Source organism: Brassica napus, chromosome C2, assembly GCF_020379485.1.
Source record: "Brassica napus cultivar Da-Ae chromosome C2, Da-Ae, whole genome shotgun sequence".
NCBI lineage: Eukaryota > Viridiplantae > Streptophyta > Magnoliopsida > Brassicales > Brassicaceae > Brassica > Brassica napus.
Window position 1 is genome coordinate 50,339,829 of NC_063445.1, and position 69,704 is coordinate 50,409,532.

Below are 69,704 nucleotides of genomic sequence, written 5' to 3' on the forward strand. Positions count from 1 at the left end.
GGAATCTGAGAGGCGTGACGGAACAGATGCGGGTCAGTATTGTTGGTGGCGTTTCTCTCGATCTGGGTATCTCGGTGGGGATTCTGGTGCGGCGGTTCCATATGAGAGCTCCGGTGCCCTGGTGGCTTGTCGGTTACGGCAGTGGTTGTCACTGTTAGAGGGTGACGGTGACGCCGTCGGAGACTCCGCTAGTTAGCGATCGGAGTGTTAGGGTTTTTCCCGATTGATGTGAGATCTTAGTTTGTCGATGGCGGTTCTCCGGGACCTGCATCCTCCAGTGCGACCTACGCTCATGACGGGTGGATTGATGAGAGGCGCATAGATCCTCGGTGCAAGAATACGAGCTCCAATCACAACTGCGGCGGCTAGGTGGGGTCGGTTATCAATCAGTTATCAATGAATTTGGTAATTTTGTTGAAGGTTCACAAGGATTTTGGTTGATTTGGGTGCTTGGTATCTCTGTATCTGTTGGTTTTAATTTTGTGTTCTATATTTTATTCTGGATTTATCTTGTTGCTCTTCTTGTTCTTTGTTAGTTTGATTCCTTGTGGTAGGGCTGTAGTTTCTAGGAAACTTTTATTTCGCCGGTTTTCTTTCCGGTGACGTTAATATATGGTCAGCCGGCTTAATGTTTCGATTCATGTATCCATCTACCTTTGTATCTTTCTTTGGTTAGAAAGACAATGTTTAAAAAAAAATATTTATCTTTTCTCCAAATGCCATAATAGTAAGTTAAAAGATTTCATCTTTCTAACCACAAGTGAAGTTCCCCGGTTAGGTGAAAGTTCACTTGTGCTGCAGGCTATATACAGCACAAGTGAAGTTCCCCGGGTTAGGTGAGTCTTTTCGCCTCTGTTTCTCTCTCCAACTATCTAAATATATTTTCCCTTTCATGATCTTCTAATTAACTTATGTTTTGTGTATTTCTAGCCAATTTGGCCTATAATTTATTCACATGAAAAAGGAAATATGTTATTTGATGTGACTATAAATCTAATTGTACTACAATAGAGGGGAGAAATGCTACAATATCTTTCTGTTCATCAAATAATAAGGAAACAATATGTTAAGAACTATAATCATCATTTGTTTGTCTCTTGTTTTTTTCCAATTGTGGTTCTTCCTGTTTATTAATTTGAACTCACAACAATATTATCAAATGATAAAGAAGTAAATTAACTATATATGTTCTGGCACACAAAAAAACACAAATCACATTTTCAACATATTTGAGCCGGAATTCTAAATCCGTGAAAAATATTTTGATTTCGGTTTTGACATAATGTCTGGACCATTTAGTAGATAGATTATATATATATATATTAAATGTACGGATTAGAAATTAAAAATCCATTAAAATAATCAGTATAAACATGTAATTATCATAAACCAAGTAAAAATCTTATATACCTAAGAATGAAAACCCTCATGCCTGAAGTATTATCAATTATATGTGTTGGAATACTATGAATTTTCTCGCATAGTTCCTCAAGGAGGACTATCCAAAGAAAAGATGCAACGAGTATGCAACCGATACGAGTACCTAAGCAACGCCCCTAAGTTCCAACGTGCATGAAACATTCCTCTCAGGTTCAACAAAACCGGACCGGTTTCAATCTGACGCTGCAGCTCCTGGCTCTGCTTTCGCTAGAGCCTCACTTGACTGCTCACGAGATGAACATTCGCAAACATTGACATCTTGTTAGGAATCTTGAAAGGCTCAACGTATTGAGTCGCTGAACTCAACACTGCTTTTTGATGAGTCTCGTTAATCGGTTTTTAGGCTTTCGTTTGAGTCATTTTAGTGTCTAAATACTGCATTTGCATCTGTGCATATTGCATATACAGGGGCTGGAGTGAGAAACAAGAGTTTTGGGGTGAATATGAGGAGCAATCACCATAGAATGGAAATTTTGGGGCCAAAGTCAAATACTCTCGAATGATCAGAGACCAACTGTGAAAATATCACAAAAATGAGAAACAATGGCTCTGTCGATGGGTTGATGAACACCGGATCTCTCGATTCATCATGCTCCAACCGTGGCACTCGACCAAGCCTTCAGCCTTTCGATCCGTGAGTTCTCAGTCGAACGAAGGCGAAGACATGGAGTGCTCGACTTGCGACCCTCGACCCCAGCCTTGCAAGTTCCCGATGTTGGCGACCTGAGACGGAAGAACAGACGACGAGATTTGGACGAGAGCGGTGGTCACGGCGCGGCGGCGGAGGACAGAGCTCGAGCTCGGAGGCAAAGTTCAACAATGGAGGTCGGACCTCGAGACTCAGATATGGAGAAGAAACGCAAACGCGATTCTGGTGCAAAGCGCGCGTTTCAAAACGCAGTCGCAGGACGTTCCGCATTTACCTTATGGAATTTGACCTAGAATTTATAAGCCGATATATGTGTTTTTAAGGGCAAAAACCTTGTGTTCAAAAAAAAAAAAGGGGCAAAAACCTTATCTTGTCTATGCTTTATTTTTTCTTAATTTGTAGCACACTTTATAGCTAGAAAAATCTCTTGAACTCTCTTGTTGTTTTGTATATAATCATGTCTTGTTGTCTTTTTTTTTATCATTGTCCGAGTAGCTCTGCAATTGAACTTTAGGATTTCAAATGAGTCTCGTGGCTTGTTGACATAGGATTGTTAGATTTAGGAATTTATCTTTTTTTTTGTCAGCATTTAGGAATTTATCTTATGGTCCTTCATCTATTGGTATTTTTTTAATTCTGAAATTGGAGTCATGAACTAGTTTCTGAATTTAGATTGTTTAATGCATCGAAAGGATTTGTTTAAATGTCTGAAAGAACATTAGATAAGCAAAGTGTCCTTAGCGAATATAAGTTAATGTTATTGCGCTTTGTGAACATATCAAAACCGGAACTTATTGCATATTTGGAATCTGAAACTCAACAGAAATTAGTATTGAAGATTCTATAACATAAAGTGGAAATTAGTATTGAAGATTCTATAACATAAAATGTTAGCGCCACGGAAGTAGGTTGACTCTATTGTCGTGTTTGAGTTCAAGACGTTTCTTAATACTTTCTTTTACTAGCATAGAGAATTAGCTCTATAGAAATAAGTTGATTCCATGTTTGCTTGCTTGATTCTATGTGATTTCCCTTTCCCCTCAGCTCATCTTAGCCCCAGACTTTTTGCCCAATGTTTTTCTTACCTTGTATTTAATTTATGTATATTTACATTTCTGCTTAACTTTAGGAAACCAAAGTCATTCTTCCTTTTTAGTCTTAGCCATATTCTTGTCTTGTATATTCGTCGTGTAATCACTGGTTTCGATTTTGAAGTGTTATATCGACACACCATTCGATTGTGATAGTGTGAACATCAGATTATTAATTGGTGTGCGTTAAAACACAGAATATCACTTTTCATGTTTGGGTTTGTAAAGTTTGCTAGAATGGTTACAAAAGATTCTTTATTAACGAATAATTTTACTGAACTACAAAAGGAAGAGAGAAACAGAGGCTGAAGCCGAAATCTTTTAAGCATTAGCCCAGAAGTTTAAGACTAAAAACCTATACATGCATTATGGGCCAATTTGTCTGTATCAATCGGTTTAACTCGAGACCAAATTGGACTTTTTGTAGTTTCTTTGATAATATTTTTTTATTGCGGTGGAACAAGTACTTAAATGATTATTTTGGGAAAAATTTACACTTAGACATACTTTATCTCTACTTCATATCACTCTAGCATATTTTCTCCATGTCAAGTACTTTCTTATGTGCTATTGTCTAAATTACGCCTGAAACTATAATTAAGTATTCACTTTTTTCTTTACCTTTATCGTGACCCAATCCTCAAGTAGTTCCCTTTCTCTTTACTTCCTTTTATTCTTCAATACCAATTTTTATTTCTTGAGGAAATAATCCAAACCCCAAAGAAATATTAAAAGAGGTGATTCAGTCGGAAGTGATGATGACAATGTTTTCTTCGACGGTGGAAACGTTAGATGTTGGGATATGTTGGGATAATTATGTATTTAAGTTATGATAAACATGTAATATATAGAGATAAGTACTCTAATATAAGTCGGTAGATAGATAAACATGTAGAGTTGTATATATTGAGCTTGAGACTCACGATAGAAATACACAGAAATATTCAGTACTTGCTTAAGTTTAACATGGTATCAGAGCAATAGATCCAGTCCAAACAATCTCTGCTTATCGTGATATTTACGACTCTTGTTCTTCATTCTCAAAGAAGACATGGGATATGATAAATTGCTTACTACTGGCGTGTCCGGAGAGAAGGGTGAAAGCTCGCCCTATTCGATATTCTCGTCGGACAATCGTGGAGCTTCTATCCCTTCCATTCAGTTAAAAGGCAAAAATTACAACGAGTGGGCAACAAAGATGATGAATGCTCTACAAGCCAAAAGAAAGACTGGTTTCATTGATGGAACACTGAAGAAGCCACCGGAGGGACATGTTGACCTAGAGACGTGGCTCAGCATGAATTCAATGATTGTGGGGTGGTTACGAACGTCTATTGAGCCGCGAGTCAGATCAACTGTGACATTCATAACGGATGCTTACAAGCTTTGGGAAAATCTCAAAGAAATATTTTCCGTGGGAAACAAGGTACGGGTACATCAGGCGATGTCCAAACTGGCTTCATGCAGGCATGATGGGCAGGCTGTGATTTATTATTATGGATAACTAGAAAAAATGTGGGAAGAATTACAAACGTACAGACCTCTGCCAGCTTGTACGTGTGAGGCAGCTCCCTTGTATGAGAAGGAAAGAGAAGATGAGAGAGTTCATCAATTTGTTATGGGCTTAGATGAGTTCAGGTTTAGACATGTTGTTACAGCAATCATAGAAGCAGATGTATTACCAGATCTTGGAAATGTCTACAATAAGGTGGTTTGAATTCTGCAAAGATTCGTGAACAACAGCAGAAGGCTGTAGGCTTTGCTACCAGACGCGAAGGAAACAACACTGATTCAAGTGTGGGGCGTGGAGGTTCACATGATGAATTTACCTCACAAACGGTGCAGAGCAGAGGAAGAGATCGAACTTGTTTGAACTGTGGCAGGACGGGTCACGAGAAGTCTGCATGTTGGCAGCTAATTGGTTTCTCGGAGTTGTTTACATAGAGAGGAGGAAGAGGAACTCGTGGAGCATCAAGAGGAGGTGGTCGTGGTAATGGTACATCTCGGGGGAGAGGTCAAATTAATACGGCATATGCTACTACAGAAAATCCAGCAGGCTCTACCGCCGAGCTCACTCCAGAATAATGGAGAGCGATCACTCAGATTATCAACAACAAATCAACCTCTTCTGATAAGCTGTCTGGTAAGAACATGGGCGATGTGATCATTGATACTGGCGCTTCACATCACATGACAGGAGATATTAATCTTCTTGTCGATCTCAAAGACATATCACCGTATAAAGTGGGTTTCGCAGATGGTAGTACAACGGTTGCGATGAAAGTGGGCGTGTTTTGCCCTTGTCTGATCATATCTCGTTATACAATTTGTTATATGTTCCAGACCTTAATTGTTCTTTGATCTCAGTATCTAAGCTTCTCAAGCACTCAAAATGTTTCGCGTTTTTCACCGATGCTATATGTGTTTTGCAGGACCGGTGTTCGAGGACGCTGATTGGAGCAGGTGAGGAATGTGATGGGGTGTATTATTTTAAGGATATCAGAGCTGTATGGGTCAAAAGACTGTGAAGATCGAAGATTCAGTTTTGTGGCATCGTCGGTTGGGGCATCTAGCGTTTTCAGTTTTATCTTCATTACCATTGTTTTTCTGGTGTTAGTGTTTCTGAAAATTTACATTCATGTGAAGTCTGCTTTCAGGCTAAGCAAACTAGAGATCAGTTTTCTGAAAGTTCTAATAAAACTATTGAGTGTTTTGAGTTGATTCACATTTATGTTTGGGGACCTTACCGATTGCAAGCTTCGAATGGAGCATCCTATTTCTTAATGATAGTAAACGACTTCTCACGAACTGTATGGACGTTTTTATTGCTCGAGAAGTCGGAAGTAAAAAAAGTGGATGAGAATTTGTGTGCTTATGCTGACACACAGTTTGGAAAAACAATAAAGAAAGTGTGTAGTGATAATGGCACCGAGTTCATGTGTTTGTCATCGTTTTTCAGAAACAAAGGAATAATTCATCAAACATCTTGTGTGGGAACTCCACAACAGAACGGGAGGGTCGAGAGAAAACATCGTCACTTACTGAATGTTCCACGGTCCTTACTCTTTCAGGCAAGTATGGCGATCAAGTTTTGGGGCGAGGCTGTTCTAGCCGCAGCTCACGTTATAAACCTTACTCCAACCAAAGTTCTCAACGGTAAGTGTCCTCATGAGCCCTTGTTTGGATCGGTCCCTTCTTATGGTGATTTACGAGTGTTTGGATCATTGTATTTTGCTCATAAGCAGTTGCAAGACAAGAACAAGTTTGTCTCGAGGAGCAGGAAATGTATTTTCGTTGGATACCCTTTTGGGAAAAAAGGGATGACAGTTATATGACTTGGAGCAGAATGAGTTCTTTGTGTCGCAAGACGTGGTCTTCAAGGAAAACGAGTTTCCGTTTGCAAAGGAGTTGTCTAAGATGCCTTCTTCTCATGTTGTCTTTGAGAATTTCGATAATGCCTTTCAAATAAATGAAGCATAGGTGCTTGGAGACAGGGGGAGTAGTGGTGATGAGAACCAGCCGACATCACAGGTTCCGAGTACGGTAACAGTCTCACAAGACCATGCGATCATAGAGATTGGACCTGAAGTGTCCAATGAAAGGACTGAGACACCAGAAGTGATAGTAACATATGTTGTAGCTGAGACAGAGGTATCTTTGGGTAGAGGACAGCGAGTAAAGACACCATCTGTTCGTCTGAATGATTTCATAATCTACAATGCGATTTGTGGAAATAGTACCCCTCGCATTCCCACCTCTGATCACTCCTACAACGTCTATTTCGACCCAGTCACAGGTAACACACTATGCCCAGTCACTGAACTTATATCTGACGACACATTCTCTGTTGGCCACAAAGCTTTTGTTCCAGCTGTATGTGCCGAATGTGAGTCTAAGAGTTTTTCAGAAGCGATGAGGGACAAGAGATGGACAAAAGCAGTCTACAAAGAGGTAGATGTGCTTGAAGTTTCTACAACTTGGAGTGTCGTGGATTTACCACTTGGTCGTGTGGCTTTGGGCACAATGTGGGTGTTCAAAATAAAATACAATGCAGATGGGACTGTGGAACGATTTAAAGCAAGACTGCTTGTGCTTGGTAACCGACATAAAGCAGGGTCATATTATGATGAGACTTTCGCTCCTATTGCGAAAATGACAACTGTTCGGAGTCTTTTAAAAATAGTTGCTGCCAATAACTGGGAAGTTCACCAGATGGATGTGCACAACGCTTTTCTTCATGGTGATTTGGATGAAGAGGTTTACATTAAGCTTCCGCAAGGTTTTACACATTATGAGCCTAATAAAGTGCTAAGATTGCATAAGTCTCTTTATGATTTGAAGCATGCTTCTCGGTGTTGGTTTGAGAAGCTCACCAAAGCACTTATTCATGCAGATTTCTATTAGTCATACTCTGACTACTATATGTTTGTATATTCTCTTGGGAATGTTGAGATACGAGTTTTGATCTATGTTGATGATTTGATCATATGTGAGAATGATGGGGAAGCAATTCAGAAGTTTAAGAAGTATCTTGGTGAATGTTTTCATATGAAGGATCTAGGAAAGTTAAAATATTTCCTTGGATTAGAGATTGCTCGAAGCAATGAAGGGTTTGTTTTAAGTCAGAAAAAGTAAGCAATGGATATAGTAACGTAGACTGGTCTTCGTGGCTCAGCCCCAGCTGCAACACCTATGGAACAAAACCATCGTTTGGCAATGAATGATAGTGCATTTGTTACTAAACATGCACGGTATAGGAGACTCGAAGGTCGACTTATTTATCTCGCTAATACAAGACCTGATATTTCCTACTCCATTCACATTCTTTCCCAGTTCATGCAGAAGCCACGAGAGAGAAGCATATGGAGGCGGCTCTGCGAGTGGTTCGCTTCGTCAAGGGCACCGCTGGACAGGGAATTTTGCTCAAGTCAGACAATGACTTACAGTTGTCTATATATTATGATGCTGATTAGGCGGCGTGTCCGTTGACAAGAAGATCTTTGACTGCGTATGTAGCTATGATAGGAGGCACTCATGTGTCATGGAAGACTAAGAAACAAAATGTAGTGTCTCATTCTTCGGCTTGCAGAGTATCGAGCGATGTCGATCGCTACGCGTGAAGTTAAATGGTTGCGACAACTTCTGCGATAGCAAGGCCGCACTGTACATCGCGTCTAATCCAGTTTTCCATGAGAGAACTAAACATGTTGAGATAGATTGTCACCGAGTTCGTGATGCTTTGAAGTTGAGGATGATTACTTGTTCATACATCGATACAAAGGAGCAATTGGCAGATTTTCTGACAAAGGCGTTGGGGAAGTTTCAGCTCAATCATCTTATGTCCACGTTGGGCATTTGCAATGCTCCCACTTGAGAGGGAGTGTTGGGATATGTTGGAATAATTATGTATTTAAGCTATGATAAACCTGTAATATATTAGAGATAAGTACTCTAATATAAGTCGGTAGATAGATAAACATGTAGAGTTGTATATATTGAGCTTGAGGCTCACCATGGAAATACACAGAATTATTCAGTACTTGCTTAAGTTTAACATTAGATCTCAAAGAAGCTTAACGTTCACAGTTCACAGGTGAAGCTCGCTCGCTCTCACCGTGTCGTCTGAGTCAAGTTTGAGTCACCTTCGGTTCTTCACTCTTTTTTTGTTTGCAGGTCTCGAGATGAAAGATAGTGAAATCAAAGCTTAAGCAAAAAAATACTAATATCATATATCTTTTAATCATAAATATGGTGAATCTATGATTCTCTTCCTCTATATTTTGATTTTCTTAATGGACAGTCAGATTCAAAATGAGAGGTGAGAACGCTGAAAAAAAAAGGCAAAAGATCCAAAATTTCTAACCATGCTTGCCTGACCACATCAATAAGCTAAGGAACCAAATTTTATAACCAAGCTTGCCTATAAAATAATTTCCCCATAACCACAATTGTTGAATTGTAATGGTCAGCAAAAAGTTATTACAAAACAAATTATGCTTTTCGAGAAAATAACCATACTTTTGTAATAACCACACATACACTCAGGGCCGTGCCTGACTTTTTTGGGCCCCCAAGCACAAAATATATTTTTGTCCCTTTAATTACTTATCATGAAAAAGCATTAAAATTTATGGGGCAAAAAATTGAACCCCCAACCTTTTGTAGGAAAGAATTGGACAAAGACCAGTAGAACTAACCACACTTTGTTAAAAAATTGGTCCTTAAAATACTTATACACATCAGGGCCCTAAGCATGTGCTTGATCAGCCTATAGTCAAGCACGGCCCTCCATACACTATGACCCTGACCACAAATGTCAGTTCTTACTAACCACACGTTCTATTAGAACATAACAACTCATTCACAAATCAATTATACATTAGGTTTCCAACCACCATAAGGACGATATGCGTAACTCAAAAATACACACATCCATCGGATCAAAATTAATTTGCATTAATCCAATGGTCACTATAAAAGCATAAGACTACAGAAATCTACCAACTATTAATTGCATCATAAAAACCCTAACTAATATATGTCCAGTTCTTGTCACGAATTTTGACACAACACAATAATTCAAAAGCAAAGGCACAAAGTACACCACTAGCTACAAATATGCTAAAATGTAAAAGTTAAAGCCCAAAGTACCTATATATGTAAAGCTCTCTTATTTTGGATCAAGTGGAATAGAAAAGACTAATTCAACATGGCGTAATAGCTATGAAATATTTAGCTAATTCTTTCTCACATTTCATATTGTCAACATGGCGATTAAATCATTCAAGTAGAAAGAACTAGCAGAATTTATCTGGAAATGTATGTATATATTAACATTATAAATGATTGATAAAGAAGCCAATTAGTTATTTTTAATGACACTAAAGGTAAAATATACAATTTCAAGGATAATTTTTTCATCAAATTTGAAACAAATTAATTCAGCAGAACACAAGTTACTCACAGGGCTTAACCAAACGAATAAATGAAATTTTATGATTGTATTTGCATCGGTGTTTTATTTTCCGCCTGCAAAGTTTATGATATAATATTTTCAATTAGGACACATGAAGCTCTTAAATGTTCTTCGGTCCTTTTCGTGTATCCAAACATAGCTATCAAAGCTCCCAACCAAAGAGCACAACAATAAGTCAATTATGAAATAATTCAAGATAATCTGGAGAACAATAATTTTTAACGACTTATCGTCTAGTCAATATATAAAGTTTAAATCTTGAATTTCGTAACTGAAAATTGTTTTTTGTTTTTGTTTTACCTTCACATATTATCATAAAGAGTTTATTTTCCACATGTTTATAATCATAATCCTAAAGAGTTAAATTAGCTGAGTTACCACTTTTTTTAATTTGCAATGAATGAAGCGACATTTGTAAGAAAGTATATATTTTTGGTCCTTTTATATCAAATAACTAGGTTAATATCCACACCTTACACAGGATAAGCATTGTATATATAAATTAATTTAATACATTATATATTTTTTATATTATATATATATATATATATATATATATATTGGATAATTAAAAATCAGTATTTCGTACATAATTAAATTGGTGTGAATACGTAGTAAATTTTATTAATCCAAAAAATCACGTTTTCTATTTATATTGTATATAATTAAATTTACATAATATATACATAGATATATAGTATATTCTTAATGTTGATATATATTAAATGATGCGTTCTATTCATGTTGTTTTTTTATGATGATTTGTATCTTTTTGTAACGAAAATTTTAAATTACTGATTACAAAAAATATATTTTGTGATTATTAAAACTTCTAGTAATTTATAATTTTTAAAAACATTCAATGCAAATTTTATAATTTAAATGTTAAGTTGTTAGTATTTGTTCAAAACTTTTATCAAATAAATAAAAAATTTCAACGAAAATTTTAAAATTAAAATATTTATGTATTTTCTACGGTATATAGTTTAATTTAAAAGACATTAATATATATATATATATATATATAATATCTTTTAATCTTAATAGTTATTAAATGAGACTTCCTATTTACATAATTTTGTAATCATTTGTTTTTTGTCATAATTGTTTTTTAACCATGGATCATAAAAATTTCAATGTGAGACTTTTAAAAAATTTAAAATATAACATATACGGAAAAATCTAAATTTTTATTATATGGTTAATGTGGTTATTTAATTTATTTTAATAATTTAAAGTTAAACAAAAATGATAGATGATATATTAATTTGTATCAAATTTTTATTATTCAAAATCATTAATTGTCATATATACTTTAGCCACATTAGACAATTCCGTAATATTTATTTAAGGAAATAATTGAGAACAATAATAATTAATTTATGGTTAGTTTAATAAAAAGCTTATTATATATTTGGATGGATCAACCTATTTTTCTAAAGATTCTAAGAATTATTGTCGTAATGACACGTGGCTACAGTTGTAATGTTTCTCTTTTAATATATAAGGGATGTGGAAGCTATACTTATAGTATAAGACTAGTAATGGACTCAATAACTTTTCATTACTTTTTTTTAATCATACCCATTAGGCAATTAATCTATGCATACGTATATGTATGTTGAAAATGTATACAAACCATTATGCGATGAGTACAAAATGCATAAACGCAGCTCCTTTTACACTAGGTTACGTTTACAAAGTGACAGGTTTATTAAATATATATATAAATTTTAGTAAAATAAAAAAACAAAGCCGTTCACAAAACATATACATATATATATTAACGTTTGACCATGCCTATTCTTAAGCCGTATTACTTGGAATCCTTCACCAAAACATTTTGTTTTACTTGGAAGAGCGGAGCTATCGTTTTCTGGTCGACGAAGTTATAACTGTTATCTCAGATTTGGACCAAAATTTATGATATAATTCATCATTCAATAAACTATTAACATCTATGTGTGCGTATAGTTTATAAATATACACTTAATTATACTCTACAATCACTTGAATTTTTTAAAACTTCTTAACAACCTTCCATGTGATATATTAAGGGTATGATTAGTTTCTCCGCTACCATTCGCAAACGCAGCTTTTGCAGTTGGTAGCGGTTGTTGGCGTTTTGCAACAATCATTCGAATCGTTCTAACTCGTTTCAAACCGCTCTAAACTTCATGAATTCAAAAGCTGGTTTCAGCTAACGTTTTCGGGAAGATAATTTTTTTCCTTTTTTTTAAACAATATAAATACAAAAATAAAAATATTTAAATTAGAATTATAAAAATACTAAAATATATCTATTATATTTTAATTAATATTATATAATTTTAAAATAAAAAAAATTCTATAATTTTTAAAAATTTAAAACTACAAATTTCTAAATATAATTTTTATATTTATTATAATATTATGATTTTTGATATTTTATAATTATATGAAATGTAAATATTGTTAATTTATTATTTAACCGCTGCTGCATTTGGTAGTTAACTAGTCATAAGTATCCCGCAAACGCACCAATTTCTAACCACAGAACCAATCGTACAAATATCTTAAAACCGCTAGAAATCGCAACCACCCGCATCCGCAAACTCCCGCAACCGCAACCGCAACCGCAGCCGATGCGTTTGAACCAGTCATGCCCTAATTCTTATTCCACATCATAAAAACTGCACGAGCCAGCTTATATACGCATCACTCAGATAACATACAACTTACAGGTAACTTGATTAATGTAGAGAGAACTACATTAAAAAAACTATTGCATAAAATGTGAACGTTACAGAGACATGTTTGGAGCTTGTTCTTGTGGTGGTCAATTTTTCCAAACAGGCTTTAAACTATTTGTTCCTCTGTATGAGTTACTTTTTGACAGTAGGTTATATCCATTAACCGGTAAAGAGAGATTCGGAAGACGGAGACTTGGCAGAAAATGGTGTCGAGACTAGCTAGAATTGGCGGGTCATGGTACTGATGGGTGCAGTTGCGTGTTACCCTCCTTCTAAACAACATACCAAACAACAGTTGTTTGTAGATTAACTTGGCATGTGCTATAAGTCTAAAAATGAAATGCTGTGCCTGTAAACTAGAATTATGAAACAAGATCTACTTTAAACCTGCAAGAACCAGTTTCGAATCTCTTTGTTACAGCTGCAGCCTAAAAATTAAATAGCTCTTATTTTGATCTTTACAGAGAAGGTAAGTGGACGAAACGTTCAATACCTAATTTCTTAACCGTCTTGGTTAAATGGAAGGCAAGTGGACGTTTAGATTCACTTTAGTTAACAGAACTAGCTAGCACATAAATTAATTTTTTTATTTTTTAGTAACGATATTACATGTGCTTTAACGCACTACAATCGGTTTACAATGAACATTTTTGGTGCACTACGTATACTATCATTTACCACTGTATGCTTTTACGCTTCTTTACGAAACCTCCAAAGCATTTTTATTACATCAAAGAAGAAAACCTATCATTCATGTTAATTTCTATGATAATTTATCAACAACAAAATGTTTTCTATGATAAAGATCCTCCACAAGATTCGATTTTGATGCTTGGCGATAAATGAATTTTATCTTCTGTCCATAACTATTATTTAAGTTGTATTAGTCAAAATAAAAAAAACTATTATTTAAGTTGCTGGCATTAGCTACGTACGTCAATATTTATTAGGGTTTTGATAGATAATAATAATTTTCCTGAAACTAATAATATCTATACGGTTTTTTTTTTTTTTTGAACAAATATCTATACGGTTATGTATGGAACCTTGAAAGGTATAAATAGATAGTCAGGCAAAAGTACGTACTACACAACGTGTAGTAAGATTCATCCACTACTAGCTCAAAAGTAAAACCACTTTTCACTTCCCAATAAAAAATCCAATACAAAAAAATTATAGCCATGAGCATGACTATCATTAATCCATCTAGTTTCACACTTGTTATATTTTCCTTTACGTTGGTCTTGGCTCTCGCTATGCTTTCCTTGATAGCCAAGAAACCTAAAGGCCAGCTTCCTCCGAGCCCACGGGGATGGCCGATCATAGGGAACTTGTTCCATATGATCATGAACCGACCGGTTCATGTGTGGATCCACCGTTCCATGGAGGATATGCAAACGGAGATAGCTTGCTTCCGCTTCGCCCGGGTCCGCGTCATCACCGTAACCTCAAGCGAGATCGCCCGAGAAGTGCTTAGAGAGAAAGACGAGGCTCTTGCAGACAGATCAGAGTCGTACTCGAGCAATCTCATTAGCCATGGCTACAAAGAAATCGTTTTCTCTTCCTACGGAGAGAATTGGAAGCTGATGAAGAAAATGATGACCACAAAACTAATGTCTCCGACAACGTTGAACAAAACCCTCGGTGATAGAACACTAGAAGCGGATAATATCGTCACGTATGTTTTCAATCTACCCCGACCAGGGTCCATTAACGTGAGAGATGTTGCCTTAACGTATTGCCATGCCGTGATGATGAGGATGCTGTTTGGCCAGAGGCATTTTGATGTAGCCGCTGAGGACGGAGGTCTCGGGCCAAAAGAGAAAGAGCATATGGACGCAATTTACCAAGCTCTAGATTGTTTTTTCAGCTTTAATGTAACGGATTACGTACCTTTTCTTAGAGGATGGAACATCGATAACGAGGAGGAAGAGGTCAGAGAAGCGGTTGATATCCTCAACAGATGCAACGACCCGATCATCCACGAGAGAATGCATTTGTGGAGGAACAAAGGCGGTAAAGAGACTGAAGAAGATTGGCTCGATATTCTCATCACCCTTAAAGATGACCAAGGAATGCCTTTGTTCACATTTGATGAGATTAGGGCTCAATGCAAGGTAACTATCCAATTGTTTTTTTATTTTTTATTTTTTTTAACTATCCAATTGTGACAAAACATTAATTAGGGTTTAATGTTTTATTCATATATCATCCCATTTCTAGGATATCAATGTTGCAACAATTGATAATACGATGAATAATGTGGAGTGGACGATAGCAGAGATGTTGAATAATCCTGGGATTCTTGAGAAAGCCACTACTGAATTGGACGTGGTAGTTGGTAAAGACAGACTTGTGCAAGAATCAGACATACCACAACTCAACTACATCAAAGCTTGTAGTAGAGAATCTTTCAGGCTTCACCCAGCTAATGCCTTCATGCCTCCGCACGGAGCCCGACAAGATACTACTCTTGCTGGTTATTTCGTTCCCAAAGGTAAAAATCATTCATTTTATTATAGATATATGGTCAGAGCGGAGCCAGACGCTAATGCTAAGTAAAATAAACATTTTGTGCAAATATATAAAATAATAATACCTACGGAAGTTAACCTTTTTTTTTGGTTTTAAAAGTTTAATCATGTCACACAGCTTAAGTTTGATATTGTGAACTAGCTATCATTGTTTTTTCTTCAATTTTTTCTAACACACTTTCTTATTTTAATTATCTTTTTATTAGATAAGTTTTTATATTTTATTTATTTTTGCTACCTAATAGAGAAGATTTTATTTCCCCTTTTTAATATTATATTTTCCAAAATAAAATTTATATTTTACTTAATTTTTTTATTTTAGAAATTATTTTTAATTTTTTCCTTTTTTCAATACTTAAATTAAAATAGCAACTAAAATGAAAATGTTTATAATAAAATTATTGCGTGCAATTTAATTTTATGATATTACTTAAAAAGAACATTTGACATTATGAATTTTTTTTCTCTTTTATTAAAATCAATTATCAAAAATTAAGATACACAATTTTAAAAGTATAATTTATTTTAAATGTGTATATATATATATATATATATTTATTTATTTTTTGTTTCTTATTTGCATCCCTCCATGTCGGTTATATTTACGATGGAGTTATTCTTGGGTTCACCCCCTAGGGTGAACCTTTGGGTTCACCAACCAATAGAAAATTGTCATTTTAAATTTAGTATCTTTTAATTAAGGAAACCAAATAACTTGCAAATTATATTATTTTTTCAAAATAAAATTTAAAAATAAATAAAAATAATATATAAAAAACGAATTCAAAAAAAAAAAATGTTGTCAACAAAACACTAAACCCTAAGCTCTAATACTAAACCCTAAATTCAAATCCTAAACCCTAAATCTTTGGGTAAACCCTAAATCCCTGGGTAAACCCCTAAACCCTTGGAAAAACACTAAACATGTTGTCAACAAAACACTAAACCCTAAACTCTAATCCTAAACCCTAAACCCTTGGGAAAACCTTAAACCCTTGGGTAAACCCTAAACCCTTGGGTAAACCCTAAACCCTTAGGTAAACCATAAACCCTTGGAAAAACACTAAACATTTGGATAAATTCTAAATTATAAATCTTAAACACTAAACTCTAAATCTTAAAAATAAATATTTTTTTTAAATAATATTTTTTTAGAACTATTGTTATTTTTATTTATTTAATTTTTTATTTTTTATTTTAAAAGCTTAATATAATTTGGCAAGTTATTTTGTTTCTTTAATTAAAAGATACTAGATCTAAAATGACAACTTTCTATTGGTTGGTGAACCTAAAGGTTCACCCTAGGGGGTGAACCCAAGAAAAAGTCTTTACGATGATGAGACAAAATTTGCTTTAGTCTCAAAATATCTCAGTTATTATAGATATTTTCTTAAAAAAAAAGTTAGCAATATATCAGTATTATAATTATTGCATTGTTAGTATTCATAAACGGTACAGTGTACAAACTAAATAAACTTGACATATCAATAAGATTACAAATATGTTTTTTTTTAAATTAACTAATCTTTTATATATACGAAAATGTAAATAAATTTTCAAATAAAATGAAGAAATAATTGATTAATTAGACCAATAAATTTGTGACGTAAGTTTGTATGACATACTTAAGCAGGTAAGTGATGTAAGGCATGTGCATGGACAATAATCTAGTGTGTGGAAAAGGAAACATTTGAAAAAGCAATCTGACATGTTCCTGCTATATTGTTCATGTTATCTTAAGTGAACTTTCATTTGGCAACAAGGCACCAATAATTTACATAAGATGACAAAAAGAGTAGTATAATCGTTTCATTATCCAATTAAGACAAAAATGACGACGAATATAGAGGCGCTGTTTAACGTTATCCTGGATATTAAATTCTGAAAAATCTAGTGATCAAGTATTAGATCATTAAATGAATTATAGTATTCCAACAAGATGTAGTCGAACATTATATGACGTGTTTGATTTATCTTTTTTGCAATAATAGGTAGTCAAATTCTTGTGAGCCGGCTAGGGCTTGGTCGCAATCCTAATATATGGGACGAGCCTAACGTGTTCAAGCCAGAACGCCACCTTGCTGGCCATGTTAGAAACTCAATGGACGTGACTTTGATGGAGCCTGAGATGCGGTTCGTAATATTCAGCACTGGTCGACGTGGCTGCGCAGGTACTAAAATTGGGACATCTATGACTATAATGTTGCTAGCCAGGCTTCTTCAGGGGTTTGAATGGACCCTCCCTAATGACACAAGTCAAGTCGAGCTTGTTACAGCGGACAGTAACTTGTTCATGGCCAAACCTCTACTCGCATGTGCGAAACCAAGGTTGGCTCCAACTTTATATCCGAAAATACAGGTCTACAATTCAGAGAAATTATTCTCTTTGAAAAATTATCAAGATATGTAATAATTGAAATAAGGTTTACTGACTATAAAAACCATGTATCCTACGTTGTACTCTTTCGTTATCTTTTTAATCCAATATTGCAGTGATAAGACTTATTGTTATGTCAATTTAGCAACGGAGAAAACCTTATTTTTTGTTGCTTTTTATTATTGGTACGTTTTCTTTGAGTTTCCAGATGATTATGCGTTTTTAATACAATGAAAATCCAATGAAGCTGACGATTAAAAACATAATTAGGATTTGATCCCGGTGGTATATTCGTAGATTATAATATAATAAAGACTTTTTGCATTGTATTTTTATAATAAAGATTGAATGTAGTAGAATAAGTGATGCATTACGATTGCTTTGTATGTTTGACTCAAATTCAATATTAAAAAAAAAAAAAAATTCAATATTAATGAAAACCCTTTCTTCAAAAACAAAACAAAAATGATGCATGCGGAACGGAGTAACTAAGTTGAAGAATTGCAATCCGGTTGGAAATAAAAATAAACATGGAGTCACAAAGATACATTTGAAGTTTGATTTCGAAGATGTATATTGTTTAGCTAATTTTTTCTCATATTCAAATGGTCAAAACAGAAGTTATATGAATCCTTGTTTTAACATTGGGCAACTTGGTTATGCAATTTGATAAAACCAGCACATGTAATTTGTTTACATTAAGAAACGTAATTTAATGTGATAAAAATCTAATTGTACTGCAATAGAGCGGAGAAATTCCATGCATGGCTCATATAATAACTAAAAGGTAATATTTTGGTTTCTACGTACACTACAAAACTTAACCACTCCAGTAACGGAAGTCTGATGCAGAAATTTGTATCGGTGATTTATTTTCGGCTTGCAATTAAAGTTTTTGGTTATGACATTGTTCTATCGGGACACATAATGCTCTTAAATTTTTCTTTTGTTCTATTTTCGTATTTCGTATATGCATATATAGCTCCCAACGCTTCCAAGTTCCAACCAAGCAAAACAACGAGACGACGAGACAATCATGATTGCTTCGCGGTTTAACCACTGGGCAACTAAGACTCTTTCTTTTGCAAGCAGACTGCAGTGATCTCTTCGGTTATTTACAGCACAGTAAACTTCTGGCTGTCCTCTTTCATTCTGCCCAAATGCTATCTCAAGACTATTGAGCAAATGTACAATAGGTTTCTGTGGAATAGCAACATTGAGAAGTAGGCAGGTAGTAAAGTGTCATGGGTGAATGTGTGCCTCCCCGAAGCCGAAGGAGGTCTTGGTTTGAGGAACTTCTGGACCTGGAACAAAACTCTCAACCTAAGACTAATCTGGATGCTCTTTGCAAAGAGAGACTCATTATAGGTTGCCTGGAACCACTCGACAAGACTACAAAATGTAAGCTTCTGGAAGGCTGAGGTAGCCAGCCACCACTCCTGGATATGGAAAGCTCTTCTAGCTCTGAGACCGCTAGCAAAGAGATTCATGCGATCAAATGTTGGCAATGGGCACATGCTAAGCTACTGGTATGATCACTGGAATAAGCTGGGTCCCCTTATTGATTTTGTGGGGGCGGCAGGCCCTATGCTCACTGGTATTCCTGTCAACGCTAATGTAGTTGCGGGCTCTTCCTCTGATGGATGAATACTTCCTTCTCCTCGGACCAGGAACCTTGCTCTTGCAGAATTCAGGAACATGCTGCTAAGTATAACTGCGCCAACGAGTAATGGAGGCTCTGACTTCTACTGGTGGTTTGTTGAGGGATCTACTACCACTTCGTTCTCAACAAAACTTACGTGGGAGAAGCTCTGTCCTGCAGCTCCCCCTCAGCGATGGGCAAAAGCTATATGGTACAAAGGACATATCCCCAAGCACACCTTTACCTTTTGGGTTGCAAACCTTAACAGGCTCCCTACAAGAGAAAGAACAGCGAGATGGGGTACCAATGCTCCCTCCCTCTGCTGCATTTGCGGTTTTGCAGTGGAATCAAGAACTCATATGTTCATTCACTGCCAATACAGCTCCATGGTTTGGCGACTAGTTCTCCATCGGCTTGGGAGGAATCAAAGCTTTCTTGACTGGCCAGATATGATTGAGTGGTTACTAGCATGTACTAGACCCTTCAGTCTCACTCTAAAGCGTCTGGTTGTTCAAACCGTGATCTACCACATTTGGAAAGAAAAGAAACGGCTGCACACATCTATTGCATCTCCGGTAGCCTCCGTCTTCAAGCTAATCGACAGGAGTGTCAGGAACTCAATCCTTGCTCGCCTCAAAAGCAACAAATTCAAGAATCTCCTATCTCAATGGTTCATTCACTACAAAAAATGTCCATTCTTAGCATGAGAAAACAGCTATTGTATGCTATTGTTAGCGTTATTGAAACCGCTATGTCTGTCCCAGCTATCTTAAGTCCGCTCTCTATTATAGCAATTGTATAAATGTTGTTAAACTAGGACAATATGATAGCGTATATTAATTATATTTATAAAATTTATATATTTTACAATAATTTAGTTTTAAATTAGAATTGATATATTAATTAATAATGGTTTATTGGTTTAATTCGGTTTACAAAATAAAATGAATTAACCAAATATATATTTGTTTTATAAATTTAATCAGTTTACAATAAAACAGATTTACAAAACTAAACCAAATCTAGTTAACAATAAAATTTAATTAAAAAATATAACCTAACCCTAAACCTAACTAATGTCACTGCCGCCGCCTCCCTCCACCGAGAGTACATCACGAGAGCTCCAGCACACCGGAGCTTGAACCTTCTCCACGCCGCCATCGTGGTCGTCTCGCTGAAGCTCCGTCTCATCCATCTTCTTCGAGATCTACCGCCGAAGCGACCAAACTCGTCGCCTTCCCCTCTTCTTCTTCTACCTATTCCTCGGACCTATGCACCACCACCAAACATCATCTTCTCCGTCTCATCTACCTTTGTTTACCAGAAAAAAAAAATAAAAACGAAATCAAAACAGAGAGAGAGACAGACACAGAAAGAGAGAGAGAAGGGAGATAGAGAGATACTCCGGCGCGTCTTCTTCTCCGGTGAGCTTCGGCGCTTCGTCCCAGCGAGTCTCTGTCTTCGTCGTCTACATTATCATCTCCATCCTTTCTCAGTTGACCATATCTGAAAAGTGAGACATGAGAGACACTACAAGAAAACAGCAAGGATACTGAGGGAAAAAATCATCGGAATTTCATCGGAATAACGTTATTCCGACGACATACCGACGAAACAAGTCCTCGGAAATAATTCCTCGGAATTTCTTCTTTCCTCGGAAATCCCTCGGAATTTTCCGACGGAATTCCGAGGAAACAAATTTCCGAGGAAATTCCGAGGATCACTAGTTTGTCGGAAATCTCCTCGGAATATACCGAGGGAGAACTTCGTCGGGATATTTCCTCGGAAGTTCATCGATCGATGCGTTTTTGGACATATATCCATCGATCGATGGATATATGTCCGAAAACGCATCGATCGATCACTAAGATGGACCAAAGCGTAACAATGTGATCGATCGATTAGATTATCCCATCAATGGATCGAATAAAATCTCGGGAGCCTTTTTTTAAACGCATCGATCGATCCGTATTTGTACAAAAACGCATCGATCGATGCGTGTGCGGGAAACAGAATTATAAGGCAAAACCCGAACTTTTTGGATCAAAACCTCAGAACTCTCATCCCCTATGATTTCCCCTATAATTCGACCCCCCCCCCCCCCCCCCGTAAGAAATCTCGTGTTCGGATCCAAATGAGGTCGATCGATCCAAGAACGAAAATAATTTGAAGAAGACATATTTTTTATGAATCAAATTCGTGTGTAAATAGAGTAAGAGGGAGGATGAAGATATGGAGTGATGAAGAGGAAGAGGACTGCTTGTATTTATAGTTTAAATCCTGCCGACAGACCGAGAAAATTCCGACGGAATTCCGACGCCAACGGCTAGTTCGTCGGAATTTCCTCGGAATTTTGTAAAATCCTCCAACGGCTCTCCAACGGCTATAATATTTCCTCGGAATTCATCGGTTTTTTCCGAGGAACACATTTTTCCTCGGAATTTTCTCGGAATATTCCGACGGATTGATATTTCCTCGGAATTCCGTCGGTATATTCCGAGGAAACCAAATTTTGTGTTATTTCCTCGGAAATTCCTCGGAATATTCCGAAGATTTCATTTTCTGTCGGAATGTCCGTCAGAATACCGCTGTTTTCTTGTAGTGAGAGTTGGTGAGATTTCAAACGTATAGAGATGGAAGAGATGAGAGTGAAAGAAGATGAGAGATTGAATCTCGAGAGAGAGAGGGAGCCAGAGAGGAAAAGAAAAGAATAAAGAAAAAGACTAATCTCAACCGTTGATTTAATGTAATCCAACAGCTGAGAAGGTGAACCTTGTATATGGTTCTGATTGGACAAAAGAACATTATCTTTCTTTTTTATTTTCTTTTGTTTTGTCTTTCTTTATTTGGTATTTGTTTTGCTTGTAATTTTTCTAAGTTATGTTTTATTCAAAATTTATATTTTTGTAGTTTATTAAAAATTAGGATTAAAATTAGGAAATATACTTGCAGTTAAATTTAAAGTTGAATAAATTGTGAACAAATATAAAGTAATTATATCATTGAATAAATTTTTAAGATTAATATTTATGTTAAGAGTATTTTGAGTAAAATAATTTGGGGTTGGGTTTAAGATTTGTATTATTTTTAAAATTTTGAGTGTAGAGCTATTTTTAAGATTTTTAGATTTAAGTAGAAAATATTAGATTTGAAGTTTAATTTGTGAATTTTAATATATGGTGTTTGGAGTTAGGGTAAGATTTGAGTTTTTTTTTAAATAATAAATTGAAAGTTTATATTAAGGTTTGATGTTTAAGTTTGAAAATATTAGATTAATATATAGATTATGATTTGGATGTAGGTTTTAGGGTTTGAAGTGTAATGTTAAGGGTTGGTTTTAAGATTTTGAGATTAAAATTTGAAGCTAACTAAATTTTGAACTTTTTTAAAGATTTGGAACTAAAATATGAACAGTATGGGGTGTTGAATATAATATGTTAGTGTTTATATTTATAATTTGGAGTATAAGGTTTATGTATAGAGTTTAGGGTATAGAGATTGAATAATTAAAGATTTAAGGTTTGTGTTTTGGAAGTTAAAGACTCAGATTAAAAGGAATAGCTTTGAGTTTAAGTTTATAATTTCGGGTTATGGTATGAAAATATTAGAGTTTCAAGGTTTACATTTAGAGTTTAGGGTTTAAAACATGTTTAGGGTTAAGATTTCAAAGATTAGAAATTGATTTTTCATAACAATTTTAAAAATAATGCTATCATAACGTGCTATTGAAAACAAAAGAAAAAATTATGTCTTGGCGCATGGCTGACTTTCACCTAAATATTGGCGGTATTAGCGATTTTCTGTTCCCGCTCACTAATTTTACACAACAGCATTAATAAACTGCTATTAATATAAACTCAATTTTTTTTTTTAATTTTTAATAGCAGTTCGTAAAACAATGCTATCGTAATGTGCTATCAATACTACTTTTTCTTGTTATGATTTTTGAGTAAAGCTTCTCTTTGACCTCTTCTCCTGTTATTATTAGGTTTTTCTATTTTTTTTTTGGTCTTCTAATAACTTCATAGCTCCGCCGAGCATCTGTATTAAAACCGTTCCAGTTTTTAGTAAATAAAATTCACATTTTATCAAAAAGAAAAAGAAAATGACGTAACGCATGTTCACACATACATAAGATAAACAGGAAAATGACGTAACGCATGCATGTTCACACTATCTTAAGCGAGTATATTAATTTAGTAACAAGGAAGGCACCAACTGTTTATAACAGAAAGAAATAGTATAATCGGTTCGTCACATAATTTTTTTTTTTTGGCATTGATTCGTCACACAATTAAGATAAAAAATGACGACTTAAACAAACGTCTTTGTTTAACGTTATCTGGATACTAAATTCCAAGAAATCTAGTCAAACATTAAATGAGATGTAATATTCCAACACGATATAGTCGAAACATCAAGACGTGCGTTATTTGTCTAGTTGCAATAATAGGTAGTCAAATTCTGTGAACCTTCTAGGCTTGGTCGGAATTCTATAATATGGAACGAACCTAACGTTACCTTGCTTGCCTTGTTGGGAACTTAATGGACATGTCTCTGATGGAGCCTGGGATACGGTTTGTGATATTCGACACTTTTTATTGTGACGTGGCTGAAAAGGTTCAGAATCTAGAGACCATCTGTTTTTTAAGTGTGAATATAGCAGGAAAATCTGGGACACTCTCCTCTCCCGACTTGGGAGGCTATTGGTGCGGTTAAATAGTTGGCTGGAGTTAATGAACTGGCTTCGGACTCCAACTTCAAAGCACATTCTTACCCTCAAGCATGTTGCTGCCGAAGCTGCTGTTTACCTCTTATAGAAAGAAAGGAACTCTCGGTTACACGATGGAACTCCTCTGCCCCATCCTGCCATCTTCAAACAGCATGATCGATGTATCAAAGACATTATCCTTGCTCGTAGTGACCGTAAGTCAACCGTAACTTCAAACCAACGCCTCAAAAGTCCCAGTATGGGTTTACAAACCAGAATCTCTTAATTATTCACAAAAATTACGAGTTAAACTAGTAACTTGTTCATAGTAATTGGATCAGTTGGTTCCAATTTTGTATTCGAAAATGCCGATCTAAAATCTCGGAGAAATTATTTCGCACGCAGGTAAAAATCATCAAGATGTGTAAGTGTAATAATAAAAATAAGGTTTAGTGAGTTTAGTCTTTAACAAAACAAAGAAAACATGGAAAATAAAGTTAAATATGTGAATCTTGTTACCAAGTAATGTGCAAATGATACAGGTCATGCTTCAATCCCAGGCTGCAACTAAGCAAATTTACACCCTAAATTCCAGCTCCCCCCCCCCCCCCCAAAGAAATATATGTAAGACCATATATCAAAAATATCATGTATGCATCACTTACGTCTTGTTCTGCGTTTTCATTAGCTTTTCGACTTAATTGCAGAACAACATTTAAAGCCATATATCAACTGACAATTAATATACTAACCGTAATTTCTGTCATTTTTTTAGATGGGGGGTACAAAGCGTGGCTGAGTTACCAACTGACGCTTTTTGTCTGAGAAATACCATATGATAGCACTAAATTTTTTTTTTATCACAAATATAGATTCTAAAGATCAAAATGATCAAATATTTCATTAAAGAGGTAAATATACATTTATACTCCTAGGGTTAACTAATCCAAACCTTAGGGTTTAGAATTACGGGATGGAGATTTGGGATTAAGGTTTAAAATTTTATAAAATAAAAAATAAATATTAAAAATTTGAAAATAAAAATTTTAAAAATAGTTCCAAAAAGTATTTTCAAATTACAAAAAGAAAATTTGAAAAAAAAACAAAAAAACAAATTTCAAAAAAAAAATTTCAAAAAAAAAGTTTGAATTTGAAAACATATAATCTAAAACTATAAAAAAAAATTTTATTTTTTTATATATTTAGGGTATTATGGTCCTTTTAACTATTAAATGAAACATTTTTGTCATTTTCCTCTTTGTAGTCTATTTTTGTGACCAAAATTTGAAAATAGTCTATTCAGTTACCGTTTTTGTTTTTTTGAACAAAAGTGGGTATATATATATATATATATAGAAAGCACAAGCGTCCTTCATCATCATATTATTACTCGAGAAAACTTGAGACGTAGGCTGTACACAAAAACATGGCTACTATTTGGTTTCTATCACTTCTCTTCGTCACTAGTGTTCTTCTCGCCGCCTTCAAACGCAAGAAGCAGCAACGACGACCACCATCTCCTCCTGGTTTACCTATCATCGGAAACTTACACCAGCTCGGAGAGTTACCGCATCAATCCCTATGGAAACTCTCCAAAAAGTACGGTCCCGTGATGTCTTTGAAGCTTGGGAGAGTCCCAACGGTCGTAGTTTCTTCCTCTGAAACAGCTAAACAAGCTCTGAAAATCCATGACCTCCATTGTTGTAGCCGTCCAAGCTTAGCAGGTACCATAACACTCATTCAACCTATACTAAAGCTATAACAGCGTCGGTTATTTTTAAACCATCGCCATCGTAACCACTGGTTTATCCATGATTTTTAAATGCGGCCTCATAATCACGGTTTAGTCACGAATTTTAACTGTGGCTATAATATCCGTGATTTATAACTGCGGCTATAAAAGCCACCATTTTGTTACAATTAATAAACCGTAGTTATATAGTTTTGAAAGATCATAGCTATTTCTAAAGGTTTACCCACAAGTTTTGAAAAATCATGGTTATTTTTAATTCGTAGCTAAATCACGACGAATCTGTGGTTTTCAGCTTTAGTCACGATTTTTATGTGACTAGTCCGTAGCTATGTCAAAATATTTTACTCAACATATATTAAAGTTTTGTCTCTACATTAGAATTCAATAAAAATGAAGTGTTGATCATTTTTCAGGGCCAAGAGAGCTCTCTTACAATTACCTGGACATTGTTTTCTCTCCCTATGATGATTACTGGAAAGAACTAAGGAGGATGTGTGTGCAAGAACTTTTCAGTGCTAAACGAGTTCACTTGATTCAACCTATCAAGGACGAGGAAGTCAAGAAACTGATAGACACAGTAAAAGAATCAGCTTCTCAAGGAAGTCCGGTTAACTTGAGCGAAAAGTTTCTTGCTTTAAATGTAAGCGTGATATGCAAGGCAGCTTTTGGGTTGAGTTTCCAAGGAACTGTGCTCAACAATGACAGCTTCGACAAGTTGATACGTGAGGCTTTTCTGTTCTTGGGGAGCTTCTCTGCCTCGGATTTTTTCCCCAATGGCGGCTGGATCATCGACCGGCTCACGGGACTACAAGGCCGGAGAGAGAAGAGCGTGAGAGATCTTGATGCGTTCTATGAACAAATGTTTGATTTGCATAAACATGAAAACAAAGATGGTGTTGAAGATTTCGTGGACTTGCTCTTGAGGTTGGAGAAAGGAGAAACTGTTCTTGGAAATGACAAGCTCACGAGAAACCATATCAAAGCAATCTTGATGGTAACTATTCAAAATTTACAATACTTTCACAATCACAGCCGGTCCTGAATATATCCAAGTAAAATATTCGTTTTGGCTCCTAAAATTTTCCGAGTTAATACATATTCCCTTAAATTGTTAAAAAAAAATTTAGAAAAAAATCCTTTAAAATTTGTTTAAGGCTCCCTAAATCTGGCTAACAATACTTCAGACTCTTTAACATTTATTACTTTGGATTTTATCACAGAACGTTCTTCTTGGAGCCATAAGTACTTCTGCAATAACAATGACATGGGCAATGGCAGAACTTATGAGAAACCCTCGAGCAATGAAGAAAGTGCAATCTGAAATCAGAAACCAATTGGGGAACAAGTCAGTGATCACCTTGGATGACATAGAGCAGCTCCATTACCTGAAAATGGTGATCAAGGAAACATGGAGGCTACATACTCCAGCACCTCTTCTGGTTCCAAGAGAAGTAATGTCTGAATTTGAGATCAATGGCTACATGATTCAACCCAAGACACTGCTCTATGTGAACGCATGGGCTATCGGACGTGATCCCGAGACATGGAAAGATCCAGAGATGTTTCTCCCCGAGAGGTTTATGGATAATAACATTGATGCAAAGGGACAGAACTTTGAGCTCTTACCCTTTGGAAGTGGTAGGAGAATATGTCCTGGAATGTACATGGGGACAACAATGGTGGAGTTTGGTCTTGCTAATATGTTGTTTCAGTTTGAGTGGAAATTACCAGAAGACATGGTGGTCAAAGATATGGACATGGAAGAATCTCCTGGACTCACTGTGGGCATGAAAAATGACCTTCTACTTGTTCCTGTTAAGTATTGAGAACACTGATCGCTTCAGAGTTTAAAAAGCTATATGTATGTGCGTTCTTCATGAAATTATAAAATAAAATTTAGCACCTATTCTACCGAAATAAAGTCTTTTCTTGTGTTATTTTGTTTTTTTTCTTATCGTATTAATTCAACCAGAATTGTTGCATTACGTTCCAAAACATTGTTCATGGCTTCATTGGATAATATATGGCTCCTTTCTTAGATAACACGTCTCGTATTGAATGTCAATGATGTCTCAAGGGATAGTTTATATATCTTTGGTGCTTTAATGGACAAAAGAATCTCATATATATAACTTTTTGAGTTTCAGTATGCAAGTAATTAGTAACAACACAAGTAAAAAATTTTAACATAAAAAACATTACAAGCAAAACGTTTGGTATTATTCTTTTCCTCTCGTGTAACAACATCTATAAAGTTAAAATTCATAAAACGACCTCTTAATTTAAGTACATCAAAACAGTTTAATATGAGGTAAGTATTTCAAACTTAAAAATCAAGAAGAGACTCATCTTAAAACCTGTGAAATATTCATGAAAAACTGGGGGTTTTTTTTTTTGGTATCTTCAAATTGGTTTAATATTAGAAATACACAAATAACTAAATTGTACTAAAATACTATATAAACTATATTTTAAAATATTATACTAATGGAGATGTTTGTTTAGTTCTATTTTTCGAGAACTAGTAACGCATATGGGATCAAATGATTAAGATTAATAAACTTTGTAGCATCAATTAGTACGCACAGAAAATTAATTATTTCTAAAGGTATCGAGAAAAAAATGGACCAAACGCATACGCTAGCGTTTGGTACTGCATCTTCTAGCTCGCATAGTTCCTGAAGGAGGACTATTCAAAGAAAAGCTGCAATGAGTATGCAACCGATACGAGTACCTAAACAACGCCCCTAAGTTCGAACGTGCATGAAACGTCCCTCTCAGGTTCAACAAAACCGGACCGGTTTCAATCTGACGCTGCAGCTCTCTGCTCTGCTCTTGCTGGAGCCTCACTTGACTGCTCACGAGATGAACACTAGCAAACATCGACATCTTCTTAGGAATCTCGAAAGGCGCAACGTATGATGTCGCTATAAGAGTGTTGTAATAGTAAAGGTCGAAGGTTATGTAGTTGAACTCAACGCTGCTTTTCTTGTTTGGGTTTGTGAAGTTTGCTAAAAAGGTTAGGTCACCGTTGAGGAGAAACCCCATGTCGAGGTAAGCAGCGTTTAGGTTAGCGGACGAGATATCGATGTGAGGAGAGCGTGGACGGTACACTAGGTAGACGATGAGGACGATAAGACCGCCGAGGATGAGAATGATCCAGAAGATTACACAGCAGAAGGCCGCTGACCAAGTCATTGCGTTTGTCTGGTCTCTTGAAGGTGGTGGTAGCTGTTGGCCTCTGCGGTGATGAGGTGATGGTGTTGTGTTTCTCCATGGAGTTGGTTTGGCTATTGGAGGTAGTGTTGTTGTGTAGCCTCCGGGGGCAATGCGTGGTTGTTGTGGTGGAGGTGGTGGAGGTGGAGATCTTTGTTGTTGTTGTTGTTGATGATGGCCTTCAGGGATTAATAGTAACGGTCTTTTTGAAGATTTTGGAGTTTTTTTTTGTGGTGGTTTCTCTTTAGGGGTTGATAGTAATGGTATTTTTGAAGTTTTCCGCGGGGGTAGTCTCTCTTCAGGGCTAAGTGGTAAAGGTGTTTCGGAAGGAGGGATAGGACCTTTACGGTGGCGATCACGAGGCTTGATTAGGATTCCAGGTGGTGGAGCATTTGGGTGAGATTGTGAGGTAGAGGCACCACCACCTTTGAGAGGTTGATTCTGCGATGGAAGACGCGCGAAATGAGGGTTGGTTTCATGGTGATGATGGTGAGACATTTAGAGGAAGGATGTAAGAAGAGAACATCAAAAGGAAACTGAATGTAAGAAATGTGTGGGAGAGGGAGAGAGGGAGATTTCAACTGTTTCTCTGTTTCTAAATTGGTGAGAGAGAGATGATAACTTGATGAGAAGTTCAAGTAAGGATTCTTGTTGTGGGAAATAATCTCTCTAACATAAAGAATGAAACTAATACACCCAAGCAAGTAATCTTTTTTTTAGATTCTTTGTCCTTTGCACTAAACAAAACACAGAGAATGATTATTAAACATTCTCTCTCTCTTTTTTTTTGCTCTCATTTTATAATTTCCCTGTCATTATAATTAGCCCAATTTTCTTTTCTTTTTTCTTCTAGAACTTCAAAATTTTCAATTCTGAATTTGTAAAATGTTTCAGAGAGGAGCCGTTGGGTACCTTACTGAACTATCATGGCTTTGGGGATGATTGTTCACTACCTTCTTTGGCATGAATAATGGCTGGTACAGAAAAAAACAATACAAGGAGAGAAAGGCTAATAGTCATTCAGAGGCGCAGATAAGCAGGGTTCTGTCTCCTGTCATGAACTATCTAAGGATCTCATGATCAACTTTGAGTACATGTACACTTCTTGGATCTGATGTTGGTTATAGAAAACTAAAGAAAGACAAGCCTTTATTCATAGATTAAACAACTAATGGTAATCCAAGATTATACCAAACTCCACATTGATTCCATTCATCAGAAAAGTTCAAAACAACAAAAAAAAAAAAAAATGGATCGCAAGTGTGTTATATCACAGATACTAGCACTGATCAACATTCGCTCCTCCAAAATGTAACTGAAAGAAGATGATGAATGGTTATAGCAGAAGCTCAGCTCTCACAAACCCCTGCAAAGAGAAGAACATGAGAGAAACCATTACAACATGTAGACTCCTATTATAAACACAAAGCTTACTCTACAACAATGATCCGAGAACAGATCTTTGAGTGTATGTTCTTGCAGCACCTTTACTAAAGTCTCAAGCTTTTCTCATACCCAAATCATTCAAACCAAACAAAAACCAAAAAATTTCATAAGAAGATTAAATGTGAGTACATGATTCTAGCCTAGATATATCACCAACCAAACAGACCAACCATTAAGCTTACTCTGCAACAATGGTCCAAGAACAGAACCTAACACTCTACGTTCTTGTACCATCTTTACTAAAGTCTCAACCTTTTTATGTCATCTCATCTCACAAAACCAAAGCATCAACCTTTAAACTGCCATACCTGACTTTCTTGATGAGGATGGACTGTAGCTTGCGAGCAAAGTCAATGGATTTGATCTTCCGCTCAAGATTCTTCCTAGCGAGAACCTTCTTCTCCGAGTTCTTGATGTGATGAGTCTGCTGCGCTTTGATCAGCCTCTCCATCCCGCTCGACTGCATCTTCCTCTGCAGTATCGTCAGCGCCTTGTCCAGATCCCCTGAGAACACCTTCACCCTTATCCCTCTCTCCTGCTGCAGCTGGCTGTGACTCGGCCGAGTCAGTAGTCCCGTGACTCGCTTCGCTATCGTGTTCATCTTTTCTCGAGAAGTAAAAATGTTTTCTCTTTTCACTCGATTTCTGCGACGAAACAGAGTTTCGAGAGTAATGAGCAAAGGAGAGAGAGAGAGAGAGAGAGAGAGAGAGAAAAAAAAAAACGGATCTGGGTTTCGGCCTACCTGTCACTTCGTTGGTCGGAATCTCGCCGGAGAGATTGGAGAATGACTAGGGTTAAAAAGAGCTAAAGCTAGCGATGGAGAAAACGAGATAACTTAGGGGTTATTTAGTAGTTATAATAAAAATAGGAGGATATATTTCTAAATATAGAATACCTTAAACCTCTGATGGAGCTTAAGTATCTTGACTGTTAAGATGAATGGCCATTTACATTGACACTTGCTCTTGAAAGTTACTTCCAAGTATCTTTAGAATGGTTTGTTTGATGTCACCTTACTAGGAAATCCCATCAACTTTGTTTTCAAATGAGAATGAAACAAATGGAAAATGTTTTCATTTATGCTGAATCAGCTTCAGCGGATTGCTGTATGTATATCTTCCTATCATGGATCATTATGCAAATAGCTGTCGTTTTATATTTTTTTTCCCAATTTGGAAGATTGAGTTAGGCCTGGGCGTTCGCTCACCCCATCGGATTCAGTTCGGTTTAAACGGGTTTTCGGATTTTCGGATCTAAGCCTAGAAGTCCCATTCGGTTTTTTTAAATTTCCGGTACGGTATCGGTTCGGAACCAACCGGGTTCGGATCGGTCCGGATAAAGCTCAGAAGATCCGCTTAACCCCGAAACTGAAATGGACCCGGTACGGTTTTGGGTTTTGTAACCATTTGGGTTTTTGTAACCATTTGGGTTTTGTAACCAAAATACCGAAGAAACCCGAACTACCAATTCATTAACACACCAAAACAGAACAAACTTGAGTCTAAAACTTAGAAAGATATTGAAATCGAAAGCCACATAATAGTACTAGAGTATTAGACAACACGAATTAAACCATAAGCAAATCAAAATGCTCAGTCTTATTGTGGGATTTTGCATCTCCCCACTATGAAAATACAAACGATCGTTAACAACTTCAGATTCATCTTCTTTGTTATGGTTTCTCAATCAAAAGATGATGTCAAATCCACCTGTAAACATAAAAGCACATATGTAAGTGAATAAATGAGAACAAGAAATTACAGAAAACAATGAAAAATAAAACAGAAAACATGCATATAAAAGATGAATTAATGAAAGAAGCGAATCAAAAGACATGCAAATAGAAGATGTTTCTATTGATTTGGAATCGATTAAAAATTTCCATAAAAACCGAAGAAGAAAGAAAACTAACGAACCTGTGATTGATTTTGATTCTTCTAATTCTCGGATAAAGCATGAGACAGAGAGACAAAGAGATTTATGGTTCCATTATATTATTATAAGATTGAATCAAAACGCTTTGTTCTTTTGGTCGCCTCAAGGAAAACGAGAACAGGTAAGAGAGGAAAATACATGGAAATTATATAAATGTAACAGCATATAACATAAATTATATATAAGATCGGTTTCGCTCGGGTGCTTCGTTCGGACTCGGTTTACAACCGAACCGATCGGTTATCCGAAAGCCAAGAGGTTAAGACCCATTCGGTATTTAGCATGGATCCGTTACCGATCCGAACCCGCTACTTCGGTCCGGGTAAATGTAAACTTTCTTTCGCAGGAAATTTGAAGACATTTTTTTATGTAGATCATTTCATTGGTTACTTGACGGATGATGTACAAATTGTTAGAGATATACCTGACTGGTTCACTGAGCACGTGGGCTTATGTGGTGATCCTTGTGTATACATCTGATAAGCTTTTGACCGAGCTGTTTTTTTTTTTTTGCAGAAGAAGAGTCAAAAGTATTCCCAAGTATGCAGCAGCCCAATTCTATGTAGACAAATGTTTTGCCAATGATAAAGGAAAAGAATATAGTGGCATCAAAGCCTTTGTTAGATTGACTTGGGTATATCCTCTAAGTTTAGGGCTCAGACTTTTGGAAATTTTCTTATTCACTGATGAATAATAATATATAATTTTCTTATTCACTGATGAATAATATATAGCCTTGAAAATTATCAGGTAAGACAATGTACATAAACAGATTATGATGCCGTGTAAATTATCATGCTATCAAATTTCTTCCGGAGACAGAGCAGATGCCTGATTCGCTTGTTTCAAGAATGAGAAATCGCACGTAACAAGCCTCGCTGCTCTAGTTTTCTTGGTGTGTTTGAAAGTCAGATGTGTTTGTGATGAGTCACGCGGTGGAAACTTTGCAAAACTGATCACTGGACCAAGGAGATACATGGGTCATCGCCAGAGATCAATCAAACCGAATAAAAGGCTTACATGGGACGGGCAACATTTGTGGAAGATGTAGTTGTAACCCATCAAACACGGACCGGTTTGTCTGAAGAAACTTTCCCTATAACTCCTATCTTTAGGAATAGCCTCTCACTCCATGTATGTTATGTGTAACGCTGAGCCTATAGAGATTTAGTAGTTTATTCTCTTCCTTTTCCTTTTATTTATTTAACCCTTCGAAGCTTTTATCTCTTTGTAATAATTTTGGTATTATGTAAAGTTCCTAGTGAAGAAAATATAGATCAATGTTGGTTTTGAGGTTCAATCAATGTTTAAAAATGACTTTCTTACACTCGTACAACTTGCTTAAACGTAGACACATGTTCCCTATTTGTCATCTGTCTCAGGTGCACCTCTAGCTCATATGTGATATGTTTGAGTGGAGCAGTTGAGTAAATGAATCAGGCGTTAGTGTCATTATCAACCTTATCAACTTTCATAAACACATGTAAAGATTTGTTGAGATATATCTGACAAAAGTGTGACAAAAGTGGAAACTTGTTTTATGAAAATAGGTTTTGTGCCTTAAAATACTTCAACGGTTACTAATCTGATCATTAATTCTTGTGAAGCTACTAGTACAAGTACTTGCCATCAACAACGGTAGCGTGTTCTATCGTCTCTCAGGTTCTCTCATCAACAAAGATTCGCTATGATCCGACACGCCCTAGAAAGAACCGGAACCACCCTCCGGTCCCTACTCTTCTTTCTTCCTCCTCCTCAATCTTTCCATTTATAGGTAACTCAAACCTTTCCTTTTTTAACCCTCACCCATCTCGAAAGTTTCAATCTTTCTTTGTTGGGTCGGTTCAGATTCTGATTTTAATCTCGAGTTTCAGTATATCGATTAACGCAAGATCAAACGAAGATGCGAGCTTTCCACCAAGAGGATGGAACTCGTACGACTCCTTCTGCTGGACAATCTCCGAAACTGAGTTCTTGCAGAGCGCTGAAACCATCTCAAAGCGTCTCCTTCCTCATGGATATCAAGTAATTGAGCTTCTTGTCTTAATTAGAATATGAAAGTTTAGTTCTTTTGTTAATTTTCATATGTGGATTTGGGTACAGTATGTTGTGGTGGATTACCTTTGGTACAGAAAGAAAGTCCAAGGAGCTTACGTGGACTCTCTTGGCTTCGACGTGATTGACGAATGGGGAAGGATGCATCCTGATCCTGCTCGGTGGCCTTCTTCTAAAGGCGGCAAAGGCTTCACCCAAGTAGCTGAGAAAGTTCATAAGATGGGTTTGAAGTTTGGGATTCATGTTATGGGTGGGATTAGCACGCAGGCTTATAACGCAAACACTCTCGTTATGGATAGTGTCAAGGTAGTTTTAGATCTGTGATAATCTTTAACGGTTTAATCAAGTTTGTTGTGGTGGTTTGTTTTTGTTTACTCTTTTTTTTAATGCCTCAGGGAGGTGCTTATGAGGAATCAGGTAGACAGTGGAGGGCGAAGGATATTGGGATGAAGGAGAAGGCTTGTGTGTGGATGCCGCATGGGTTCATGAGTGTGAATACCAAGCTAGGTGCTGGAAAAGCCTTCTTGAGGTCACTTTATCGGCAATATGCTGAATGGGGAATCGATTTCAGTAAGAGAATCAACACCATCTTTACATAAGTTACTTGTCTGAATCTGAATATCTCGTTTTCTTGGTGTTTTAGTAAAACATGACTGTGTATTTGGGGATGACTTCAATCTAGATGAGATCAGTATTGTGTCAGAGGTAACATAAACCTGTCTAAAAATCTTATGGTTAGAGTTGAAAGTACATAAGAAGTGAAGTTTGGTTTTTCTTTTGGCAGGTTCTGAAGGAGCTTGATCGGCCTGTTTTGTACTCCATATCTCCAGGGACGAGTGTGACCCCTACAATGGCTAAAGAAGTTAGTCAGTTGGTTAACATGTACAGAGTAACAGGTGATGACTGGGACACATGGATAGACGTGGTGGCACATTTCGATATCTCGAGGTCAAGCTACGTCGTGTGCATTACTTAGCTGATCAGCCTTTTTGCCTTTCTTTGATGTTTTATAGTTTGCTATTCTTACAGGGATCTATCTGCGTCTAATATGATCGGTGCGCGAGGGCTACAAGGAAAATCATGGCCAGATTTAGATATGCTACCTCTTGGATGGCTTACTGATCAAGGTTTGGCTTACAAAATCATGTGACCTCAACTCTGAAGATGGTTCCAATTAATGATGTACTGTCTTAATGTTTGGTTTAAGGTTCGAACCTTGGACCTCATCGACTGTGTAATCTTACTATGGAAGAACAGAAGACACAGGTGTGTAGTTCTTCCTTCTCAGTTCGTTAGTTGATTAGTAATCCTCTAAACTACACAGGATGTGTCTTACACTCTTTTGGCTTATTATTCAGATGACATTGTGGTCTATAGCAAAGTCCCCTCTCATGTTTGGAGGTGATGTGAGAAAGCTTGATGACGCGACTTATAATCTCATCACTAATCCTACACTTCTGGAAATCAATTCTTATAGCTCTAACAACATGGAGGTCTGAAGAATCATAACTCCAGTCTTCAAACTCACTTGTCCATTTTTTGAAACTATCAAACATCTGCCTGCTTGCTGTTTTACAGTTTCCTTACATCACCGCGGCACGGAACAATCCTCATCATTCAATAGGCAACAACGTTAAAACCAAACATGCATTTGGTCTGACTAGCTGCAAAGAACCAAAAGCCAGCACTTGGTCCGTTGTAGACAAGAACAATGGAAAAATCTGTTGGAACCAATACTCAACCGAGAAACCAGAGAAGCCCTTTTGCTTATACAACAGAAAAGCTCTTCTATCTTCGTAATGACTCTTTTCTTTCTTCCACTCGCTTTTACATTTCATAAACACCACTTATGCTTCATGTTTGGTGCAGCAGTGAGGAGATACAACACAATCAGCTCTATCAAGGTAAGCTCCATTTACAAACAAATGATAAAGCAGAGTCTTGTTTAGGAGCTTCCTCGAGGAAAAAGCTCACTTCCAAAGACTATAGTCGCGGTGCGTTATCACCTTGCAAACTAGACGCAAACCAGGTACTGCTAACGATTCTCTATCTCTCTCGAACCTTGAAATGGTATGTTCATTTTCATATAACAAAACGCTATAATAATCTTCAGATGTGGGAGCTCCACAGTAATGGAACACTAGAAAACAGCTACTCTGGTCTTTGTGCTGTGTTAAATCCAGTGAAAGGTTGGTATTTTCAGCTTCCAATTCCGGTTTTTCGGACATTTAATAAAAATAAGATTTTTTTCAGCTTTTCATATTAAATATTGAGTAATTATGATAAATACAAATATTTTGCATAAAAACTGTTCGGGTAATTTGGTCCTTTTGGGTAATTTGAATAATATTAACTATATTTCGGATAAAAGTTATTCGGTATTTCGGCTTTTTCCATGTATTTTGGTTTTTATAAGTACAACTTTGAAATTATTTGTTAATCTTTAAACTAAATATAATTACTATTTTTAGCTATATAAATTGTATTCTAGATATTCGGCTATTCTTTCGGTTTTTGATTCTCGGTTCGATTCCTAGATTATTTGTGAACTTGGGTTTCGGGTTCGTTTATCTAGTCCGGTTCCGGTGCTGTTTCTTTCTCGGTTTATATGCCCATCCCTAGTTGACATTATCAATTTATCATCAATCTTCTGCAGCAGCAGAAGCTAGCTCCAATGGTGTTCGTTCTTGGATTGCTTCGGGAAGAAGAGGAGAAGTGTATGTCGCCTTTTTCAACCTAAATCAGGTGAAGACGACGGTATCAGCTAAGATATCAGACATTGCCAAGGCTCTTCAGAACAAGACGCATCTTGAAGGAGCTTCTTGTAAGAGCCACGAAATATGGAGCGGTAAAGATTTCGGACCAACGAAAGATTCAGTAACGATTCAAGTTGAATCTCATGGTCCTGCTCTGTTTGTTCTCCATTGTAGCCATGCATGAGTATATCAGATCAACAAGCTGTTCTTTTGCCTTCTACTCACGACTGTCGTTTTTCATCATATAGTGTAATGTTTTATCTTAGCCTAATGAAAACAGAGTTTATGTATAATCTATGCTTTAATAACACTGGTTACGATGATAATTAGCAAACCATACTATATTATATATACCAACATGTTAATTATTGTTCCAATAGTTTAATAATTTCCTAGGACAACTCTTTTAATTTTTGTCACAAAAATAGCTTCAAATGAATTTTTATCTGGATGAAGTTTTGAGGATAGATTAGATTTTAAAAAATAAAAAATTAAAATTAAAATTAAAATTTTCACAAAAAAAAAACTATTTTGGTCATTTTTTGGTTGGGATCTATTTTTGTGACAAAAACTTAAAAATGACTATCTGAAAAAATTCCCCTAGTTTAATCTGGGGTTTATAATTCTACATCAATATATCTGGATTTCGAATCTGCAATTAATTAATGTAAGATTAATGAGAAAATTTATAAGAGATCATCATGTACAAAACTGTTAACATTTTTAATAATTTATAAAATTAGTTATATATGATATTTTTTCTCCAAATACATGTGTTTTAATAGACATTTGATTCGTTATCTACTTAATGTCCCTAATAATTATGCGATTAGAAAGAAAAGAAAAGTTTGTTAAAGTGAGTTAATGGATGTTACATTTCTGACCGTTCACTTCGTTGAAATCAACCGTCAGTTACGTGACCACACGCTAGAGCCGCAACTTTACTAACTTCCTTCAAGCTCTCGTTACTGAGTGGTACGTTTCACTCACGCACACATACAACGCGTGGTTTCTCAATTTCCCCTCCCTCTCTCCTTCGTCGAGAAGCATGCACGATTTCTTTATGATTTTTCCCAGAAAAAAAAAGATTTCATCTTCACGCAAAAGGAATAATCTTTCGACTGTTTTCCTCTGTGGATTAACCTTCCCTCAAAACCCATATCTTTTCTTTCTCATTTTCCGATTTTGTTTCATCGTAATACAGATCTCTCTGTTTTTCTCAAAGCATCTTCCTTTCTTCAGATCTGAGGAACTTTTCAGATTCTGATGTCGAAACCCTGGGGCGGAATCGGAATCGGAGCGTGGGCGGACGAAGCTGAGCGTGCCGACGAAGAGCAAGCTGCGGCGGCGGCGGATGTGGAGAGTTTTCCGAGCTTGAAGGAGGCTGCGAGCAATGCCAAGTCTAAGAAGAAGAAGAAGATGATGATGACTTTGTCTGAGTTTACATCCGGTGCTTACGCGGCGCCTGGAGGTAGAAGCTCCGTTGGGTTGACGCAGCAAGAGATTCTCCAGTTGCCCACTGGTCCTAGGCAACGGTCTGAGGATGAAATGCAGCAGCCTGGACGGTTAGGCGGCGGTTTCTCTTCTTACGGAGGTCGTGGGCCTCGAGATCGAGATGATTCCGGTGGTGGTAGGAGACCTTATGGTGGTGGGTTTGATGATGAGAGGAGAGGGGATCAGTCTAGGGTTTCGGATTTTCCGCAAGCTTCGAGAGCTGATGAGGATGATGATTGGGGCAAAGCGAAAAAGCTTCAATCTTTCGATCAGGGACGACATGGTCGTTATAGTGGTCTCGGAGGCGGTGGTGGTGGCTTCTCCAGAGCTGACGAGACCGATAATTGGGCGGCAGGTAAGAGGCAAGCTCCGGTACGGTCATCTACATTTGGGTCCGGTTACAGTGATTCAAACCGTGAACCTGACCGTTGGTCAAGAGGAGTAGCTTTAGGTGGTGTTCAGGAGGAACGTCGTCGTTTGGTTTTGGAGCCACGGAAAGTTGACTCAGGAGCGAGTGAAACTCCACCTGCCGGTGCGAAAACAAGTAAAGCTAATCCGTTTGGGGCAGCTAGGGCAAGGGAGGATGTTTTGGCGGAGAAAGGTTTGGACTGGAAGAAGCTTGATTCGAAGATTGAGGCTAAGAAAGGAAGTTCTCAAACTAGCAGGCCTTCAAGTGCTCAGTCTGAGAGTTCAGGATTGAGTAATGTGGCGAAACCAAGGCCAAAGGTGAATCCTTTCGGGGATGCAAAGCCTAGAGAAGTGTTGCTTGAAGAACAAGGGAAAGATTGGCGCAAGATGGATATGGAACTTGAACATCGCAGAGTTGACAGGTCCTTGTTCAACTTGATTTTTTTTTTAGTTTCACTGAGGGTTGTGGATCTGCTTGACCAATTCTCTGTTGTGAAAACCAACTTTTACAGGCCTAAAACAGAAGAAGAGAAGATGTTAAAGGAAGAGATTGAAGAGCTAAGGAAAAAACTCGAGAAGGAATCCATTGCTCCAGAGATTAAACAATCTGATCAAGAATCCGGGAGTAATAACAATCACCATGACTTACCGGAAACTCTACGCGGCAAAGAGAAATATCTGGAAATACTAACCCGTGAGTTGGACGACAAAGTCAGGTTCAGGCCGAGACCAGTTGAAAGGCCCGGGTCTGGTGCAGGCAGAGGCGTTTCATATTCAGAAAGAACACATTCCCGGGCTGGATCAGTGGATGAGTCCAGGAGTTTTGAATCCACAGAGAGACCTAGATCACGTGGTGCAGTAGATGCCTGGGTTAGACCGGTCGATGATCAGCCAAGAAACTTCCAAGGAGGAAGCAAAGAGCGTGGATTCTTCAGCAACAGGTGAATGTAGTTAAACCTGATATTTGCATCTAGGCTTATTATATATCTTCAAGTATCTTATTATTAATCTAGGGTTTCCAACAGGCCTTCGTCTAGGGAAGGATGGTAACAAGTAAACGAAGAACGTGGGATGTTTAACTGCTACTACAGTACACAGTCCCAGATTTTGAAGAAGACTTAGAGAAGCGTTTATTTATATTAATTAAGAATCTCCTAATCACGTGTGGCAAGAAAGTTTTTTTATTTTGAAGACTTAAATCCTGATTTTCATAGTTTAAGAATTTAATCCTGATTGTTATATTTTTGTAGGTTAATCATATGCTTATGTATTTTTTGCATACATTTGTTTGCCAATAACCCTAAAAGTTATCTGTATTGGAAAATGGAAACACATTCAGAACTACAGCGTTCAGCACAAAACCAACCAAATACAACAGAAAGAGTACAAAACTCAGTGCTTACACATACTTCCCTCTATACTTAGGTTTAGGATCTTTAAAGCTTTTGGTATCAGCATGAATCTGTGAAGGATCAGAAGGTTTAAACACAGAGGAATGAATTTTACCTTCCTCTAACCACTTGAGATGATTCTCTCTAAACTCCAAATGCATTAAACGAGCAGCTTCCTCAACCTCTTCGCTATAAGGCTCTACTTTCACCATGTTCAGCAAAACCCTACTGTACCGCGAACTCAAGATCTGTTCAGAGACAGCCACCAACTTGAAACACGGGTGCTCTGGGAACTTAACCTCACTGCCATTCTCATCTCTCAAAACCGGGAAGAAAAAGACTAGCCTCCCTTTCATCACCAGCATTCTTGCAGCGAGGTGAAGCAGATCATGAACACACTCCACTAGACTATATGCACCAGTGGATGGAATGTGATCTGTTCTTTTGTCTTCAGGGACTGTGTAAGGATCCACCGTCCCTCTCAGGATTTTCCTGCCACCGGATTTGCGTCCACCAGCTCGAACCCCGTAAGGTGGATCACATATAATCGCATCAAATATCTAAACCAATGAATACAGAAGACACAAACTTATGATCTAGACTCAAAATGTCATAGGTAATAACGAAAGAACCGAGAGATTATATCACCTCGTTTAGCCCGGAACGCCAAGGAGGAAGATTATTATCCATTCTAAGTAAAGCAACTGGCATAGGTAGTCCATACTGCATAAGGGATAACAGATGTAAGACACCCCCAAGATACCCATATGAAAGAAAGAAAGAAAAATTTAATCACCAACCTGCTTGAAATTGCTCCAAACATTACAGTCTGGACCACGTCCATCACGCACTACTCTGATATCAATATCTGCACCCTAATACAATAACCTTTCTATCAGTTTCAGATCCAAGAAGCCGCAAAAAGGGTATCAAGAAAGCAAGGGAGGTTATACAAACCATTGTCATTGCACCAAAACGTGCAGCAGAAACGAGAATGCTCCCTGTACCAACGAAAGGGTCATACACAAGCTTTCCAGATGTAGCTTTAGCTTGATTAGCCATCAAGAAATCCATCTCAGCATCCATAGCTGTCGGGCCAAGGTAAGTTCGAGACTTGAGCTGAAAAGCAGGTAACAGCTTCCTGTCAGCAAAACCAACCTCCCTCCCAAAAAAGATTCTTCTCTGGAGAATGGGCTGAAGCCCATTGTTCTCTTCAGACTCATCCATCTCCATGATGAAAAAGTTGTGATCCGGGTTCTTCAAGTTAACCTTTCCCTGCAATGATCAAAGCGCCCCCCAAATCCTCTATATATTAATTGAGAAGCATTTGAAAAATTAGAACCTTAATTTTGTATTAATTTAAAAAAAATCCAAATCCTAGGTGGCACTCTAAATGCCTTTTAAATTCTATTTCAAAGAATTCTAAAGCATCTAATATAAAGTATAGTTTAATCTAATGGTGTCACATTATTTCATAATTATATAACACTAGAGAACATTATATTAACCTAAAATATAGGAAGTGTGTATTCTTTCTTTAAATAAAAGCTACAGAATTACCTAATATGATTTACATATATATATGACAATTAATGATTATGAATAATAAAGATTTGATAACAATTTTTGCATCCTTCTTCATTTTTGTTTAAATTTTATTAAAAAAATTAAACAATCACATTAACCATATAATTAAAAAATTAGATTTTTTTCTTATATATTATATTTTGAATTTTTTAAAATGACTTTAAATTACAAAAATGAGAAAACTTTATATGTTATATATTTTTTTAAAATGACTTTAAAATACAAAAATGAGGACACCTTATATGTTATATTTTTCTTATATGTTAGAATTTTCTTATATGTTATATTTTGATTTTTTTTAAAAGGACTTTAAATTACAAAAATGTAGATTTTCCTTAGGTAAACGACTAAAAACATTAAAATGACATGTATCAATTCGATGGTTGATTTGAAAGCTCTCAAAACCATATGGAAGATAAAAGTCAAAATAATTTAACTGTGGAAACAATACTGTTCACTTTTTTTCAAGAATGTGTTCGATGGAAAAAATAAAGTTTTTATGTCATCATTTGTTTAATGTTCACTGGAGAACATTATATTAACCTAAAATATAAGAAGTGTGTATTCTTTCCTTAAATAAAAGTTACATAATTACCTAATATGATTTACATATATATGACAATTAATGATTATGAATAATAAAGATTTGATAACAATTTTTGCATCCTTCTTCATTTTTGTTTAATTTTATATTTTTTCAAAAAAATAAACAATCACATTAACCATATAATAAAAAAATTAGATGTTTTCTTATATGTTATATTTTGAATTTTTTAAAATGACTTTAAATTACAAAAATGAGGAAATCTTATATGTTATATTTGTTTTTAAAACGACTTTAACATATAAAAATGAGGACAGCTTATATGTTATATTTTTCTTACATGTTATATTTTTTCTTATATGTTATATTTTGAATTTTTTAAAACGACTTTAAATTACAAAAATGTAAGTTTTCCTTAAGTATACGACTAAAACATTAAAATGACATATATCATTTCGATGGTTGATTTAAAATATTTCAAAACCATATGTAAGATAAAAGTCAAAATAATTCAACTGTGAAAACAATACTCTTCACTTTTTCAAGAATGTGTTCGAGGGAAAAAATAAGGTTTTTATGTCATAATTTGTTTAATGTCCACTAGAGAACATTATATTAACCTAAAATATAAGAAGTGTGTATTCTTTCCCGAAATAAAAGCTACGAAATTACCTAATATTATTTACATATATATGGCAATTAATGATTATAAATAATAAAGATTTGATAACAATTTTTACATCCTTCTTCATTTTGTTTAATTTTATATTATTAAAAAAATAAACAATCACATTAACCATATAATAAAAAAATTAGATTTTTTTTATATGTTATATTTTGAATTTTTTAAAATGACTTTAAATTACAAAAATAAGGAAACCTTATATGTTATATTTTTTTAAAAAAAACGACTTTAAAATAAAAAAATGAGAACACCTTATATGTTATATTTTTCTTATATGTTAGATTTTTTCTTATATGTTATATTTTAAATTTTTTAAAACGACTTTAAATTACAATAATGTAAGTTTTCCTTAAGTATACGACTAAAAACATTAAAATGACATGTATCAATTCGATGGTTGATTTGAAAGCTTTCAAAACCATATGGAAGATAAAAGTCAAAATAATTCAACTGTGAAAACAATACTGTTCACTTTTTTCAAGAATGTGTTTCGATGGAAAAAATAAGGTTTTTATGTCATAATTTGTTTAATATCCAATCCGATCAACCCATGATGTATTAATTATAGTTTTGTTCCATTACTTTTCATAAAAATTGATCCGATCCATCAGAAAGAAATTATATAATAACAACAAAAAATATTTTATATATATAAATAAAATGATTAAATATATAAAAGAAACTATCGATAATATATACAAATAAACTCACTCTGCGCCTCTTATCCTAGTGTTCATATAAAGAGAAAGTTTCCTTCTTTGGAAAGTGTAAACATACCTCGAAGGGGATGTAAGTAAGTGAGTTGATTCTCTCCCACTGCTCATCGAAAGTCAGAGCCTTTCCGAAAGTTTCGACGGAGATTCTAAATGTGGAATCAGAAGCGAGAAACGGGAGCTTGCGAGAATCAGGGAAGCTTTCTATGGAGTCTTTAAGCTCTTCGTAGCAAGTTCCTTCACCCCAAAGCTCATACATTCCTTTCACCAATATGCCTACACTAGCACCATTTCTTGTGAGAAACAAACTAAAAGAAGAAAGATGAGGCGAGAAAGAATCGTACTTACTTCTCTTGGCGATGTTCTGTGCGATTTCTTCGGAAGAAAGATGAACGAAGTGGAATGGAGTATCGTTATGGTGATGTTCGTGGGAGCCGAAATTCGCAGTGTCGATTTCCGTTTAAATTAGGAAACTAGGAAAGCCCTAATTTCTCAGAGGTCCCGGAGATCTGTTAATACCACGCGCTAAGCAATCAGAACACGAGATATCAACGACAAAGTACAAAAATCGTAAAAAGAGAGCAAAATAGATCTTATTCCGAATCCGTGTCTGAGTGTTACAACAAGGTATAAGCCTGGGCTCGAGAGCTGTTGGCGAGATTCCTAGTTCTAGCAACCCTAAGGCGGCTAAACCTAATTGACTCGCAGCTCAAAATAACAAAAACAGAAATATGCCTAAATCGCTCTAAGTGCTAAGTTTGCTCCGAAAAAAGTCTCTCCCCATGCCTCTCGCCTAGGACTCCTTATATACTGGCTCCTAGGTTGGTTTACGCTTTTCCTCTTCTGCCCTTAAGCCGTCATAGCATAAAAATAGAGATATTCCATTTTTTCCGATCTTCGTAATTATATTCAAAATTTCGTATTTATCCGCGGAAACTTGACATTCATCTTTGCTTACGAACCAAGCGTAAACCGTCATGCGGCTTACGGGATGTTGGTTAAGAAATCGTAAGTTGGGCCTCGAGTCATGTCTTAGGTCCCTCTGGGCCGTCTTCTGACTCGAAGCGTTTATTATGGCTTCTTTCGATAAAGAACGAACTTTCCGCGTTTTTTACCGTAAAGTTTGATCGATGACTTAGAATGGCGGGAAACATGAAATGGGTTCGGTACGGTCTTCGGGAGATAGCATCGAAGGGTAGACGAGAATGCATGGACTAATGTCGTATCGACGTTTCGGAATAGCTCGGTCGCTACGTAGCGACCGGACAGCGTGCATGTGCGGTAGTTGCGTAATGACCGAGCTTGGGTCGTCCGTGTTCTGATCGTCATACTCGGACCTATCCGTAGCTGGTCTGGGTATGTTTCCGATGGCTTATGTTTGATCTAAATAGAATTCGAACGAAGCTTTATCTCAGGAACATACGTTGCGACGTTTTCTTGACCGAGCATGATTTGTTGCGGAAAGGCATACTTGTATTTTGCGGGGATTTGGACGTTAACTTCGTCGTAACCGTTTTCGACCCCAACAGTTAGCCCCCAGCTCGTTAGAATCGTGGATTTCTAGTGAGATTCTAACGCGCGGTATGGCGAGTTCGGACGAGATTGGTGTATTTGGGCGAAGTTCGTGTCCGAAAATCCGCAAGTAAATAGTAATTTCTCATGCCTATAAGAAGGGAGGTAACTTCTTCATAACCTTTACACTTACTCATTCTCATAGAGAGGTCTCTTGAAAAATTTCTTTTTTTTCTCTATCCTTTTCTTCTTGATTCTTAAAAGGAAAATTCAAAATGTCGAGTAAGAAAAGGAGTTCGAAGAAAGGGTCCTTGCCCGCGAACGTTCCTGAAGAGCTCCTTGTGCCAAAGATAGAATTCGTTCCTCATTCGGTAGACCCAGCCGAGAACGAGGCATGGTGGGTCGCGTGTCATGGTTCGATCACACCTCCCAAAGAGAAGTCGTTCCCGGTCATGAACCGTCACCCGGCCGAGGAAGGTACACCAAGTAGGAGTACTAGCGAATTCTTCGAGATCATGCGGTCGTTCTATCAGATTTCGGATGCGGTGGAGTTCCGGGTTCCTTGTCAAGGAGAGCGCGCTAGAAGTCCCCCGGAGGGTTACTTTACTTGTTACGAAGCATTCGTAGTGCGCTGTCGCTTGTGGTTCCCGATTCCCGAAATTATCGTCCGTGTGTTGGATCGTTTCGAGGTGGCGATAAGCCAACTGAATCCCCTTGGCATCCAACACCTCATTGGAGTCCTGATCCTGAGCTACGAGCATGGTCTCTCCCTTACCGTCGATCACTTTGAAGCGCTTCTTAGGTACAGATCGTCAAGGATACGGACAAGTATAGGCTGGTCCCTCGAAACTTCATGTCAGTGGTTAAAGGGTTTACTTCCAACTTCAACTCGTGGAAGAAATTTTTCTTCTTCGTTCGTATAGACGCTGCGTCTGTTGAAAAGAGTTGTATCCCATTGTTCCGGAGGTTGCTGAACGACCGTCCCTTCATCAATCCTCTTGCTCCGTTCCCTGAGGATATTGTCGCGGTGAGGGATCTTCTCAGGAACGGTCCTTTTTTCTTGACTTCCTTTACGCCGAAGAGAGTTCGAAAGACGTTGAGGTTTGTGCATCCTAGTCCTGCTTTGGGCGGGGAAACATGGAGTGCTCCGAGCCCGATGACCAAGGTCCCGACGATGCTCCAACGGTTGCGACGGGGTTGAATTCTTCGAAGGGGAAAGATATTGACCTTGGTGACATAGAGTTTTCGGTGGACGATTCCATGCTTCCAGGATGGGATCCAGACCTTGCTTTCGGCGATGGAAGCGGTACGAGCGAGGTCCCTATTCTGGACTTCGATGATTTCTTTGCTGGTCTTCCCTCGGGCTTCGATGCTCCCCCGGCTACGATCGAGTCGGGGAGTCCGAAAGTCGTCGCAGAAGGATCTCGTATCATCAACGGGGTATAGGGTTTAAGAATTTTGACGATCGTTTCAATTATATATATATTTCTTTTTGCTTATAACGTGTTAATCGGTTTTGCAGGGCTTGAACTTTCTTGGATCGGCCATTGAGGCGAGACATAGAGAAGCCATGATCTATCGCTTTAAAGCGGAGAAAGCGGAAAAGGATCTTGCTCGCATTCAAGACGAGATGTTGGGGCGAGATGCGCAACTCGCTCGTGATCAAGCGAGGGCTGTTCGTAAGGCGGAACGGAAGGGCAAGAGGGAGATTGTCGAGGTGATGAAGACTCATGCCTCTCAATTCCAGGTCAAGTACAGGAACCTCAAGGATGCTTTCACCTCGCTAGGTGATTTCCGTGAGTGTCGCGGTTTAGTCGGGAGCCTTTGGAAGACGCGGGCGGACAATTACGTTTTCAAGAAGGAGATGGAGTTAATGGAGGGTGGCATGAAGGATCATGCTCGCGCTGAGGCGCTCATTCCTCCGATCGACGGGAGGATTCAGGGATATTGGGATCCCATCCCGGTTTCTCATGATACCGTAGAGACCACGACCGAGTTTCCCGGTGATTGCGGGGAGGTGGATCGTCCCGCGGATGCGTTTGGAGCTTCGTTGTCCGGGAACTTTTACTTTGAACCTTGAGAGGTGGAGTGAATATCTGGAGGGAGGAGGTTGTTTATTTATCCTGCGTTTGTTGCCGAGTATGGCTTTTATTTGTCTTTTCCTGCCGAGTGTGGCTTTGATTTCCCACCGCTTTATGCGGTCTTTATATATATGATGAGCGTTTTATTTCGAATTGTTTCGAGTAAATTTGAAGTAAATTTGAGTTGTCGTCTCATATTTAATTCCGTTGGGACGTTCAATCTGTCAGTTCGTTCTTGACTTTTCATAAAAATTTCTTATTCTTACAACTTTCGGGAACGTTGAGATGTGAACGGAGAGACATGGTTTAGGATCTCGTATCGTATAGATATCATGTCTTGAGATGTCTGAGACCAATGCGATGGGTTTAGGGCCAGACCTAGGTTTACTCTCGGTTTTAAGGTTTGTGCGATGACTAGCCGGCTATTCATTTTCCTGTTGCGATTTTTACCTGATTTGTACCGATTTAAAGTCCGCGATAGGTTCTTGGCTTATATGACTTGTATGATATGAATCAAGCATCTTTCCAGAGACAATTTTTAAGCCAACTGGAAGTGCTAGACCAAAATTTTGGATTTTTTTGTAGCGCGCTTTCGTCCTTGTGTTGGACGTTCGAAGATCAAAAGAGTGATCAAGTTGCGTTTGTTTAAGACGGCTAACGCGTTAGTCGGGGCCAATCGACGAACGGGGTGTAAGGTTTTTTGTGGTCGTGGTCGGACATTGTTCGCATCGTCTCGAATTTTAACTTGGCGACGTCTCGCGGTTGTTTCGAAGACTATACGAAATATTTTCGGTGCTGAAGAAAGATTATTTTCCGATTTTGGGCAGGATGAGGCCGCTGACAAGAGTCTTAATGTTCGTAGATTTTCTAGGCGTGTCCTGAGACTTTTGCGTTTAACTGAAGCGTAAGCGTTTTAATTTAAAAGGAGCAATGCATATTGTAAAGAGATTTTTTTTTTTTAAATCTCTAAAAACTCGATTACAATAACGCGTCTTTTCCTATGTGGGAGTATACGAGTATACGCACCCACTCCCCCCACCTTTTTAGATAGGGGGATAGCTGAACTCGTCTTTCGACGAGCTGCCTACGTACCTCTTTCGAGGATCAAGCCATCTCGTAGTTCTGTTTTATGCCGCGAGCGTTTTTACTCGGCGGTTGTCGCCGTGCTAACCGCCCTGATCGTGATGACCGTGGCCGGGTCAGCGTTCTCTTCAGGATGTTCCGGTTGAGTTGTAGCGTCGGCTTCGGACTCGTGTTGAGTTTCGACGTCCAAAGCGTTTGCGTCAGCAGATGATGTTAAATCGTCTTTTCTTGAAGTGTTTTTGGCCGAAGATTGATCTATCTTCGTGCGCTTGCGATTTGCCGTTGTAGAAGTCATCATTTGCCTTAACTTGTGCTCCGCGAGGAAGCATAGTCGCGACTGTTTCTGACATCCCCAGATAGCTGCAACTCCGTTTGGGGTCGGGAATTTGACACCTAGGTGGTATGTCGATGGAAAGGCTTGCACGGTGTTGATCCATGGGGTTCCCATGATCACGTTGTAGATGGCCGGATGATCAACCACCGCGAATTTGACGATTGTCGTGATCTCCTTGGCCATGACTGGCAGCTGGATTGACCCGAGGGTCATCGATACTTCTCCTGAAAAACCCGTGAGCGGTTTAGGCGTTTGAATTACTTCTCCGAGTTCGAGGCTCATCCGGTTGAGAGTGTCGCGGAAGATTACATTGACCGTGCTTCCCGTGTCAATGAGTACTCTTCCGACTTCCAGATCTCGTATGACGAGATCTATGATGAGCGTATCGCAGTGAGGTTGGTCGATCCCGCCAGCTTCCTCCTTCGTGAAGGTGATTGAGCAATTTTGACCATCTCGGGTAAGAGACCATGTAGGCCAGTTTGCACTCGACTCCGCGTTCCTAGTTTAAACCAAAATCGACAGTGCGAATTTCGGTTCCCAAAGTTTAGCGCTAGAAGGAGGGGGCTCTACGGATCAATTTAACCCGCAAAAGCCACTCAACGATCAGGAACGATATGCAAGACTCGACGTGCGCAAACATCATCTCGTTCAAGGGGGGAGCAACGGTCGATCGAGCCAAACCTTGAAACGATCTCCTTCTTATCAAGCTGACGATCCGAGATGTCGACGTCGCTAGGGTGCTAATCGACACCGGAAGTTCGGCCGATATCATCTTCATGGATACTCTCGAGAAAATGGGGATCGATCAATCCGAAATCGTGAAATACCCTAGCCCACTACTGGGACTTTAGGGAGAAACAACCATGGCCTACGGGTCGATTAATCTCGCAGTCAAAGCCGGAACCGTGACAAGAGTCACAGAGTTTCTAGTCGTTGACCGTCCCGCATCTTACAACGTTATCATGGGAACACCATGGTTGAACACCGTGTGTTCCATACCATCAACGTACCATCTTTGCCTCAAGTTCCCAACCCCTAACGGAGTCGAGGTAATATGGGGAAACCCAAGAGTATCACAGGTGTGTTACGCCGCAGAACAAAAACGAAAAAGACCAGACCTCGAGACTACTCCTTGAAAAGTGGAGAAAAAGATCTCCAACAAGGATTCGCGAAGTCAAGATTCAGCGGAACTTATCTGGCAGTCTCGTAACATCACGGCCCTAGAGGAAAAAACCGAACCAACTTGCGAACCTGTGGTCACAGTCTGTCTCGACGAAGCATTTCCGGAATGATGCGTCGAGATCGGAGCCAATCTCCGCGAGCCTTTAAGGACAGAGCTCATAACCTGTCTAAAAAAGAACCTCAATACTTTAGCATGGGCCGCGGAAGATATGCCAGGGATCGACATTAACATAACGTGTCACAAATTAAATATCGATCCGACCTTAAAACCCGTCTAACAAAAAAGGCGGAAGCTAGGACCCAAACGGGCTTCCGCGGTAAACGACGAGGTCGAAAAATTGCTTAAGGTCGAGTCAATAACGGAAGTTAGGTATCCAGACTGGCTCCCTAACCCTGTAGTAGTCAAAAAGAAAAACGGGAAATGGCGAGTTTGCGTGGATTTTACCGACCTAAACAAGGCCTGTCCAAAAGATAGTTTCGCTCTGCCACATATCGATCGATTAGTAGAAGCAAGGGGGGTAACGAACTTCTATCTTTCATGGACGCCTTCTCAGGTTACAATCAAATTATGATGAACTCTGACGATCGCGAGAAGACTGCGTTCATTACCAATCGCGGAACCTATTGCTACAGGATAATGCCTTCGGCCTCAAAAACGCTGGTGCAACTAACCAACGACTCGTGAACCGTATGTTCTTCAAACAACTCAGTAAAATGATGGAGGTTTATATCGACGACATGCTCGTCAAATCCCTCCAAGCAAGGGATCACGTATCACATCTCGAGGAATGTTTCGCGCAGTTAAATTCCCATAACATGAAGCTCAACCCGACAAAATGCAGGTTTGCCATGGCATCAGGGAATTCCTCGGCTACCTAGTCACATTCCGCGGCATCGAAGCTAATCCAAAAAAGATCAACGCACTGATCGAGATGGCTTCACCGAAGAATAAGCGGGAAGTCCAAAGGCTGACCGGTAGGGTCGCGGCACTTAACCGATTTATTTCACGATCAACGGACAAGTGCCTGCCCTTCTACGATGTCTTACGAGGAAATAAAAAATTCGAATGGTCGGAAGAATGCGAAAACGCTTTCCAACAGCTGAAGCGGTATTTAGCTTCCCCTCCAGTCCTCGCAAAACCCGTGGAGGGGGAACCTTTGTTCTTGTACATCGCTGTGTCGGCAACAGCTGAAAGCGGCGTCCTGATCAGGGAAGAACGCGGCGAACAGAAACCTATTTTCTATACAAGCAAAACCTTGCTGGATGCCGAATCTAGGTACCCGCTAATGGAAAAATTAGCATGCGCAGTCGTAACATCGGCCCGAAAACTAAGACCATATTTCCAATCCCACACGATCGTCATCCTCACGACTTTTTCCCTACGGACGATTCTGCATAGCCCGAGTCAGTCGGGCCGATTGGCCAAATGGGCGGTCGAAATGAGCGAGTACGATATTGAGTACCGACCGAGAACAAGCGCAAAGTCCGAACATAGGCCGCGCGCTACGTAACAGTGGACGGCGAAATTTACAAATGGAGATTCTCCGGACCACTCATGACGTGCCTGGAAGGGGAAAAAGCAAGAAAAGTGATGGAGGAAGTACATTCTGGATCCTGTGGCAACCATTCCGGTGGAAGATCGCTGGCAGTAAAAATCAAATGCCATGGATACTACTGGCCGACGATGATCGGAGATTGCGAGAAGTTCGCACAAAAATGCGAAAAAATGCCAGAGGCATGCTCCAACCATCCGACAACCAGCCAAAATTCTCTTCTCCATCACATCGCCCTATCCCTTTATGTGCTGGGCCATGGATATCGTCAGACCCCTTCATAATTCAAAGCAAAAGCGTTTCCTTTTAGTCCTCACCGATTTCTTTTCAAAATGGGTAGACGCAGATTCGTACGCGAGTATAAAAGATGTCCAAGTCAAAAGTTTCGTATGGAGAAACATCATCTGTAGGCATGGAGTTCCTTACGAGATCGTAGCTGATAACGGATCTCAGTTTATCTCCACACGGTTCTAGGCGTTCAGCGAAAAATGGAAGATATGACTTAATAAGTCGATGCCCAGGTATCCGTGTGGGACTGAAATTCGCACTGACGATTTCTGTTTAAATAAGGAAACTAGGAAAATCCTAATTTCCCAGAGGTCCTGGATATCTGCTAATACCACACGCAAGCAATCAGAACACAAAAATAACAACGATAAAATATGAGGAATCAAAAAGAGAGCAAAGTAGATCTTATTCCGAATTCGCGTTTGAGCGTTACAACAAGGTGAGAGCCTGGGCTACGAGAGCTGTCGGCGAGATTCCTAGTTCTAAAACCCTATGACGGCAATAACCTAGTTGAGTCGCAGCTCGAATAACAAAAACGGAAATATGCCTAATTGCTCTAAGTTCTAAGTCTGCTCTGAGAAAAATCCTCTCCTTATGCTCTCGCCTAGGACTCCTTATATACTGGCTCCTAGGTCGGTTTGCGCTTTTCCTAGCATAAAATGGAGATATTCCATTTTTTTCCTATCCTCGTAATTATCTTCCAAATTTCGTATTTATCCGCGGAAACTTGACAATTATCTTTCCTTGCGAACCAAGCGTAAACCGTCATGCGGCTTACGGGCTGTTGGTTAAAAAATCGTAAGTTGGGCCTCGAGTCATGTTTTAGGTCCCTTTGGGCCGTCTTCTGACTCGAAGCGTTTATTACGGCTTCTTTCGATAAAGAGAGAACTTTCCGCGGGTTTTACCTTAAAGTCTGATCAATGACTTAGAATGGCGGGAAACGTGAAATGGGTTAGCTACGGTCTTCGGGAGATAGCATCGAAGGGTAGACGAGAATGCATGGACTAATTTTCGTGTCGATGTTTCGGAAGAGCTCGGTCGCTACGTAGCGATCTAGCGGAAAGGACGCTCGGTCGCTACGTAGCGATCTAGCGGAAAGGACGCTCGGTCGCTACCGAGTCATAGTGCCGGCTTTGGAATCGTGTTGAGTTTCGGTGTCCAAAGCGTTCGCGTCAGCAAACAATATCAAATCGTCTTTCTTTGAAGTGTTTTCGGCTGAAGGTTGAGCTTACTTCGTGTGCTTGCGAGTTGCCATTGCGGGAGTCGCGATTTCTCTTAACTTATGCTCCGCGAGGAAGCATAGCCACGACTGTTTCTGACAACCCCAGATGGCTACCACTCTGTTCTGGGTTGGGAATTTGACTCCGAGGTGGTATGTAGGTGGAACGATTTTCATGACGTTGAGCCACGGGGTTTCCATGATCACATTGTAGATGGCAGGATGATCGACCACCGTGAAATCGACGATTTTTGTGATTTCCTTGGCCATGACTGGCAGCTGGATCGATCCGAGTCATCGACACTTCGCCCGAAAAACCCGTAAATGGTTTTGCCGTTGGAGTTACTTCTCCGAGTTTGATGTTCATCCGATTGAGAGTGTCGTGGAAGATAACATTGACCGTGCTTCCCGTGTCAATGAGGACTCTCCCGACTTCCAGATCTCGTATGACAAGATCTATGACGAGTGGATTGCAGTGAGGTTGATCGATCCCGCCGGCTTCATCCTTTGTAAAGGTTATTGAGCTGCTTTGACCATCACGTGGAGGGGACCATGTAGGCCAGTTTGCACTTGATTCGGCCTTCCGTTGGTAAGCCTTGATGGCCGAAACCGTATCGTTGCAGTATTGCGATCCTCCGATGATCATGTTGACTCTGCGACGATTGTTGTCGTTTCCTTTTTCGTCCGGCCTTCTTCCGTGTTTATCCCCTGATTGGTTTCTTTGGGGGGGGACTTCTTCGTGGGCGGATTTCTGTCTGTCTTCGGGGGGCGATCAGTCTCGAGGATGAGATCTTTTACGCTGGTTACTTCCGAGAGCTCTCCAGCTAGTAGCTTCGCGGCCAGCCTCGCTCCCAAGACTTTGCAGTTAGTCGTGGAGTGTCCTCGGGACTGGTGGAACTCGCAAAAGGTGTTTTCGTCATATCCTTGATTGCGAGTCCATGTATTACCCGTGGTTCGGCCTTGATCCGAACTGATCGCGTAATTGTGCGCCCCTTGGAGCTCTTCCCCCTCGTGATGGATGTACTTATCGTTACAAGAGTTTTTCTTCTTCGTTTTTGGGTCTACATCTTTCGAGGATGGTCTCGTCGACTTATGTTTTCGCGACAAGACTTTCGTTTACTCTTCGATTATGATTTAGTCCGTCGCCTTGTGGAGGGCGTCCTGAATCGTCCGCGGTTTGTCGAGGGTTATCCACTTTCTGAATTTCGACTTGTACCAGAGCATCTTTCTGAGCGCGTCAATGGCCAATTTGTCGCTTAGCCCGCTGACCCTGGACATCACCAGCTTAAACCGGCTGATGAACTCGCGGAGGGGTTTGTCTTCCCTCTGGGACAGACTCCAAAGATAGACATCAGAAGTTTCTCTATCTTTGAACATAGAGTATGGCTTGAGAAATTTTGATGCGAGCTGTCGGAAACTCCCGATAGAGTTTCGCTTAAGGCGTGCGAACCACTTGAGCGCCGCTCCTTCCAGGTTCTCGATAAATCGACGGTAATAGCCGGCGTCTTTTTCGCCGTCCTTCAGCCTAGACCTTCCCATCGTGATGTGAAAAGCCTGAAGGTGTGCTTTAGGGTCAGTCGTACCATCATACTTTGGTACTTTGATTTTTCCCGGATCAAATATCCTCATATCGGAGATGCGAGCGGTGAAGGGCGTCTTCCGAGCCCCCTCCAGCAGTCTGTCGATCTCGGGGGCAGCACTGGTAGCGTGATGGATCTGGGATTTCACGGCCCTTACTTCCGCCGCAGTTTTGGTGATGTAATCGCGAATATCGCGGATGTCCGACGTCTCGTCAGCAGATTTTCGAGCTTGTCGACGTTTACTGCGAGTGATCTCGGTTTGCTTTTCAGCCAGCTCTTCTTGTTCGTTCCAATAGAGGATTTCCTCCTCTTCCGTCATTGGCTTATTGAACGGGGAGCTTTCCTGAGCAGATCGGCTTCTGGTCCTTCTTGATGTCTGCCGGCGTTCTCCTTGGTATCGTTGGAGACGTCGCTGGGATCTAAGTCGACGTGCTCGACTTCATTAACCTCCGAGTCCTTCGCGGGAGGTGGAGGACTCTCAGAGTTCCTTTTTCGGCAGGGAATTTTTCGCTAGGGTTTTCGCCCGAAGGTCGTTCCCGCGACGTTCTAGGCCTGTCGAGTGGGGTTGCGAAGTCGAGTCTTTTCCCGCGAACTTTCGTAGTTCCGCGGGGATGGATTGCTCGAGTCCTTGCCGTTAAGGTTTCGACTTGTTTGGTCAAGGTGGCGAACATCTTTTTAAACTCCTTGAGCGCCGCAGCGTTGGCTGGTGCGTTGGCCGCGGATACGTCTGCTGCTAGAGTGTGTAGATCTGTGCTGCTGCCTCCGTTGAGAGGAGTTTGCAAGTTTTCCGCATCGTCAGTTGACATGTCTGGTTGAGCGTGATGTGGTTGAGAGTTAGATTGATCCGTACCCCCCCCCCCCTCCTTCTATCGCCAAACTGTGGGAACCGAAATTCGCACTGTCGATTTCCGTTTAGATTAGGAAAGTAGGAGAACCCTAGTTTCCCAGAGGTCCTGGATATCTGTTAATACCACACGCCAAGCAACCAGAACACGAAATGAGAGCAGTAATAAAATAAGAAATCGAAAAAGTGAGCAAGATAGTTCTTATTCCAAATCTGCGTTTGAGCGTTTACAACAAGGTAAGTTCCTGGGCTACGAGAGCTCTCGGCGAGATTCCTAATTCTAAAAACCCTAAGACGGCAAAAACCTAATTGAGTCGCAGCTCGAATAACAAAAACAGAAAATTGCCTAAAATCGCTCTAAGTGCTAAGTTTGCTGTGTCCAAAGTCCTCTTTTATGCCTCACGCCTAGGATCCCTTATATACTCGCTCCTAGGTCGGTTTACGCTTTTCCCCTTCTGCCCTTAAGCCGTCATAGCCAAAAATGAAAATATTCTATTTTTCCCGATCTTCATAATTATCTTCCAAAACTTCGTATTTATACGCGGAAACTTGACATTTATCTTTCCTTGCGAACCAAGCGTAAACCGTCCTACGGTTTACGGGCTTTTGGTTAAGAAATCATAAAATGGGCTTCGAGTCATGTCTTAGGTTCCTTTGGGCCGTCTTTTGGCTCGAGGCGTTTATTATGGTTTCTTTCGATAAAGACGAACTTTCCGCGGTTTTTATCGTAGTTCGATTGATGACTTTAAATGTTTAGAAACATGAAATGGGTTTGCTACGGTCTTCGGGAGATAGCATCAAAGAGTAGACGAGAATGCATGGATTCGTGTCGAATTCGACATTTCCGAAAAGCTCGGTCGCTTTGTAGCGACCGAACGGCACGCAAGCAACGTACCGACCGGGCAGTGTGCATGTTCGGTTGTTACCTAGTATCTGAGCTTGGTTTGTCCGTGTTCCGATCGTCACACTCGAACCTATCTGTGGCTGGCTTAGATACGTTTCCGTTACCTTGGGACAGCTTGTGTTTGATCCAACCGAGACTTGAACAAGGTTTTATCTCGAGATCATGTGTCGTGACATTCTTTTTACCAAGCATAATTGTCGCAGAAAGACACTCACACTTGTTTTTGCGGAGGTTTGGATATTAACTTCGTCGTAACCGTTTTCGATCCCAACAATTAATATTACTTGTTCTTGAATTTAAATGAAGATACAATCTATTTGATTGCCTAATCTGGATTTCAGATCTCAACTCTCATATTTTAATCACGAGAAAGTGTCGATCGATAATTCTTTGTGAATATCGATCAATACACCTTTCGAAATATTGATCGACAGGGCTATCGCTGCGTCGATCGATACTTCTTCTAGAAAGCTTTACGGACATGTTTGGTTTGTATTCCAACTCACTAGACCAACTCTCGTATGTATCTAGGCAGTTAGATCATACTAGTTATTTTCAGGTATTGGGTCAAACAATGGCTTGATCCCAATTAATCCTAAGATCTAAGTTTAAAGGGTGATCAATCCTAAACTTAGCTTTAAGCACAACTAGATGAATGAACTATATTTCTAAACACCCTAACAATTGTTGTGTTAATATTACATTTATCAACCCATTTTGAGAAACCTAAATCTAACAGTAAGGACTACTCAGACATATTCATGAAACTCATAGTTATGATGGTCTTAATAATACTTAGATAAATAATAGTAAAAGTAAACATAAATATGAAAACAAGGGAGTTCAAGATCTTCTCTGTTTTGCAGTAGATGATCTATCTCTCCAACTAAGCTCTCCTCTTTCAATGGTGGCTTCTTGCCTCCTCTAAACTAGGTCTAAGAGGTCTATAGGCAAGTATGCCTCTAAAATGATACAAAACCCTAATAAATAGCCTAACAAGCGGCCAAGGACTAATAATGTAATTATTAAGACTTTTGTGAAACTCGAAATCTTCTAATTTGTCATTAATTCTCGGATGGCTTCAAAATCGATCGATGTGAGGATCCCAACATTGATCGATATTTGGTGGTAACTGTCGGTCGATACTGAATTGCGACCTTCGACCATCTCTTGCTTCCAGCGAAGCTCAAAAGATCTCCAAAAACCTCGAAATACATCATTTCCTTCCAAATAGTACATGAACCTGTAGTTACTCTAAATACTCTATATACTAGTAATATATCTTAAAACATTCATAAACCATGGTTAAAAATGGTAAAATCCGTGGTCTATCAAACATACGGGAAACATACTCCATATTCTACCTTAGAAGACGACAATTACAACAGCCATGAACAATTGGCATTATGCAGATGCACAGAAAAAGTTAGGAAATTTAAAAGGGTTTGAATACGTTCTCACATCCTCCTTTCAACAGGCTGGATCATTTTGCTCCAGTTATTCCTTTGACAAAGCCTCACATGTTTCTCACCTGAAAAGGGAATAATCAATAGATTCTCTATCAAGACCAAACACTTGTTTCATCACATGTTACTCATCTTTCATCTGTCTTCAAGCCTCTCGAGGCAACCTCATACGCAGCCAATAGAGCATTTTCCAAACGAAGGATTGAGTTTTTGTGAGAGTTGGGATCTTCCATACTTGTTCATAGACCTAAGTAAATAGTTAAAATTGTCATTCTCATTCGTCAGGATAATCATCACCAGAACAAAGCAGGTAATTGTAACGGGACAAAAAAAAGAGTGAAAATGTTAGCAAAAGGGATGAAGAGTTCTGAAGCATACTTCTCAAGTTTTTACTCAGTGAATTCTCAAAATCGTACCAGAAGCTTTCTTCACCAGACACTTGGAATGCGACTTCCTTTAAGAATCTCATGAGACACGTTAATGGGAGATCGTGTCGTGTGAGTCCATATAACACCTTTGATAAAGCTAAAATGCCGACGAAACTGTTCAAAAAGCACCAGAAAAGCGGATATCAATACAAAATGGGAAATATCATAGGATAGCACTAAAAACGTTTTTGTCACAATTATAGATTGTAAGGATCAAAATGACAAAAATATTTCATTAAAGAGGTAAATATACACTTATACCCCTAGGATTAACTAATTCAAACCTCAGGGTTTATAGTTATGGGGAGGAGATTTGAGATTGAGGTTTACAATTTTATAAAATAAAAAACAAATATTAAAAATTTGAAATTAAAAAATTTAAATTTTTTTCAAAAAGTATTTTAGAATTAGAAAAAGAAAGTTTTCGAAAAAAATAAAAAAGTTCAAAAAGGAAAAATATATAAAAAGTTCAAATTTGAAAACATATAACCTAAAACTATAAAAAAAAATAATGTTTTTTAGTTTTTTAAATTTTTTTATATATCTAGGGTATTAGGGTCTTCTTACCTATTAAATAAAATATTTTGGCAATTTTCCTCCCTGTAATCTATTTTTGTGACAAAAAATTGAAAATAGTTTATTCAGGAGAATTGCTCATACAAAATAGAAAAAAAAAACTTATTTCTCGAAAGGCCACCAAGAGATACTTCTCTCACCACCTTCCTGTCAAAATCACTTGAACACTCGCTTTACATAGAGTCGTATATTCTTTGTCTTTTAATTAACCACATCGTCCTTTCCCACTGGTGATACTGGTGGCACATAAAGGATGGATCTAAGCTCGAGCTCACACTACAATAAGATAATTATCAGTAATAGTTTAAGAATAATATATCATTATTGGATCAACATGGTGTCATCACCACTTTCTAACAAATATAAATCACAAACTGCTTGGGTTGTTTCAAGGATATATGCTATTCCAACAGATGTTTTCCGTCCAATGTACAATTGTGAAGTGGGTGGATGCCAGTGGGTCCAATTGTACTCCTCTGTTGTCACCTTCTTAGAGTTCAAGAGCTGCAGCGAATAGAAATATACTCTTTTAACAATTTCTAAGCGCAGATAAGATACATCGAGCAGTCCTTACCCAAATTGGTCACGTCTCATTAGTAAGCTCTCAATCTCGGTATTTCTTAACTTTCTTCCTGGTCTAATACATGTTCCTCTAGGAATAATTAGATGTGGATTTGCTTCTCCTTCCTTTACATATTGCTTATGAGACTTTGGCCCCATTCGTTTGTACATCTGGAAGATGCATCCGGATGGTCCATCTAGATGTTTTACCCAGAAGTTCCATCTGGGTGTTCATTTCTTAATTTCGTCCATGCATCCAAATGAATCATCTGAATTCAACTATGTTCGTTTGCTTTTCATTTTTAAATTGCATCTGCATACAGGTGGACTTGTTAGTAAAATGACTAAAATATATTTTTTTTACGTTTCGGCGGAAAAATAGCATTTTTACGGTTTTGGCGGAAAATATTTTTGGAGTTTTTGAGGAAAAATGTGTTTTTGACGAAAAATGCATTTTGTGGTTTTGGCGGAACAATACGTTTTTATGGGTTTGGCGGAAAATACATTTTTTTGCGGTTTTGGCGGGAAAAGTGTGTTTTGCGGTTTTGGCGGGAAATGTGTTTTTGACGAAAAAGTGCGCTTTTGTAGGTTTGACGGGAAATGTTTTTTGGCGATTTTGACGGGAAAATGCATTTTTGCGTTTATGACGGGAAAAGTGCATTTTTGCATTTTTGGCGGAAAATATTTTCTGCGGTTGCGGCGGGAAAATACATTTTTCCAGTTTTGGCGGGAAAATGCATTTTTCCGGTTTTGACGGAAAATGTGCATTTTTGCGTTTTTGACAGAAAAATTGAATTTTGGCGTTTTTGTCATAAGGATGTTTCTATCGTAATTAAAATCTATGTAGTCTTTTAGATATCAATCTATTTCTAAGTGTTTCAATGCAAAGAGAATGCATGTTCAAACTTAATCTTAGTGCATTCAGTGTAATGAAGTGATTTGATTAAACTAACAAGACTCTAACACAATTAACTAGCAAACTTTCAAGAAAATGGATAAAGGAGGAATCATGGGTATAGGAATTTGATGTCAAATGACTAAGATTCAATCTAGAATGGCAAGGTTTCAATTAACACATTTCCCTAAGTCTAACAATCCTAAGCAAGTTCTTTGTCAAGACAAATGCTCATTTACTCTCATTGATCAAACATCAAATGTCTTTGGTTTGTATCAATCTAGCAATCATTAAGAACAGATCATTCAACTATCTAAACTCCCTTAACACCAAATGTCTTTGGTAGGGTAAGCTAAGAGCATGTTGAGTTGGCTCATACATTTTATCGAACACCTTTCGGACAATGAAATGTCTAGATTTCTAATCTAAAATGGCCGACTCTAGATTAGCATTAAGATCACTCAATCAAGTAAGGAAACATATTAATCTACTCTAAACATTCTAGATCATCACTTAATCATCCTAACCCATGAATCCAAAAAGAGTCTACTCACTAATCTTCATGATTAACCTTAAACCCATAATAGATTCAAGAGAAATCATGTTAAGAAGATGAGATAGACTCAAATTACTCAAGAAAGAAAGATTAGATTACTAAAGATTCAAACTTTCTCCAAGTATCAATGTATTTTGAGAGAAAATAAGATATATTTTAAAATTAGGTCTAAAATGTATTTATAGTAGCTTAAAACTCGAACCGGGTCGACCCGACAAACCCGAGTTTGACCCGGAAGACAAATGGGTGAGATGGTCTTCGCCGACCGCGGACGGCTCTAACCCGCGCCCATGGTCCGCGGCCCGTCCCTGTAGAACTCGGTCTCTCTGATCGAATTCCACTTGATTACTATATTTATTTGGGTCAACAAATGTGTCTGACAACTTCTTTACTAAGCACTATAATTGAATTATCTTTTGGACTTATATTTGACATTTTCTTTAGTCCGAGGATCAATGATAACTCATATCAACTTATTTTCTTTTCCAGCTTTTTATTTTCTCCCTCTTATGTTGGAAATACTAATTCACTTTTATCATTCATATAGAGCCTTACTTATATCCTTCGGGGTTGGCTTTAGATACTTAAGTATCAACGAAGATTCATATCCAACATATATCTCCAACCTTATTAACACATCTTAACTAAGCTCTATGGTGGAGCAACTGGAATGTATATTGCACATCCAAAATTCTTAGATGGAAAATGGTTGGTTTCTGACCCAATACCAATGATGGGGAGAATCAATGATTACTTGTTGGCTTGATGCGAATCAGTGTTGCTCAAAATGTTTAACACTTATTCCAGTAATTTTTCTATAATCATCAAAGACTTAAGACGTGAATTCATCAAGATTATAAAGATGAATAGTGGGTGATCAGTCCACCAACATCTCTTTTATTCATGCCAATAACTTCCTTTGGCTGGTGAAAACCGTATAACCATTTTATCTTATGCAAACATATGTCAAATCATTCGGAAGAATCTTCTGGATCTTCAATGAATATTTATATAAATTTTCAAATATCTTTCGCATCATTACTAAACCAAAATGATCTAAATAGTTCATGCCAAATATTTTTGTAAACTTCTGGTTTACTATATATTTGTCTCCATTACAGTAATCTTTGTGTAGTACAATCTATAAGAGGATGTATGCACTTTTTCAACTATACTTTTACTGCCTTGAGAAATATTTTTTAATTTGAAATGAATTTAACATTTCTTCCGCTTAGTGTATCAACATAAGTGTCGCAAAATCCCACAGATTTACTTTGAGAATGATTCATCAATCTTAATTTTAGTTTTAACATAATCTTCTGGATATTTCACTTATCATAAAATGTAAGATTCTTTAACTCTTCCCCTTGACATGATATTACTATATGTTTATCAATCTTGAATGAATCTCATTTTTTAATCAACAACATACCCTACATGGGTCATGTATTCTTTTTCAAATCCTTTTAACTTTTGAGCCTAATAAGAATATGATGCAATAAAGATTTTAAATTGCATTCTTATGTACAGTAACATTATGTACTCTTCTGGAGCATCATATATATATCCTCTTCTTGAACATTCTGTAAAGTTTTACTACCTTGTATTGTACTCACAATAATTTTCTTTCATCTTTGGATGATTGAATCATATCTCTTCTTTATTACCATCTTTATTTTCTCAACTTCAAGTGAGAGTATGAAATAGAAAATCTTTGGTCTTTCATTATTACCATCTTCATTTTTTTCTCAACTCCAAGTGAGAGTATAAGTTGTAAAAAGAAACTCTTTGGATCTTGGCTTTATTTATATTCACATTCACGTCTACAACCACTTTTATGTTCATTTTCTCGAACAATACTATTTTTGTGGATTTTCTTTCCACAAAATAAATGTCCTATTCACTTTAAGAGAAGGGATCATAATCAACTAGACGTGATTATCATCTTTTTCTGAGTCTCAAGGAGACAATATACAAGTATAAACTTCTTTAATTTTTTTTCTCAATCATGTATCTGCTGGACATCATCACTTGTGTGAAAAATAATATTTTTCAATATATATGCATCATTAAAAATTTCTTCGAGAAATTGTGCATTTAAACTTAACATCCAACATATTTGAACTTTATTTACAGACTTAGGTCTTGTAATCTTTAGACTCCAATTCTTGTAATCTTTAGATGCAAAAATATAATGAGCTATTGGTAATCACATTCCGGTGATAATACCTTTCTTTGGATTGTTTTCCAAAACTTATGCATATTTTAAAGTCAAGCTTTAAACTTAAAACCTCCATATATAAAATGGTAATGAAATATGATCCTCATACCAAATTTTATGCAAATTACTTTATCTAATCATACTTTACTCAACCTTGTATATAAAGCATGAAAAATAAGAAAATACTTATCTTATAAAGAGAAGTGCATAAGCGATATGAGTTCCAACTTTTCACGTTTCTCGACATCTCACATGGTATCTTCGCTTTTACAAAGAATAAATAATCCTGAAATACTTAAAATTTTCTCATTAAAATATAGCTATTATATTAGTAACAATCAATTTCTTTTCAAAATTGAGTCTATACCAAGACTACTAGTGAATTCATAATTTACTAACAAATATCTAAATATATATTTAACAATGAAACGATAGCTCAAATCATTTTTTTTTAGCTTAACCAGTTTAAAAAAAATAAACCAGTTCAACCACATACTACTCTTAGCAACCAGAATACAATACTAAAACATATGGCTTTTAAGAGCATAAAATTGCTGAGGAGCGTCCTGGCCAGCCTTATGCGCAAAACATGCGGCACCTTAGTTTCTCTGATCCATATTTGATGCGCATTGGGAAACTTGCTGAGGAGCGTCCTTGCCAGCCTTATGCCAAGCGGAATGGACTCATATACTTCAACAACCGTTTGGTAATTCCCCCGAACTCCTCCTTTATTGCCTCATTGCTCAGAGAGTTTCACGATACACCATTAGGAGGACACTCTGGAGTGCTGCGAACACTGAAACGACTTTCTCAGCAGTTCTATTGGCCATCCATGAACAAAACCGTCCACAAGTACGTGACTGAATGTGATGTTTGTCAACGTGCAAAGTCCGAGAGCCTTTTACCTAAGGGCTTACTCCAACCTCTCTCGATTCCAGATAGGCTTTGGGAAGATCTCTCCATGGATTTTGTCGACGGACTGCCAGGTTCTGATAATCATACCTCCATACTGGTCATCGTTGACAGACTATCGAAAGCGGCTCATTTGGTTCCTATCTCTCATCCTTACGCTGCAAAGTCTGTGGCTTCGAAGTTCAGTGATGTGGTTGTCAAACACCATGGTATGCCTAAATCTATAGTCAGTGATCGAGATCCAGTGTTTGTCAGTGTGTTTTGGCAGGAACTATGGCGTTTGTCTCAGACTAAGCTGCGCATGTCTTCATCCTACCATCCCCAAACCGACGGTCAGACTGAGGTCGTGAACCGGTGCATTGAGCAGTATCTTCGGTGCTTTGTTCATGAACGACCTAACCAGTGGAGCTACATGATTCCTTGGGCAGAATATTGGTACAACACCACATACCATGCGTCAACCGGAATGTCTCCGTATAAGGCGATCTATGGACAGGATCTATGAACAAAGTACTACAGGAGAACACAACCTTCAAGCTTCTATCAATCGCATGAAACAAACTGCAGACCGCAAACGACGTGATGTTTCTTTTGCTGTCGGTGATTGGGTCTTCTTACGCTTGCAACCATACCGACAACACACCATCTTCCGACGGTCCTCACAGAAGCTATCTACTCGCTACTTTGGTCCTTTTCAGGTTCTCGCCCGTATTGGCACAGTCGCCTATCGCCTGAAACTCCCTGACGGAACAAGAGTTCATCCGGTCTTCCATGTGTCCCTATTGAAGAAGCGCTTGGGCAGTGATACACCTGCAGCAGGTACATTACCTCCTCTTCGCACAAACGGCCAGCTCAAGCTTAATCCTGAGGTCATTATAGAGTATCATACGTTGGATAACGTAGGCAACAAGGTATGTGAAGCTTTGGTGAAGTGGCAAGATTTGCCAATTGAAGAGGCTACGTGGGAATGTATTGGACAACTTCGCAAGAGTTTCCCAACACTGAATCTTGAGGACAAGATTATTTTCGAGAGCGGGTGTAATGATGGAGTTACAGCTGACAAAGACACTGAAGTAGAAGAACCAGAAGCACATGAACCAAACCAGAGGATGTCAAACCGAAGAAGAAAACCAAACCCAAAGTATTTTAATTAATTTTAGTTGTGTTTTGTTATTTCGTACGTGCACAATAAAAAGTACCTAGTCTTCTTTGTGTTGAGGAAACTAACCTTCCACTATCCCATTTCACTTGTTAGTAGGAGTTGAGACTCCGAGCATGTTGTTCTTCTTTTCTATTTAAGCAAATAATGAAAACCAAAATAGGTAATCAAAACTACCAAACAAATCTTGTGTTCTTATTTTCTATCTTTATGCTTTGACTGGGACCAACACCCCGTCGTCATTTTATCCCCTCGCTACGCTGACTCTCACTGGTGCCTTGACCAACTAGCTACCCTCTGTGATCTGAGAGCATCTCTGAAACGCGGTGAAGATGATGCCAATCTTCTACGAGGTTGATCCCTCGTAAACAGAACGATCATTCCGCTAAGGAATTTGAAGTACATGCTAAAAGGTTTAGCGAGGAGAAGGTAAAGCGATGGAGGAAAGCTATGACTTTGGTCGGAATCTTCTCTGGATTTGTTTGCAAGTAGGATATTCCATTACAAAAATGAGAGTTATGTTTTTGTAATGTTCAAGAAATGCTAGACCGTACTTAGGTGGATTAGCGAATTATTATTCGGGGAATTAGGCGTTAACCATTAACTAATTATTCGAGTAATATATTCTTAAAAAAGTCCTTTAGACAGTTGGCGGAGGTAAATCTACTCAACTGAACAGAGAGGCTTGTTTGACGCGGGTTGCATCTACGCTGGAGTTCCACCTCTTTTCAAGATAATATATTCTTTGATTGTCAATACATTTTGTGTGTTTAGATCTAGGAACTTGTAACCAAAGAAAAGAAAATGTTGAAAACGAAAGGCGGGAAACCAAGCATACTATTGCTATGATGATGCAGATCTCAAAAACATTACCGCTAACTTCCCTACGCTCTGCAGCTATCAAAGGTATAACAATATACATCGTTTGGTTTTCACATAACATGAGTATGCACAAGGAACTTGTAGAACTCGTTTGAATTCAGTCAGTCTCGTTGGAACTCGCTGGGAAGGTAGGCCGAGTCAGTCTTTGTTGCAGGTTTTGGAAGACAGATGATGCCTCTCTGAATCCAGAAACAAGGATTCTCAAGCAACTAGTTATCGATGGCATAGCAGAAGCTAATATGACTTTCTCGTCTCTTATGGGTGCTCGTCGAGTAAGGCTACGAATTCCCAAAATCTGTTTGATTGGTAAAAAAAAAACTGATAACATATTCACGAATGTAGACTACAATTGATCTGTGTAAAGGTCGACGATATTTTGAAGAAGAGAGTTTTTAGTTAATGCAAAAAACAAGAGGATAGAAAACTTTTTCCACAAGAACATCGACCACACCAATGGGAACTGGGAACACATAATATCTTATTAAAAAAACACATACAAAGAAATATCAAATAGGTACCACATATAATGTTTATGGAGGGGCACTTGATGAAAAGATGAAAGACTAGTACCAAAGTAAATTAGAAACCAAACGGAGCTGCAAGACCCAAGCCAACTAGTAATCAACCCAGTATCCTCCTCCTCCATCTATTAGCAATCCTGGCCAATTAGGACTTTCTGGTTTGTTGCTGTCCTGAGTGGGAATTATTGAGCGAACATAGCAACTTACGCTCACGAGATTTTGAAGCATTTCGGTGTACTCGGCATCATCTTTGAATTGATCTGAGAAGAGGAACACAATTCCTTTAGATCTTTTATAAGGAAAGTCCCTTGCCCAAAAAAAAATGTCATTTGCCATTCTAATACGTCTCGAGGCTTTATCCCCTGGAAAAAAAAATATACATACAGAAGTGAGATATAGGTTTAGATATAAAGAAAGAAAAGAGTGGAATTTTACCTCCGGGGAGAAAGTAGATTCTGGAAGCCCACACCTTGTCACCCAGAAGGACATCCCTCCAAGTCCCTTTCTTGTTATCATCAAGATAGACCCAGATTGAAAGCTTATTGGTAAAATCTCTTTCCCAAAGAGCTGATTTGATTTTGCCATAGATCTCATCAGGAGAGGAAAAAGGAGGGAATGGGAAATCTTCAGCCTCCCAGAAGACGCCTGTCCTATTCTCTTTGACGGGTCTTATAGGCTCTGAGCAATGCAAAATAGTTAATTACTATTTTAATATCACAGATAAAAAAATCATAAACAAACAGAACAAGTTGGTTGGGATGGTCTTACCGCGGAAATCTACAATCTTGGAGGAGTAGCGAACATAGGAGGGATCTTCTTCAAACTCTTCTTCGCCCTCGGAAGAATCTTCTTCAATCTCTTCTTCGCCCTCGGAGAGATCGCTACGAGTAGGAGGAGGAGGACGTAACATACGTGCACAACCAAGTAGAGATTCTACATTAAAGAAAGATCCTCTGATAGCAGTCGTATCAATTAAGAGAATAGTGTGACCCCTCGATTCCAAACACTTGATAACCCTATCTAACTCCCCTTTCGGAGTTGCCTTTGCGATCACCACTAAATCGAGTGGACCATTTGGTCCAGAAATAGTTAGTGCGGAATGAACCAAAAAGGAAGTCATATCCACAGGAGCCGCTTTGTTACCACCAGTAGTTATGTAAATTCTTGTACCTATCAAAGAAAGAAAGAGAGACATATATTATTAAGTAGAAACGATGACAGAGAGAGAGAGAGAGAGAGAGTTGTGAAATTATTTTACTTGAGGGTAAGTAAAAGATTCTGGCCTCGCTCAACTCTTGTTGTACGTCGCTCTGGATTTGCTTACAATACACAACGATTTCCTTATATCCATGAAAGCCCATTCGATGAAGAACTTCTTCGATATTAGTACGAATAAAACCAAGATCATCGATACCAGCAGCAGGTATTGGGTAGTCATCCATGTTCCAGAACACCATTGCCGTATTCTCTTTGACAAAAAAAAAAAAAAAAAAAAAAACAAGGCACAAGTATGACGGATCGAAATCTAACAAACAATTTCGGTTAAAGAGATGGAGAGAGATGATCTTACCGGAAAAAAACTCGTTGATCTCGCCTTCTTCGCCCATGGTTCCCACGATGAGAGGATCTAAGAACTTTCTCGAGAGCGTTTGTTTTCCTTTTTTTTTTATGACTGCGCTAGCGCTGCCGAGATCTATCTAGTCTAGAGTTTAGAATTTAGACTTTAAGATTTAAGGTTTAGAGTCGAAGAGTGGGGTTTTGGGATAGGATTTCAAATTTTTAAAAACTAAAAAAATTAAAATTTATAAAATAAAAAATGATATTTTGGTCATTTTAATTTTTGGGATCTAATTTTGTGACAAAAACTTTAAAAGGTTTATTTGAGATAATTACCCTTAATATATTCCAATAGATAAGATTTCAATTTTGTAGAAAATATTAATATTAATTTATGATATGATAAAAATAATGTTTGTTTGTGTTGCAATCTTACATAAAATTTTGTGATACCCAATTAGCAAAATTATGCCGTTATTTTATTTCCTCATTCAGGCTATAATCTATGGTTGGTATACAATATAAAATGTATTGGAAATTTCTACTAATTTATTTGACGCATTTTTTTAGACTTTTTTCATGTAGACATTCTTTTCTAAATATATTTTCTAAACGCAAAATGTTATCAGTGAATCGTATCAACGGGTAAAACATTATTAAACAAAAAAGATTCTATTTTTACATAAGATGATAGTGTTGATGATAGCTTTATCATATAAAAAAAAAACTCTCTATGACCTTCTCTCTCTAAAAACCTCTCGTTTTCCACCGGCGATTTAGTTTTCTCTTGTCCGGCGTCTGCCGGTTCCGGAGGTCTTCTTCTCCTCCATCCCTTTTTTCCGTTTACCTCTCCTCACATCTGTTCCTTCCTGTCAATATGCTTGTGCTCTTGGATTCGTCTGAGCTTCACCTGAGATCTTCGCGGTTCAAAGGGGCGGTTCGGTGGTCTGGAAAAGCGGCGAGGCTGAGAAGTGGCTGGTGTGGAGGGAGGCCAGCTTTTTGGATCAAAGGTTCTGTCGGATCAAAGGTTCTGTCGGATCTAGTTTTTCCTTTTCCTAGATCTCCGGCGTGTCTTTGTTGTCGGCGGTGCGTGGCTCAGTGGGGGTCCTTTTCCATCTTCGATCTACATCTCTGCGAAGCGGTGTAGCGAACAGAGAGGTGGTTGACTTGCGATGGTTTGGCGACATGTCTGCAAGGTTTTCCCGTCGGTGTTGCCTCCTGATGGTCAAAGCTTTGCAGTATGGGCACGGTGGGA

The 69,704-nt window shown here is 38.2% G+C and overlaps 8 protein-coding genes and 2 pseudogenes across 12 annotated transcripts; 6 read left to right on the top strand and 4 right to left on the bottom strand.

Moving 5' to 3' along the window:
* Positions 1-638, top strand: part of LOC106378674 — a 2,034-nt pseudogene extending 1,396 nt beyond the window's left edge.
* A 13,354-nt stretch (positions 639-13,992) lies between these two features.
* LOC106378673 (dihomomethionine N-hydroxylase-like) lies at positions 13,993-19,379 on the top strand. The gene is made up of 3 exons (XM_022695566.2): positions 13,993-15,005; positions 15,112-15,385; positions 17,414-19,379. The coding sequence occupies exons 1-3, from the start codon at positions 14,070-14,072 to the stop codon at positions 17,830-17,832; spliced, it is 1,629 nt and encodes a 542-aa protein (XP_022551287.1). The 5' UTR covers positions 13,993-14,069; the 3' UTR covers positions 17,833-19,379.
* Positions 19,380-19,497: 118 nt separating this feature from the next.
* Positions 19,498-20,148, top strand: LOC106378672. Its single transcript, XM_013818766.1, has one exon. The coding sequence runs from the start codon at positions 19,498-19,500 to the stop codon at positions 20,146-20,148; it is 651 nt and encodes a 216-aa protein (XP_013674220.1).
* Positions 20,149-25,472: 5,324 nt separating this feature from the next.
* LOC106379827 lies at positions 25,473-28,435 on the top strand (annotated as a pseudogene).
* Positions 28,436-28,439: 4 nt separating this feature from the next.
* Positions 28,440-30,022, bottom strand: LOC106379826 (NDR1/HIN1-like protein 13). The gene has a single exon (XM_013819691.3). The coding sequence runs from the start codon at positions 29,617-29,619 to the stop codon at positions 28,546-28,548; it is 1,074 nt and encodes a 357-aa protein (XP_013675145.1). The 5' UTR covers positions 29,620-30,022; the 3' UTR covers positions 28,440-28,545.
* A 231-nt stretch (positions 30,023-30,253) lies between these two features.
* On the bottom strand, positions 30,254-31,571 carry LOC106382112. Of its 2 annotated transcripts, XM_048746925.1 has the most exons (4): positions 31,463-31,571; positions 31,310-31,377; positions 30,876-31,211; positions 30,254-30,487 (listed from the first exon to the last, which is right to left on the bottom strand). In XM_048746925.1, exons 3-4 carry the CDS (start codon positions 31,166-31,168, stop codon positions 30,478-30,480), a joined length of 303 nt encoding a protein of 100 aa, XP_048602882.1. In that variant the 5' UTR covers positions 31,169-31,211; positions 31,310-31,377; positions 31,463-31,571; the 3' UTR covers positions 30,254-30,477. The 2 variants fall into 2 exon arrangements, with proteins under 2 accessions (XP_048602882.1, XP_013677529.1); XM_013822075.3 differs by lacking the exon at positions 31,463-31,571 and having other exon boundaries at positions 31,310-31,434.
* A 2,457-nt stretch (positions 31,572-34,028) lies between these two features.
* On the top strand, positions 34,029-37,639 carry LOC106382110. Of its 4 annotated transcripts, none has more exons than XM_013822072.3 (13): positions 34,029-34,276; positions 34,377-34,527; positions 34,606-34,863; positions 34,953-35,127; positions 35,201-35,262; positions 35,342-35,505; positions 35,587-35,684; positions 35,765-35,823; positions 35,916-36,050; positions 36,136-36,353; positions 36,427-36,586; positions 36,671-36,746; positions 37,217-37,639. In XM_013822072.3, exons 3-13 carry the CDS (start codon positions 34,699-34,701, stop codon positions 37,495-37,497), a joined length of 1,593 nt encoding a protein of 530 aa, XP_013677526.1. In that variant the 5' UTR covers positions 34,029-34,276; positions 34,377-34,527; positions 34,606-34,698; the 3' UTR covers positions 37,498-37,639. The 4 variants fall into 4 exon arrangements, with proteins under 4 accessions (XP_013677526.1, XP_013677525.1, XP_013677527.1 ...); XM_013822071.3 differs by having other exon boundaries at positions 36,430-36,586; positions 37,214-37,639; XM_013822073.3 differs by having other exon boundaries at positions 36,430-36,586.
* Positions 37,640-38,278: 639 nt separating this feature from the next.
* On the top strand, positions 38,279-40,373 carry LOC106382109 (eukaryotic translation initiation factor 4B1-like). The gene is made up of 3 exons (XM_013822069.3): positions 38,279-39,637; positions 39,728-40,156; positions 40,241-40,373. Exons 1-3 carry the CDS (start codon positions 38,580-38,582, stop codon positions 40,263-40,265), a joined length of 1,512 nt encoding a protein of 503 aa, XP_013677523.1. The 5' UTR covers positions 38,279-38,579; the 3' UTR covers positions 40,266-40,373.
* Positions 40,374-40,510: 137 nt separating this feature from the next.
* LOC106378665 (tRNA (guanine(10)-N2)-methyltransferase homolog) lies at positions 40,511-44,557 on the bottom strand. Its single transcript, XM_048746926.1, has 6 exons — positions 44,484-44,557; positions 44,200-44,411; positions 41,564-41,881; positions 41,407-41,481; positions 41,255-41,329; positions 40,511-41,166 (listed from the first exon to the last, which is right to left on the bottom strand). The coding sequence occupies exons 2-6, from the start codon at positions 44,392-44,394 to the stop codon at positions 40,615-40,617; spliced, it is 1,215 nt and encodes a 404-aa protein (XP_048602883.1). The 5' UTR covers positions 44,395-44,411; positions 44,484-44,557; the 3' UTR covers positions 40,511-40,614.
* Positions 44,558-66,784: 22,227 nt separating this feature from the next.
* Positions 66,785-68,623, bottom strand: LOC106382108. The gene is made up of 5 exons (XM_013822068.3): positions 68,463-68,623; positions 68,151-68,360; positions 67,661-68,062; positions 67,328-67,570; positions 66,785-67,254 (listed from the first exon to the last, which is right to left on the bottom strand). The coding sequence occupies exons 1-5, from the start codon at positions 68,497-68,499 to the stop codon at positions 66,986-66,988; spliced, it is 1,161 nt and encodes a 386-aa protein (XP_013677522.1). The 5' UTR covers positions 68,500-68,623; the 3' UTR covers positions 66,785-66,985.
* Positions 68,624-69,704: the final 1,081 nt, after the last annotated feature.

What these genes read in the sequence shown, in the direction of transcription:
- LOC106382110 (XM_013822074.3), top strand. Translation starts at nt 34,190, where the DNA reads ATGATCCGACACGCCCTAGAAAGAACCGGAACCACCCTCCGGTCCCTA. An exon ending in TGGATGGCTTACTGATCAAG is followed by an intron (nt 35,685 to 35,764) that starts GTTTGGCTTACA and finishes GTTTGGTTTAAG; the next exon opens with GTTCGAACCTTGGACCTCAT. An exon ending in ATAGCTCTAACAACATGGAG is followed by an intron (nt 36,051 to 36,135) that starts GTCTGAAGAATC and finishes GCTGTTTTACAG; the next exon opens with TTTCCTTACATCACCGCGGC.
- LOC106378665 (XM_048746926.1), bottom strand. Translation starts at nt 44,394, where the DNA reads ATGTATGAGCTTTGGGGTGAAGGAACTTGCTACGAAGAGCTTAAAGAC. An exon ending in TTACTTACATCCCCTTCGAG is followed by an intron (nt 41,882 to 44,199) that starts GTATGTTTACAC and finishes TGATCATTGCAG; the next exon opens with GGAAAGGTTAACTTGAAGAA. An exon ending in GGCGTTCCGGGCTAAACGAG is followed by an intron (nt 41,167 to 41,254) that starts GTGATATAATCT and finishes TCATTGGTTTAG; the next exon opens with ATATTTGATGCGATTATATG.
- LOC106382109 (XM_013822069.3), top strand. Translation starts at nt 38,580, where the DNA reads ATGTCGAAACCCTGGGGCGGAATCGGAATCGGAGCGTGGGCGGACGAA. An exon ending in GAACATCGCAGAGTTGACAG is followed by an intron (nt 39,638 to 39,727) that starts GTCCTTGTTCAA and finishes CAACTTTTACAG; the next exon opens with GCCTAAAACAGAAGAAGAGA. An exon ending in CGTGGATTCTTCAGCAACAG is followed by an intron (nt 40,157 to 40,240) that starts GTGAATGTAGTT and finishes GGTTTCCAACAG; the next exon opens with GCCTTCGTCTAGGGAAGGAT.
- LOC106378673 (XM_022695566.2), top strand. Translation starts at nt 14,070, where the DNA reads ATGAGCATGACTATCATTAATCCATCTAGTTTCACACTTGTTATATTT. An exon ending in AGATTAGGGCTCAATGCAAG is followed by an intron (nt 15,006 to 15,111) that starts GTAACTATCCAA and finishes TCCCATTTCTAG; the next exon opens with GATATCAATGTTGCAACAAT. An exon ending in TGGTTATTTCGTTCCCAAAG is followed by an intron (nt 15,386 to 17,413) that starts GTAAAAATCATT and finishes TTGCAATAATAG; the next exon opens with GTAGTCAAATTCTTGTGAGC.
- LOC106382108 (XM_013822068.3), bottom strand. Translation starts at nt 68,499, where the DNA reads ATGGGCGAAGAAGGCGAGATCAACGAGTTTTTTTCCG. An exon ending in AATCTTTTACTTACCCTCAA is followed by an intron (nt 68,063 to 68,150) that starts GTAAAATAATTT and finishes TTTCTTTGATAG; the next exon opens with GTACAAGAATTTACATAACT. An exon ending in CAAGATTGTAGATTTCCGCG is followed by an intron (nt 67,571 to 67,660) that starts GTAAGACCATCC and finishes TGCATTGCTCAG; the next exon opens with AGCCTATAAGACCCGTCAAA.
- LOC106379826 (XM_013819691.3), bottom strand. Translation starts at nt 29,619, where the DNA reads ATGTCTCACCATCATCACCATGAAACCAACCCTCATTTCGCGCGTCTT.
- LOC106382112 (XM_048746925.1), bottom strand. Translation starts at nt 31,168, where the DNA reads ATGAACACGATAGCGAAGCGAGTCACGGGACTACTGACTCGGCCGAGT.
- LOC106378672 (XM_013818766.1), top strand. Translation starts at nt 19,498, where the DNA reads ATGCTGCTAAGTATAACTGCGCCAACGAGTAATGGAGGCTCTGACTTC.